The sequence below is a fragment of the Moschus berezovskii genome, chromosome 14 (assembly GCF_049115385.1).
Source record: "Moschus berezovskii isolate FMDL1 chromosome 14, NW_MosBer_1.0, whole genome shotgun sequence".
Classification (NCBI taxonomy): Eukaryota; Metazoa; Chordata; class Mammalia; order Artiodactyla; family Moschidae; genus Moschus; species Moschus berezovskii.
Window position 1 is genome coordinate 82481366 of NC_142473.1, and position 72089 is coordinate 82553454.

Genomic DNA, 72089 nt, shown 5'->3' on the forward strand with positions numbered 1-72089 from the left:
CATGCTGAATCCATTAATCTATACTCTGAGAAACTCAGAGATGACAAATGCCATGAATAAGCTTTGGAGAAGGAACATGGCATTTTATGGTAAAAAAGAGCATCATCCACCATGAAGAGGGTCTTTTGACATCAGAGACCACTTCCTTGCAATTCGGTAGCTTTCTCAAATCTGATGTGAATTTCTTTTCCTTCAAAGAATTTATAATTATAATATAAAAAGTTATACTATAACTATGCAGCTGTGATGTTAATAACATGAATAGTTCCTCTCCATGGTAGAATGTAAGGTTTGTAATGTTTTGTTATCACTGTACCTAGAAAGATGTAAGGCTTATATTGAAGGAGCCAATATCATATAACAGATTAGTGAGGAAATTTTATATAGTTACACCAATTTTTAACCAATTTATACATTTTTCTTTTTAAATTTTTTCCAGACAGTATTTATTTTTAGATCTTGTCTTTTAAGTTATTCTTTTTATTATGCTATTTAAAGTATTTAATGCTATATACTCTGTTCTTTATAAAACTTCAGTTGCATTATACACAAAACTTTTCATGTAAGCCTAAATTTTTTAAACAATTGAAGTGAAATAGATAATAATAAATAGTAAAAATGCACATCATACAAAATGGGAGAAAGTGTAGAATACATTTCCCATTTATCTCTCAATATATTTTCTAGTCCATTTCTGCAGGGGCACTCTATTTCTTAAGATCCATCTGGTAATAACCTATGTAAAAGCAAGTGTATTTAAATACATGTAGTTTTTTTTCTGTGTAGGTAAACTTTGCTTTTTTAGTAACATCTGCGAAGTATTTTCCTAGCAGTCCATTTAGATCTAATCCTTAATTTTTCTCGTACTACATCATACTCCTTTATAGAGGCATACTGAAATTAATGTTTCCATTCTTTTCCATGTTGTTCCTAAACTTTTTCTATGAAAAGTAATTTTGCAATAAAAATATATTTTTGGATGTGTGCACGTATGAGCTCCTGGAAGTGAAATTGTTGATACATGTGTTGTGTTTGAATATATACTCAGGTAAATACATGCATTTAAAATATTGATGGTCACAGCTATTGCCATCTTTGAAGTTGTACAAACAACTACATTCCTGTCCACAGTCTGTGGGAATATTTTTGTCCACATTCTCAAAATCAGTCCTGATATATAACTGATGGCATGTGATAATCAGATTAAATTTATTTTAAATTTGGTTTTATAATTTACCACAAATCCTTTTGATATAATTGGGTTTGGACACCTTTTCACTTGTTTGATATAATTTGTATTTTTCCCCCTAGAATTGTCTGTTAATCTCTTTTATCTATTCATTTAATTGTTGATCCTTTCCATGCTGGTTTTTATGAAATAATTGTCTAATAAATAAATGACACTTTTTGCTATTATACACATAACATATCTTTCTGGCTAGTCACAAAGCAAGGTGTCCTGGAGCTGGTGTCATTTTGCTGGTTGGTAGAATGGCCAGGCCAGGGTGTCCCGGGTGGTGCTGGCCTGCTGGTGAGTGGGCTGCGGTTGACTGGGCTGGCATCAGGGCCACGGTCTGGTAGGTGGGGCCTTGGCCCAGTGGGTCCTGGGGCTGATGCTTGCCCACTGGTGGGTGAGACCAAGACCTTGGGCTAGGGCTAGCCCACTGGTGGTGGAGCCAAGTCCCAGGGTCTCTGGCTGAGGGGGCCCAGGGCCCCAGAACTTGTGTTGTCTGAGTGCTTTCAGGTCCCAGAGGGTTCTGGACTGGTATCCTTTTTACTGCCCAGGGTTCTTGACCTCCTTAATCAATAGAAATTGATTAGAGATCAGACAAGAAATTCAGGCCAGGCTTTCTTGAGGTCCCCGCTGCAGCAGGGGGTAGCAAGGACAAACAACTCCTTAGGTGGTACTGTGTGCAGGGGGCAGGCACAGTACCCTACGTTTCTCTGTTCTCTCTGCTTTTTGCTCCAGGCTCTTCAAAAGTGGTGTCTGTTCATGTCAAGTTTCTTCAGTCTAGTCCGACTCTTTGCAATCCTGTGGACAGTTGCCCACCAGACTCTTCTGTCCGTGATTCTCCAGGCAAGAATACTGGAGTGGGTTGCCATGCCCTCCTCCAGGGGATCTTCCCAACCCAGAAATTGAACCCGTGTCTCCTGCATCTCCTGCAGTGCAGAAAGATTCTTTACCACTGAGCCACCGTGAAAGCTCCTATTACCTTAGTTCTTAAACTTATTTTAAAAATTGTGGTCAAATATACATAACAAAATTTTTTATTTTAACCATATTAAAGTGGCATTAATGCATCCTGTTATGCAAACAATACCATGGTCTATCATCGGCAGAACATTTCCAGCTTCCCAAACTGAAATTCCACAGCTATTAAATAAAATCTCCCATCTCCACTCAGTGAGCCCCAGGCAATCACCATTCTACTTTCTGTGAACTTGACTATTTTAAGTGCCTCATGTAAAGCGGAATCATTCATTTTTTTTTGATTGACTTTTTTCACTCAGTGTAATATCCTTTCCCCATTAAATGCCGTTGGCACCCTTGTCGAAAATTATCTAAGCACCATAAAAGGTTTATTTCCAGACTCTCTTAATTCTATTAGTTTGTTGTCTGTCTTTATTCCAAAACTGGTGCTGTGACTACCATTGTTTTGTGTAATGTAGAATCAGGAAATATTAGCCTGACCACTTTCTCTCTCCTTGTCAAGATTGTTTTGGAAAAAATTGGAGTCCTTGAGATTCCATATGAGTCTTGGCATGAATTTTTCTATTTCTGCCAAAAACATTTTTGGGGTTTTGATAAGGATTGCACTGAATCAGTAGGTCATTTACAGTTACATTAACATCTTAATGTTATTAAATAACTCAATTCATAAATTTCTTTCCATATATGGGTGTGTGTTCTCTGAGTAACATTTTGCAGTTTTTAGTTTATAAGATTTTTGTCTGTTTGGTTATGTTTTTTCTTCACTATTTTATTCTTTATGATGTGCTTATAGGTGGAATTATTTTCTTTATCTCTCCTGGGTTGTTCATGATGGTATACATATTTAACACCATTTCACACAAAATCTCAACAAATTGGAAATAGAAGGAGTGTACCTTGACATAATAAGGTTCATATATTTACAGATCACGGTTAACATCATCCTCAACTTTGAAAGATTGGAAACTTCCCCATTAAAATATGGATGAAGAGGGCAAGCTCTCAAAGGCCCTTTTTAACATAGTATTGCCATAAAAATTCTTGTGAAAATTTTAAAGTTTTCTAAGTACAGCTCCTGCCAACTCTGAGAGTAAGATAATTTTATTATCTCACTGTTTAAAATTTAGTTTCACTTTCTGTAATACTGCTTCTTTATTTAAAACCTTTATATTTTTTATTGGTGTACAGCCAATTAATGAGTGTCACCAGTGGCTCAGTGGTAAAGAATCCACCTGCAATGCAGGATACTCAGAAGACAAGGGTTCAATTCCTGGGTTAGGAAGATTCCTTGACGATGTGGCAACCCACTCTAGTATTCTTGCCTGGATAATGCCATGGACAGAGGAACCTGGTGGACTATAGTCCACGGTTCTTAAGGACCTGGACATGGCTGAAATGACTGAAAATGAAGGCACCGCCATGAACAATGTTGTGATAATTTCAGGTGGACAGCAAAGGGACCCAGTCACGGATACACATATCCATTCTCCCCAAACTCCTTTCCCATTCAGGCTGCCACATGACACTGCATAGAGCTTCCCGTACTGAGCAGGGGGACCTTGTTGGTTATCTGCTTTAAGAGAAGTGGTTTGAACACGCAGATCTCAGCCTTCCTATCCCTCCCACATTGTTCTCCACTGACAACCATACGTTTGTTCTCTGAGCCTCTGAATCTGCTCTGCTTTGTTCATTGGAATTTCTGTAACAGTGCTTCTGATGTTATTCATTTTCTATTCTTTTTTTTTGTTTTGTTTTTATTATTTTTTAATTTATTATTATCTTTTTTCTTGGAGGCTAATTACTTTACATTATTATATTGGTTTTGCCATACATTGGCTTGAATCTGCCCAGGGTGTACATGTGTCCCTCTTCTTGAACCCCCCTCTCACCTCCCTCCTCCCCTTATCCTCCCTCTGGGTCATCCCAGTGCACCAGCCCTGAGCATCCTGTATCATGCATTGAACCTGGACTGGTGATTAGTTTCACATATAATATACATGTTTCAATGCCATTCTCCCAAATCATCCCACCCTCGCCCTCTCCCACAGAGTCCCAAAGACTGTTCTATACATCTGTGTCTCTTTTGCTGTCTTGTATACAGGATTATGGTTATCATATTTCTAAATTCCATATATATGCGTTAGTGTACTGTATTGGTGTTTTTCTTTCTGGCTTACTTCACTCTGTATAATAGGCTCCAGAGTCATCCACCTCATTAGAACTGATGCAAATGCATTCTTTTTAATTGCTGAGTAATACTCCATTGTGAGTATGTACCACAACTTTCTCATCCATTCGTCTGCCGACAGACATCTGAGTTGCTTCCATGTCCTGGCTATTATAAACAGTGCTGCGAAGAACATTGGGTACACATGTCTCTTTCAATTCTGGTTTCCTCGGTGTGTATGCCCAGCAGTGGGATTGCTGGGTCGTATGGCAGTTCTATTTTCAGTTTTTGAAGGAATCTCCACACTGTTCTCCATAGTGGCTGTACTAGTTTGCATTCCCACCAACAGTGTAAGAGGGTTCCCTTCTCTCCACACCCTCTCCAGCATTTATTGCTTGTAGACGTTTGGATAGCAGCCATTCTGACCGGTGTGAAATGGTACCTCATTGTGGTTTTGATTTGTATTTCCCTGATTATGAGTGATGTTGAGCATCTTTTCATGTGTTTGTTAGCCATCAGTATGTCTTTGGAGAAATGTCTGTTTAGTTCTTTGGCCCATTTTTTGATTGGGTCATTTATTTTTCTGGAATTGAGCTGCAGGAGTTGCTTGCATATTTTTGAGATTAATCCTTTGTCAGTTGCTTCATTTGCTATTATTTTCTCCCATTCTGAAGACTGCCTTTTCACCTTGTTTATAGTTTCCTTTTCTGTGCAGAAGCTTTTAATTTTAATTAGTCCCATTTGTTTATTTTTGCTTTTATTTCCAATATTCTGGGAGGTGGGTCATGGAGGATCCTGCTGTGATTTATGTTGGAAAATGTTTTACCTATGTTGTCCTCTAGGAGTTTTATACATACTGGTCTTACATTTAGATCTTTAATCCATTTTGAGTTTATTTTTGTGTATGGTGTTAGGGAGTGTTCTAGTTTCATTCTTTTACAAGTGGTTGACCAGTTTTCCCAGCACCACTTGTTAAAGAGATTGTCTTTTCTCTATTGAATATTCTTGCCTCTTTTGTCAAAGATAAGGTGTTCATAGGTGCATGGGTTTATCTCTGGGCTTTCTATTTTGTTCCATTGATCTATATATCTGTCTTTATGCCAGTCACATACTGTCTTGATGACTGTGGCTTTGTAGTAGAGCCTGAAGTCTGGCAGGTTGATTCCACCAGTTCCCTTCTTCTTTCTCAAGACTGTTTTGGCTATTCAAGGTTTTTTGTATTTCCATACAAATTGTGAAATTACTTATTCTAGCTCTGTGAAAAATACTGTTGGTAGCTTGATAGGGATTGCATTGAACCTATAAAATACTTTGGGTAATATATTCATTTTCACAATATTTATTCTTCCAATCCATGAACACGGTATATTTCTCCATCTATTAGTGTCCTCTCTGATTTCTTTCACCAATGTTTTATAGTTTTCTATATACAGGTCTTTTGTTTCTTTCAGTTCAGTTCAGTTTAGTCGCTCAGTAGTGTTCGACTCTTTGCGACCCCATGAACCACAGCACTCCAGGCCTCCCTGTCCATCACCAAATCCCGGAGTTCACTCAAACTCATGTCCATCGAGTCGGTGATGCCATCCAGCCATCTCATTCTCTGTCATCCCCGTCTCCTCCTATCCCCAATCCTTCCCAGCATCAGACTGTTTTCCAGTGAGTCAACTCATCGCATGAGGTGGCCAAAGTATTGCAGTTTCTGCTTTAGCATAAGTCCTTCCAATGAACAGCCAGGAGTGATCTCCTTTAGAATGGACTGGTTGGATCTCCTTGCAGTCCAACGGACTCTCAAGAGTCTTCTCCAACACCACAGTTCAAAAGAATCAATTCTTTGGCAATCAGCTTTCTTCACAGTCCAACTCTCACATCCATACATAACCATGGGAAAAACCATAGCCTTGACTAGACAGATCTCGGTTGGCAAAGTAATGTCTCTGCTTTTTAATATGCTATCTAGGCTGGTCATAACTTTCCTTCCAAGGAGTAAGCGTCTTTTAATTTCATGGCTGCAATCAGCATCTGCAGTGATTTTGGAGCCCCCCAAAATAAAGTCTGACACTGTTTCCACTGTTTCCCCATCTATTTGCCATGAAGTGATTGGACCAGATGCCATGATCTTCGTTTTCTGAATGTTGAGCCAACCTTTTCACTCTCCTCTTTCACTTTCATCAAGAGGCTTTTGAGTTCCTCTTCACTTTCTGCCATAAGGGTGGTGTCATCTGCATATCTGAGGTTATTGATATTTCTCCCAGCAATCTTGATTCCAGCTTGTGCTTCTTCCAGCCCAGCGTTCCTCATGATGTACTCTGCATAGAAGTTAAATAAGCAGGGTGACGATATACAACCTTGACGTACTCCTTTTCCTATTTGGAACCAGTCTGTCGTTCCATGTCCAGTTCTGACTGTTGCTTCCTGACCTGCATACAGGTTTCTCAAGAGGCAGGTCAGATGGTTTGGTATTCCCATCTCTTTCAGAATGTTCCACAGTTTATTGTGATCCACACAGTCAAAGGCTTTGGCATAGTCAATGAAGCAGAAATAGATGTTTTTCTGGAACTCTCTTGCTTTCTCCATGATCCAGCGGATGTTGCCAATTTGATCTCTGGTTCCTCTGCCTTTTCTAAAACCAGCTTGAACATCTGGGAGTTCACGATTCACATATTGTTGAAGCCTAGCTTGGAGAATGTTGAGCATGACTTTACTAGCGTGTGAGATGAGTGCAATTGTGCGGTAGTTTGAGCATTCTTTGGCATTGTCTTTCTTTTGTTTCTTTAGGTAGATATATTCCTAAGTATTTTATCCTTTTTGTTGCAATGGTGAATGGATTTGTTTCCTTAATTTCTCTTTCTATTTTCTCATTATTAGTGTATAGGAATGCAAGGGATTTCTGGGTGTTGGTTTTATATCCTGCAACTTTACTATATTCATTGATTAGCTCTAGTAATTTTCTGGTAGAGTCTTTAGGGTTTTCTGTGTAGAGGATCATGTCATCTGCAAACGGTGAGAGTTATACTTCTTTTCCAATCTGGATTCCTTTTATGTCTTTTTCTGCTCTGATTGCTGTGGCCAAAACTTCCAAAACTATGTTGAATAGTAGTGGTGAGTGTGGGCACCCTTGTCTTGTTCCTGACTTTAGGGGAAATGCTTTCAAATTTTCACCATTGATGATAATGTTTGCTGTGGGTTTGTCATATATAGCTTTTATTATGTTGAGGAATGTTCCTTCTATTCCCACTTTCTGGAGGGTTTTTATCATAGACGGATGTTGAATTTTGTCAAAGGCTTTCTCTGCATCTATTGAGATAATCTTATGGTTTTTATTTTTCACTTTGTTAATGTGGTGTATTATATTTATTGATTTGGGGATATTGAAGAATCCTTACATCCCTGGGATAAAGTCCACTTGGTCATGATATATGATGTTTTTATTGTGTTGATGAATTCTGATTGCTAGAATTTTGTTAAGGATTTTTGCATCTATGTTCATCAGTGATATTGGCCTATAGTTCTCTTTTTTTGTGGCATCTTTGTCAGGTTGTGGTATTAGGGTGATGGTGGCCTCGTAGAATGACTTTGGAAGTTTACCTTCCCCTGCAATTTTCTGGAAGTGTTTGAGTAGGATAGGTGTTAGCTCTTCTCTAAATTTTTGGTAGAATTCAGCTGTGAAGCCGTCTGGACCTGGGCTTTTGTTTGCTGGAAAATTTCTGATTACAGTTTCAATTTCTGTGCTTGTGATGGGTCTGTTAAGATTTTTTATTTCTTCCTGGTTTAGTTTGGAAAGTTGTACTTTTCTAAGGAATTGTCCATTTCTTCCAAGTTGTCCATTTTACTGGCATATAATTGCTGATAGTAGTCTCTTATGATCCTTTGTATTTCTGTGTTGTCTGTTGTGATATCTCCCTTTTCATTTCTAATTTTATTGATTTGGTTTTTTTCCCTTTGTTTCTTGATGAGTCTGGCTAGTGGTTTGTCAATTTTATTTACCCTTTGAAAGAACCAGCTTTTGGATTTGTTGATTTTGCTATGGTCCCTTTTGTTTCTTTTGCATTTATTTCTGCCCTAATTTTTAAGATTTCTTTCCTTCTACTGACCCTAGGGTTCTTAATTTCTTCCTTTTCTAGTTGCTTTAGGTGTAGAGTTATGTTATTTAGTTGACTTTTTTCTTGTTTCTTGAGGTATGCCTGTATTGCTATGAACCTTCCCCTTTGCACTGCTTTTACAGTGTCCCAGAGGTTTTGGTTTGTTGTGTTTTCATTTTCATTCATTTCTATGCATATTTTGATTTCTTCTATGATTTGTTGGTTATTCAGCAGCGTGTTGTTCAGCCTCCATATGTTGGAATTTTTAATTGTTTTTCTCCTGTAATTAGGATCTAGTCTTACTGCATTGTGGTCGGAAAAGATGCTTGGAATGATTTCAAATTTTTGAATTTACCAAGGCTAGATTTATGGCTCAGGATGTGATCTATCCTGGAGAAGATTCTGTGTGCGCTTGAGAAGGTGAAATTCATTGTTTTGGGGTGAAAAGTCCTATAGATATCTATTAGGTCTAACTGGTCTATTGTATCATGTAACGTTTGTGTTTCCTTGTTAATTTTCTGTTTAGTTGATCTATCTATAGGTGTGAGTAGGGTATTAAAGTCTCCCACTATTATTGTGTTATTAATTTCCCCTTTCATACTTGTTAGCATTTGTCTTACATATTGCGGTGCTCCTATGTTGGGTGCATAAATATTTATAATTGTTATATCTTCTTCTTGGATTGATCCTTTGCTCATTATGTAGTGTCCTTCTTTGTCTCTTTTCACAGCCTTTGTCTTAAAGTCTATTTTATCTGATATGAGTATTGCTACTCCTGCTTTCTTTTGGTCTCTATTTGCGTGGAATATCTTTTTCCAGCCCTTCACTTTGAATCTGTATGTGTCCCTCGTTTTGAGGTGGGTCTCTTGTAGACAACGTATATGGGGTCTTGTTTTTGTATCCATTCAGCCAGACTTTGTCTTTTGGTTGGGGCATTCAATCCATTTACATTTAAGGTAATTATTGATAACTATGATCCCATTGCCATTTATTTTACTGTTTTGGGTTCGAATTTATACACTCTTTCTGTGTTTCCTGTCTAGAGAAGGTTCTTTAGCATTTGTTGGAGAGCTGGTTTGGTGATGCTGAATTCTCTCAGCTTTTGCTTGTCTGTAAAGCTTTTGATTTCTCCTTCATATTTGAATGAGATCCTTGCTGGGTACAGTAATCTGGGCTGTAGGTTATTTTCTTTCAACACTTTAAGTATGCCCTGCCATTTCCTCCTTGCCTGAAGAGTTTCTCTTGAAAGATCAGCTGTTATCCTTATGGGGATCCCCTTGTGTGTTATTTGTTGCTTTTCCCTTGCTGCTTTTAATATTTGTTCTTTGTGTTTGATCTTTGTTAATTTGATTAATATGTGTCTTGGGGTATTTTGCCTTGATTTTATCCTGTTTGGGACTCTCTGGGATTCTTGGACTTGGGTGATTATTTCCTTCCCCATTTTAGGGAAGTTTTCAACTTTTATCTCCTCAAGTATTTTCTCATGGTCTTTCTTCTTGTCTTCTTCTTCTGGGACTCCTATGATTCACATGTTGGGGCATTTATCATTGTCCCAGAGGTCTCTGAGATTGTCCTCATTTCTTTTAATTCGTTTTTCTTTTTTCCTCTCTGTTTCATTTAATTCTACCATTCTGTTTTCTAACTCACTTATTCTATCTTCTGCCTCCGTTATTCTACTATTGGTTCCCTCCAGAGTGTTTTTGATCTCATCTATTGCATTATTCATTGTATATTGACTCTTTTTTATTTCTTCTGGCTCCTTGTTAAACCTTTCTTGCATATTCTCAACCCTTCTCTCCAGGTTATTTATATGTAACTCCAATTTGTTTTCAAGATTTTGGTTCATTTTCACTATCATTAGTCAGAATTCTTTATCAGGTAGGTTCCCAATCTCTTCCTCTTTTGTTTGGGTGGTGGGAATTTATTCTGTTCCTTTATTTGCTGGGTATTTCTCTGCCTCTTCATCTTGCTTATATTGCTGTGTTTGGGGTGGCCTTTCAGTCTTCTGGCAGTTTATGGAGTTCTCTTTATTGTGGAGTTTCCTCACTGTGGGTGAGGTTGGACGGGTGGATTGTCAAGCTTCCCTGATTAAGGAAGCTTGTGTCGGTGTTCTAGTGGGTGGAGCTGGATTTCTTCTCTCTGGAGTACAGTGAAGTGTCCAGTAATGAGTTATGAGATGTCAGTTGGTTTGGAGTGACTTTGGTCAGCCTGTATATTGAAGCTCAGGTCTAGTTTCCTGTGTTACTGGAGAATTTTCGTGGTATATCTTGCTCTGGAACTTGTTGACCCTTGGGTGGTGCTTGGTTTCAGTGTAGGCATGGAGGCATTTGATGAGCTCCTATCGACTAATGTTCCCTGGAGTCAGGAGCTCTCTGGTGTTCTCAGGATTCGGGCTTAAGCCTCTTGCCTCTGGTTTTTGGTCTTATTCTTGGAGTAGCCTCTAGAAGTCTCTATCTGTCATTTCCAAGGTGGTTCCCTCTGTTTTAGCTTCTGTTTGCTAGTCTCTTCAGTGTCTAATTTCCTCCCTGACACTAGGGGGCAGTGGTGGACACTTTTTAAGGCTCAGTTGTTCAGTCCTGTTCTGGGAAGGGAGGAACGCTGCAGACAAATATCTCTGGCATCTGTGGGGAGTGCTCACAGTGTCTTGGCCACACTGGGTTTTCCCCCACTCACAGCGTGTGTGCTGTCCCAGTCTACACTGCACAGGCTCTAGGTTGCTCTGCCGGGAATTGTCTGAGGCCGGCGCTGGGTTGCATGTACCTCCCAGGTCTAAGCCGCTCCGGTTCAGGTAAGCAGGTACTCCACAAAGGCACAGACTTGGTTGGGCCTGCATTTGGTGCCCTTCCCCGGTCTGAGCAGCTCAGGTGACCAGGTGTCTGGCGAGCGGGGTCACTGTGACTTATTGCCTCCCCAGTCCCTGCTGCTCGGTTTTCTGCGTGTACAACCGGCGCACCTTCTGAGGCGGATGTTGACCCGCCAGAAACCCAAGAAGTCTTGCTTTCAAGGAAGCCTGCTTGCAGTTTGGTATCGGATCCACTTCCTACCTTTCAATCACAGTTTAATGATAACTTTTTAAGGGTCTTCTCCGATTATATTATCCACAGTAGAATTCTCCCTCTTCTTTTCTGTCACATTATTCTATTTATTACCTTATTAACCCTGAATAAGACTATACCTGCTTTATTAAATATCTCCTTCTTTATTGTCTGACCTATTATAATATCCATGCAGGAAAAAATTTTTTTCACGTGATTTTCCCTCTGGTTTTATTAAGTGCTGTTTCCTAGCTCATAGCACAGTTGCTGGCATAAGAGATGTGCCTTAACTGTTAAAAACAATTAATTGGATAAATCATTAGTTGTTACATCTAAAACTTTAAAACGTTTAATTTTGTTTTTAGTATAATTTAATTTATTTAACCAAATTTTAAGGTGATTAAATCTAGTATTGAATGAAAGGAAAGATGTTCTTCCCATGGCAGGGGAGAATATATTAATAAGTCCAGTTGATCAAAATGAGTGAATCTGTATTTTATCCTCATTGGCTGCAGCCTCATAACGATTCTAAAGCTACTTTTTTTTGGATGTTATATCTTTCTGATATTATGTGATTTTCTCTAGTAATATCTTCACATAATTTCTGTTGTTGTTTAGTTCCTAGGTCATGTTTGATTCTTTTGCCACCTCATGGACTGTAGCTTGCCAGGCTCCTCTGTCCATAAGATTTCCCAGGCAAGGATACTGGAATGGGTTGCTATTTCCTTCTCCAGGGGATCATCCCAACCAAGAGATCAAACCTGCATCTTATGCCCTGTCAAGTGAATTCTTCAGCACTGAGCCATCTGGAAAGCCTCTATAGATGTTCCTTAAAACCTTTGTGGAAAATCCCAATGAATTAATTAACAAGAATCAACCTTGGACACATTCCAAGACCCAGTGATAATTGCAGCTGGAAGGGATGAAATAGCCTGTGATCTTCACCCCTAATAGGAAGAAGATGCCATTCACTTAGTACCTGGCATAACAATTTCAGGAGGTCCTTTCTTAGACTTATAGCATGATTTTAAAAGTATCATGGGAATGTCTTTCAAAATTTTAGTCAATGAGTCTGGTCATGTTAATATGACAGAGTGAAAAGAACTGAATAGTCAAATGCTATTTTTCTTTTTGAAGTTAGTAGGAAAGAAGTTACTTGTGAAAAATGTCCCTGCCAAATAACTAGTTAATTTCTTCTATGTATGTGCAGGATTTGCTTGTCATTTTGATATATTTCCTAATGCACTAATGCAATAAACTTGTTTATCAGTGTGTGCACCATGGAATTCCTTTCAAATAATCTACACTGCACATAAAAATGATCTGAATAATCAGAAGACTCCATGAAGCAAATGGACAGACAGTCAAATAAATTATATGCTCAACTAATAAGGCGGCCTTTTGCCCTCTGTTGTCAAACTGGATGAAAAATAATTCCAAGTGTTTATGAGTAACTTCAAGTCATTCTTCAGGTTCTGAATAAGAGTCCAGAAGGTAAGAGTGATATTAAATACTGGGACCCAGGGTCACAGTTGTGAGACTTTCTTTGTTATATAAGAGAGTAAATTACTTAGAGTAAATCAAACTTAGATTCAATTCTAGGTGTATGACTTAAAAATGTGTACTTGAGAAAATGAATTAGATATTCTGAGCCTTAATTTCTTCACTTCTGAAACAAGGATTACAGCTCTTGCTACTGTAAATATTAAATGTATTACATTAAACTATGAGTGTTTGATTAGAATATACTATAGGAGTTTGGAGTACTTCTCACTCTACTTGAGTGATATTATCAGAATAAGATTAAAAGGGACAGTTTGGGCTGCTTCAGGAGAACCAGCTTTTGAGGGCAATATAAATGTGGAGAGACTTAGTAGGAGGCTATTACGGTGGACCTGGAAGAAATTAAGTAGGGAATGATCAAATCTGTGATATATTTTGAAAGTAGAGTTAGTAGGAGTTATTCAAATTTTATGAGAGTAACAAATGGGTAAAGAACACTAAAATTTTGTTTCTGAACAATAACATGGAAAATTATAGTATTTAATGAGATAAATAAGGAATGCCTCTTTAAATTTTGTTTAGAAAATGCTCAGGCTTCTTGTGGAAAATTCAGAAGTTAGTTTTACAAATAGTAAATTACTATTCGATTTGATTTCAAAATTAGAGATGTTGCAAATAAACGTTTGAAATTTAGGGGGAAGATAGGGGTTGGAGATGCAAAATTAGACTGCTGCAGTCTAACTTATTGGTGAGAAAAGGGAAATACGCACCTAAAGACTTAAGAAGTGTCAGTGAAGTTAGAGACAATTCAGGACAAGGACCTTCTATTCACACATTCATCTACCCATATTGACTATGTGCATTACCTTAAGTGTGTCTAATATATTATACTTTGTGTCTATAAATGCTGCACCTTTTCATGGCTTTCTCTTCCTGTTTCTTTATACTTTCAATTATTTCATACACTCAGCTCAAGTACTGTTTCCTATTGAAAGTCTTCTGTGATACCCATTTGATACATTCCTGTATTCTGAGTCTCCAGCACTGCGTGAATTTAATGGGACTTAATACATGTGTCGGCCACCTCATGAGAAGGGCTGACTCACTGGAAAAGACTCTGGTGCTGGGAGGGATTGGGGGCAGGAGGAGAAGGGGATGACAGAGAATGAGATGGCTGGATGGCATCACCGACTCGATGGACATGAGTTTGAGTGAACTCCGGGAGTTGGTGATGGACAGGGAGGCCTGGAGAGCTGCTGTTCATGGGGTCACAAAGAGTCGGACACGACTGAGTGACTGAACTGAACTGAATACATGTGTCTGGAATTGCTTGCTATTTCATTCTGTGTCATGTCAATGGGGTTAAAACAAACAAACAAACAAAAACAAAAGACAGAAAACAAAAAACTATGCCTTACTCAATTTGGTAATCAAAATGTCTATGACACGTTAGACACAAATGGATGTTCTATACGTGTTGTTCCAATGAATGGATAAATAAAAAATTATTCTTATACATTTGAGCACTTTCTTCCTTTTAAGTGTTTCCCCCCTTGTTTTTTTTTTAGGTAAACTGCTTTGATATGTGAAGTCAGCTCCTGTCCAGATTACATGGAATCAACAAAAAATGTAACCTACTTTGTTCTTCTGGGTCTCACACAGAATCCAAAGGAGCAGAAAGTTCTTTTTGTTTTGTTCCTGTTCATCTACCTTTTGACTCTGGTGGGCAATCTTCTTATTATAGTGACTACAGCTGTCAGTAAGACCCTGAACTCACCGATGTACTTTTTTCTTGCTAGCTTATCATTTATGGATGTCACTTACTCCACTTCTATAACTCCCAGATTGATTTCAGAGTTGTTATATGGGCAAAATAACACATCCTTTGAATCTTGTATGGCCCAGCTCTTTACAGAGCACTTTTTTGCTGGATCAGGGGTCTTCCTTCTGCTGGTGATGGCCTATGACCGCTATGTGGCCATCTGTAAGCCCCTGCATTATTTGGTCATCATGAGGCAGAGGGTGTGTGTTGTGCTCCTGGTGCTGTCCTGGGCTGGAGGTTTTCTGCACTCAATTATTTATTTATTGGCTCCCATTCTGTGGCCCGAATGTCATTGATCACTATATGTGTGACATGTACCCCTTATTGGAACTCGTCTGTACTGACACCTATGCCATTGGCATCTTAGTGTTGGCCAACGGAGGACTGATCTGCACTGTAGTGTTTTTGCTCTTACTCATCTCCTATGGAGTCATCTTGCACTCTCTGAAGAACCTGAGTCAGGAAGGGAGGCGGAAAGCCCTCCAGACCTGTGGTTCCCACATCACTGTGGTTGTCTGCTTCTTTGTTCCCTGCATTTTCATGTATGCAAGACCCGCTAAAACATTCCCCATTGACAAATCTGTAAGTGTGTTTTATACAGTCATAACCCCCATGCTGAACCCATTTATCTACAGTCTAAGAAATTCTGATTTGACTAATGCAATGAAGAAGCTCTGGAGAAGAGACATCATATCTCATATTAAATAAGTGTATCATCGACCATGAAGGGAGTCATTTCACATCAGGGTCCATTTCCTTAGAATGCAGAAGTCATTTTAAAATTTGATTCTGATTTAAAATTTTTTATTTAAAAAGAAAAAGTTCTCTGTCTTCAAAGAGTTTATGATAATTGCAAGTAAAGATTACACTTATACAGCTATGCTATTAATAGCAGTTTCCTCCATACTAGAATGTAAGGTCCACAATTGCTTCTTTATCACTGTATTGAGAAATGTGTCATGCCTGTATTGTAAGGAGTTAATAGTAAATAATGATTAAGTGGGAAAACTATTATATAGTAACACTGATTTTTATTCAATTTATACATTTAACTTTTTTACTCTTTTTCAGAGACAAAATAATTTTTATTTAGCTTCTTGTAAAGAGTTGGACATGACTGACTGAACTGAACTGAATTTAACTAAACTTTTTAATTTTTACAATTTAAAGTACTTAATTATTCACTCTGTATCATAGGCTCCAGTTTCATCCACCTCATTAGAATTGATTCAAATGCATTCTTTTTAATGGCTGAGTAATATTCCATTGTGTATATGTACCACAGCTTTCTTATCCATTTGTCTGCCAATGGACATCTAAATTGCTTCTATGTCCTAGCTATTGTAAATAATGCTGTGATGAATATTGGTGTACATGTGTCTCTTTCAATTCTGATTTCCTCAGTGTGTATGCCCAGCAGTGGGATTGCTGGGTTATATGGCAGTTCTATTTCCAGTTTTGTTAAGGAATCTCCACACTGTTCTCCATAGTGGCTGTACTAGCTTGCATTCTCACCAACAGTGTAAGAGGGTTCCCTTTTCTCCACACCCTCTCCAGCATTTGTTGTTTGTAGATTTTAGATAGCATATTAAACCTAGATAGCATATTAAACCTAGATAGCATTTGAAACCTAGATAGCATATTAAAAAGCAGAGACATTACTATGCCAACAAAAGTCCGTCTAGTCAAGGCTATGTTTTTTCCAGTGGTCATGAATGGACTTGAGGGTTGGACTATAAAGAAAGCTGAGAGCTGAAGAAGTGATGCTTTTGAACTGTGGTGTTGGGGAAGACTCTTGAGAGTCCTTTGGACTGCAAGGAGATCCAACCAGTCCATCCTAAAGGAGATCAGTCCTGGGTGTTCATTGGAAGGACTGATGTTGAAGCTGAAACTCCAATACTTTGGCCACCTCATGCGAAGAGTTGACTCACTGGAAAAGACTCTGATGCTGGGAGGGATTGGGGGCAGGAGGAGAAGGGGACGACAGAGGATGCAATGACTGGATGGCATCACCGATTTGATGGACATGAGTTTGGGTAAACTCCGGGAGTTGGTGATGGACAGGGAGGCCTGGTGTGCTGCGATTCATGGGGTTGCAAAGAGTTGGACACGACTGAGCGAATGAACTGAACTGAACTGAACTGAATTCTGACCGGCATGAGATGGTACCTCGTTGTGGTTTTGATTTGCATTTCTCTGACTTGAGCCGTGCTGAACATCTTTTCATGTGTTTCTTAGCCATCTGTATGTCTGCTTAGTTTTCAGCCCATTTTTTGACAGGGTCATTTATTTTTCTGGTATGGAGCTGCATGAAATGCTTGTATATTTTTGAGATTAATTCTTTGTCAGTTGCTTCGTTTGCTATTATTTTTTCCCATTCTGAAGTGTGTCTTTTCACCTTGCTTATATTTTCCTTCATTGTGCAAAAGCTTTTTAGTTTAATTAGGTCCCATTTGTTTATTTTTGCCTTTATTTCCATTACTCTTTGAGGTGGGTCATAGAGGATCCTGCTGTGATTTATGTCAGAGAGTGTTTTGCCTACGTTTTCCTCTAGGAGTTTTATAGTTTATGGTCTTACATTTAAATCTTTAATCCATTTTGAGTTCATTTTTTGTGTGGTGTTAGAAAGTGTTCTAGTTTCATTCTTTTATAAGTCGTTGATCAGTTTTCCCAGCACCACTTGTTAAAGCAATTGTCTTTTCTCTATTGTATATTCTTGCCTCCTTTGTCAAAGATAAGGTGCCCATAGGTGTGTGGATTTATCTCTGGGCTTTCTATTTTGTTCCATTGATCTATATGAGAAAATACAATTTTATGATTGACAACTGTACACTACTTAACAAAAGCATGTTGATTTTGACATAGAGGCACACAGAGGCAAGTTCCAGATAGAGAGTTATTTACCATTATAAAATTATATTTAGTTTTATGTATTACCCAGTTGGTAGTTAACTTTTATTTACTGTCAGAATTAGTTAGAATTTGGAAATTCCCTGCCAGTCCAGAGGCTGGGACTGTGCACTTTCATTGCCAAGGGCCTGTGTTCAGCCCCTGGTAGAAGAACTAGAATCCCACAAGGTACACCACACAGCCACACACATAAAAAAGCCACACCAAAACAAACAGACAGACAAAAACCTAGGCATGGAATATTGGAAAAAAGAGTTTGCTATAATACAGTTCAAAATTTTTTTGAAATGCAAGCGTTCATTTTACTATGACTCATTACAGTTTCTATTTAAGTCACCACACTTCCACGTAGCGTAATTTATTTCCTGCCACTCTGAGGGTAAACCCATCTCATCCAGTGTTTCATCAGTCCCTTTGGTGTCTCTGCAGGGTGGAGTCGAAGTCCAATCTGTCGTGTGTAATCTGGGTGTATATTCCCACTGCTTTGTAGGGAAGGAAGTTTCACATTATAAAATGCCCTCTTCCCATGAATAACCAGGCAATCTGAGCTACTCTGGAGGAGCACAAAATACTTCACAAATGTTGGCTATTTTGCACCTAAAATCTGATTTTCAGACTCCAAACTTTTTTCTTTCAGGTCTTCTTTGTTTATTGATGAATCCTGAATACTTAATATATAGCACAAGAAACTCTATTCAACATCCTGTAGTAACCTAAATGGGAAAATAATTTGAAAAATAATAGGTCCATGTATATGGACAACTCACTCACTCTGCTGTACACATGAAGCTAATATTTTTAGTCAGCTATAATCCAATATAAAATAAATATTGAATGTTACAAAATAGAAATTTTAATTTAGTAGTTATGTCATTGGATTCCTAGATGTTCATTGGCAGAGAATGGATAAGAAAGTTGTAGTATATATGCCCAATGGAATAATTACTCAGTTATAAAAAGGAACACATTTAAGTCAGTTCTAATGAGGTGGATTAACCTAGAGCTTATTATAAGAGTGAAGTAAGTCAGAAAAAGATATTGCGTATTAAAGTATATGAAAGAGAGTACTGATGATCCTATGTGAAGGGCAGCAAAGGAGACAGTCATAAAGAACAGATGTTTGGACTCAGTGGAAGGAGAGAGTGGGATGATTTGAGAGAATAGCACTGAAACACATACCTTACCATATGTAAAAGAGATAACCAGAGGGAGTTTGATTAATGACACAGGGAACCCAAGCCAGTGCTCTGTGCCAACCTGGAGGGGTGGATGGGGGGCGAGGGTGGGGAGCACAGAAGGGAGGGGACACAAGTATGCAGCAGAGGCTATCACAATATTGCAAAAGAATTAGCCTCCAATTGAAGTAAATAAATATATTAAAAATTAAAATTATTAAAAAATAGAGATTTTAATTTAGTTGTTTTGTCATTAGATTGACATATTTACCTCTTAAACCCAGGTTATCTGAAGCCAGTGATATCTGCAGACACTTTGGGCTATCGTGCTATAGTTCATGTTCATATCATAAACCAATTAATGAGGTCACCTGAGTTCTTCAATTTCTTTTAAAAATTGTGGTCAAATATACGTAACAAAATATACAGTTTTAACCATTTTAAAGTGTCATTGCCTTAATTCATATTGTTGTGCCAACATTATGGTCATCATCTCTAAAATGTTTTCAACTTGTCAAACTGTAATTTCACAACCATTAAACAAAATTTCCCATTTCCATTTACCGAGCACCATCCAACTACCATTCTGTTTTCTTTCTATAAACTTGACTGGCTAAGTGCCTCAATCAAATGTAGTCATACAAGATTAGATTTTCTGTGTGACTTCCTTTTTCACTTTGCATCAATATACTATCCTTTCTCCATTGAACACTCTTGACACTCTTGCTGAAAATTATCTAGGATGTATATAAAGCTTTATTTCTAGACCATCTATAGTATTCCATTAGTATGCTGTCCACCTTTATTTCAATGGTCGTGCTGGGATTCCCATAACTTTGTGTTATATGTTTTAAGATCAGGTAGCGTGAGATCTCCAAGTTTCCACTTCCTTTCAAAATTGTTTCGGCAATTTGAAGTCCTTGAGATTCTGTATGAATATTTCCGCTTCTATAAAAACTATTCTGGGATTTTGATAAGGATTGCACCGAATCTGAAGGTATTATTAACATCTTACTAATATGTTGAGTTATTATTTATATCTTAATACTGTTAAATATCCCAGATCATAAATATCTTTCCATGTATGTGTGTATTTGATAATGTCACTAGGATACATTTTGCACTTTTCAGTTTACAAGACTGTCTCCTTGGTTAAGTTTATTCCTAAATATTTTATTCTATTTGGTGCTCTTGTAAATGTAATTATTTTCTTAATTTATTCTTGAGTTTTTCATGAACTTTTAGAAATTCAACATCATTTCATAAAAAACTCTCAACAAATTGGAAATAGAAAGAATGTACCTCGACATAGTTAAGTCCTTATATGACAGATGCACTGCTAACATCATCCTCACCATGGGAAGGTTAAAAGCTGCCACAATAAAATCTGGAAAAAGACACGAGGGCACAAGTCCTTTTTAACATAGTACTGCCATAAAAATTCCTGTGAAAATTTTAAAGTTGTGTAAGTATTCCATTCCATTCTGTTCAGTCGTTCAGTCGTGTCCGACTCTTTGCGACCCCATGAATCACAGCACGCCAGGCCTCCCTGTCCATCACCAATTCCCGGAGTTCACCCAAACTCATGTCCATTGAGGTGGTGATGCCATCCAGCCATCTCATCCTCTGTCGTCCCCTTCTCCTCCCACCCCCAATCCCTCCCAGCATCAGAGTCTTTTCCAATGAGTCAACTCGACGCATGAGGTGGCCAAAGAATTGCAGTTTCAGCTTTAGCATCAGTCCTTCCAATGAACACCCATTCCTTTAGAATGGACTGGTTGGATCTCCTTGCAGTCCAAGGGACTCTCAAGAGTCTTCTCCAGCACCACAGTTCAAAAGCATCAATTCTTCGGTGATCAGCTTTCTTCACAGTCCAACTCTCACATCCATACATGACCACTGGAAAAACCATAGCCTTGACTAGACGGACCTTTGTTGGCAAAGTAATGTCTCTGCCTTTTAATATGCTATCTAGGTTGGTCATAACCTTCCTTCTAAGGAGCAAGCGTCCTTTAATTTCATGGTTGAGATCAGCATCCGCAGTGATTTTGGAGCCCCCAAAAATAAAGTCTGACACTGTTTCCACTATTTCCCCATCTATTTCCCAATAAGTGATGGGGCCAGATGCCATGATCTTCGTTTTCTGAATGTTGAGCTTCAAGCCAACTTTTCACTCTCCTCTTTCACTTTCATCAAGAGGCTCTTTAGTTCTTCACTTTCTGCCATAAGGGTAGTGTCATCTGCATATCTGAGGTTATTGATATTTCTCCCAGCAATCTTGATTCCAGATTGTGCTTCCTGCAGTCCAGCGTTCTCATGATGTACTCTGCATATAAGTTAACTAAGCAAGGTGACAATATACAGCCTTGATGTACTCCTTTCCCTTTTTGAAACTAGTCTGTTGTCCCATGTCCATTTCTAACTGTTGCTTCCTGACCTGCATATAGATTTCTCAAGAGGCAGGTCAGGTGGTCTGGTATTCCCATGTCTTTCAGAATTTTCCACAGTTTATTGTGATCCACACAGTCAAAGGCTTTGGCATAGTCAATGAAGCAGAAATAGATATTTTTCTGGAACTCTCTGGCTTTCTCCATGATCCAGCGGATGTTGGCAATTTGATTTCTGGTGCCTCTGCCTTTTCTAAAACCTGCTTGAACATCTGGGAGTTCACGGTTCACATATTGCTGAAGCCTCGCTTGGAGAATTTTGAGCATGACTTTACTAGCTTGTGAGATGAGTGCAATTGTGCGGTAGTTTGAGCATCCTTTGGCATTGCCTTTCTTTGGGATTGGAATGAAGACTGACCTTTTCCAGTCCTGTGGCCACTGCTGAGTTTTCCAAATTTGCTGGCATATTGAGTGCAGCACTTTCACAAGATCATCTTTCAAGATTTGAAATAGCTCAACTGGAATTCCATCACTACCACTAGCTTTGTTCATAGTGATGGTTTCCAAGGCCCACTTGACTTCACATTCCAAGATGTCTGGCTCTAGGTCAGTGATCACGTTATCGTGACTATCTTGGTCGTGAAGATCTTTTTTGTACAGTTCTTCTGTGTATTCTTGCCACCTCTTCTTAATATCTTCTTCTTCTGTTAGGTCCATACCATTTCTGTCATTTGTCGAGCCCATCTTTGCATGAAATGTTCCCTTGGAATCTCTAATTTTCTTGAAGTGATCTCTTGTCTTTCCTATTCTGTTGTTTTCCACTATTTCTTTGCATTGATCACTGAGGAAGGCTTTCTTATCTCTCCTTGCTATTCTTTGGAACTCTGCATTCAGATGCTTATATCTTTCCTTTTCTCCTTTGCTTTTCGCTTCTCTTCTTTTCCCAGATATTTGTAAGGCCTCCTCAGACAGCCACTTTGCTTTTTTGCCTTTCTTTTCCATGGGGATGGTCTTGGTCCCTGTCTCCTGTATGATGTCACGAACCTCTGTCCATAGTTCATCAGGCACTCTATCAAATCTATTCCCTTAAATCTATTTCTTACTTCCACTGTATAATCATAAGGGATTTGATTCAGGTCATATCTGAATGGTCTAGTGGTTTTCCCTACTTTCTTCAATTTAAGTCTGAATTTGTCAATAAGGAGTTCATGATCTGAGCCACAGTCAGCTCCTTTTCTTCTTTTTGCTAACTGTATAGAGCTTCTCCATCTTTGGCTGCAAAGAATATAATCAATCTGATTTCGGTGTTGACCATCTGGTGATGTCCATGTGTAGAATCTTCTCTTGTGTTGTTGGAAGAGGGTGTTTGCTATGACCAGTGCATTCTCTTGGCAATACTCTATTAGCCTTTGCCCTGCTTCATTTCATGCTCCAAGGCCAAGTTTTCCTGTTACTCCAGGTGTTTCTTGACTTCCTACTTTTGCATTCCAGTCCCCTAGAATGAAAAGGACATCTTTTTTGGGTGTTAGTTCTCAAAGGTCTTGTAGGTCTTCAAAGTTCAACTTTGGCTTCTTAAGCATTACTGGTTGGAGCGTAGGCTTAGATTACTGTAATATTGAATGGTTTGCCTTGGAAACGAACAGAAATCATTCTGTCATTTTTAAGATTGCATCCCAGTACTGCATTTCGGACTCTTTTGTTGACCATGATGGCTACTCCATTTCTTCTAAGGGATTCCTGCCCACAGTAGTAGATATAATGGTCATCTGAGTTAAATTCACACATTCCAGTCCATTTTAGTTCACTGATTCCTAGAATGTCTACGTTCACTCTTGCCATCCCCTGTTTGACCACTTCCAATTTGCCTTGATTCATGGACCTAACATTCCAGGTCCCTATGCAATATTGCTCTTTACAGCATCAGACCTTGCTTCTATCACCAGTCACATCCACAGCTGGGTATTGTTTTTGTTTTGGCTCCATCCCTTCATTCTTTCTGGAGTTATTTCTCCACTGATCTCCAGTAGCATACTGGGCACCTACCGACCTGGGGAATTTCTCATTCAGTATCCTATTATTTTGCCTTTTGATACTGTTCATGGGGTTCTCAAGACAAGTATACTGAAGTGGTTTGCCATTTCCTTCTCCAGTGGACTACGTTCTGCCAGACCGCTCCACCATTACCTGTCTGTCTTGGGTGGCCCCACGTAGCATGGCTTAGTTTCATTGAGTTAGACAGGGCTGTGGTCCATATGATCAGATGAACTAGTTTTCTGTGATTATGATTTCAGTGTGTCTGCCCTCTGATGCTCCCTCGCAATACCTACCGTCTTATTTGGGTTTCTCTTACCTTGGTCGTAGAATATCTCTTCACAGCTGCTCCAGCAAAGCGGAGCCGCTGTACCTTACCTTGGACGTGGGGTAGCTCCTCTCCGCCACACTTCTGTGTGTGGTCGGTTGCGCCAGCCAGGTCTCTCGCGTCTGCACCACTGGGACCGGCGTCTCTCGCATCTGCTCAAGTGTATCTTCTGACATCTCTGAAGTGAAATAATTTTATTAATTTTTATATGCTTTCAATTGCTGTAACAGGGCTTATTTTTACCCAAACTTTTATTTTTATATTGGAGGACGGTATCCAATAAGCAATGTTGTGATAGTTTCATGTGGATAGCAAAGAAAGAACTCAGCCTATATATACAAGCATCCATTCTCCACAAAACTCCCCTTTCACCCAGGTTGCCATATAACACTGTTCAGAGTTCTGTGCTATACAGTAGGACCTTGTTGATTATTTAATTGAAATGTTGCAGTGTGTACATGCCAACTCCAAAATCTCTAATTATCTCTCCCCCAAGTTCTTCCACCCTAACAAGCATAAGTTTATTCTCTGAGTCCATGGGTATGTTGTGAGTGTGTGTGTGTTGGGTTGTGTCCCATGGCCTGCAGCCCTCCACACTCCTCTGTCCATGGAATTTTCCAGGCTCCATTTCATAAATAAGATCATTGTATAATTTCTGTAATGGTGTCTATGATGGAAGTCACTTCCTACACTTTCAAACTCAGCTTGAGCATCACCTTTAAGAAAGCTCGTCTTGGATTACTTTCCCAGTAGAATTTTCCCTCTTATTTTCTGTCACTATACCCTACTTATTGTCTTTTAAGCAGTGAATAAAACTGCAACTTCTTTTTTAGTTTTTAGGATAACCATGATATATACTTTCATATTTTATATGGTTCATTTTTTTTTGGTATTTCAGTTTGTTTATTTATTTACTTTACATTATTGTATTGGTTTTGTCATACATTGACTTGAATCCACCCTGGGTGTACATGTGTCCCCTTCTTGAAACCCCCTCCTACCTCCATTCCCATCCCATCCCTCTGGTTCATCCCAGTACACCAGCCCCAAGCATCCTGCATCATGCATCAAACCTGGACTGGCGATTCATTTCACATATGATAATATACATGTTTCAATGCCATTCTCCCAAACCATCCCACCCTCACCTCTCCCACCGAGTCTAAAAGACTGTTCTATACATCTGTGTCTCTTTTGCTGTCTCATGTATAGGGTTATCGTTACCATATTTCTTCCATATATATGCATTAGTATACTGTATTGGTATTTTTCTTTCTGGCTTACTTCACCCTGTATAATAGGTTCCAGTTTCATCCACCTCATTAGAACTGATTCAAATGTATTCTTAATTGCTGAGTAATACTCCATTCTGCAGATGGACATCTAGGTTGCTTCCATGGAAACATGCATATCTTCTAATGAATGGATAAATAAAAAATTAAACATTTAAGTCTTTTCTGTCTTTAAGTGTTTTCCCCTTTGTTTTGTAGGTAAACTACTTCTCAGATGTGAAGTCAACTTCTGTACAGATGAAATGGAACCAAGGAACAATGTAACTTACTTTGTCCTCCTAGACTTCACACAGAATCCAAAGGAGCAGAAAGTCCTTCCTGTTATGTTCTTGCTCTTCTATATTTTGACTGTGGTGGGAAATCTGGTTATTATTGTGACTATAGCTGTCAGTAAGATCCTGAACTCACCGATGTACTTTTTTCTTACTAGCTTATCATCTGTGGATATCACTTATTCCTCTTCTATTACCCCCAGGTTGATTTCATACTTGTTCTTTGGGGAAAAAATCATAACCTTTGAATCTTGCATGACCCAGCTGTTTACAGAGCACATTTTTGCTGGATCAGGGGTCTTCCTTCTGCTGGTGATGGCCTATGACTGCTATGTGGCCATCTGTAAGCCCTTGCATTATTTGGTGATCATGAGGCAGAAGGTGTGGGTTGTGCTGCTGGTGGTGTCCTGGGTTGGAGGTTTTCTGCACTCAATTATTCAAGTTAGCACTGTTTATGGGCTCCCATTCTGTGGCCCCAATGTCATTGATCACTTTATATGTGACATGTTCCCTTTACTGAAACTTGTCTCTACTGACACCTATCTCATTGGTCTCTCAGTTGTGGCCAATGGAGGACTGATCTGCACTATTGTGTTTCTGCTCTTGCTTGTCTCCTATGGAGTCATCCTGCACTCTCTGAAGAACCTGAGTCAGGAAGGGAGGCGGAAAGCCCTCCAGACCTGTGGTTCCCACATCACTGTGGTTGTCTGCTTCTTTGTTCCCTCTATATTTGTAAATGCGAGACCTGCTAAGACCTTCCCCATTGACAAATTATTGAGTGTGTTCTATACAGTCATAACCCCCATTCTGAACCCATTAATCTATAGTCTAAGAAATTCTGATTTGACTAATGCTATAACAAAGATCATGGCATCTGGTCCCATTACTTCATGGGAAATAGGTGGGAAACAGTGTCAGACTTTATTTTTTTGGGCTCCAAAATCACTGTGGATGCTGATTGCAGCCATGAAATTAAAAGACGCTTACTCCTTGGAAGGAAAGTTATGAGCAACCTAGATAGCATATTAAAAAGCAGAGGTATTACTTTGCCAACAAAGGTCTGTCTAGTCAAGGCTATGGTTTTTCCCATGGTCATGTATGGATGTGAGAGTTGGACTGTGAAGAAAGCTGATTGCTGAAGAATTTATGCTTTTGAACTTTGGTGCTGGAGAAGACTCTTGAGAGTCCCTTGGACTGTAAGGAGATCCAACCAGTCCCTTCTAAAAGAGATTAATCCTGGGTGTTCATTGGAAGGACTGATGCTAAAGCTGAAGCTCCAATACTTTGGCCATCTCATTCAAAGAGTTGACTCACTGGAAAAGACTCTGATGCTGGGAAGGATTGGGGGCAGGAGGAGAAGGGGACGACAGAGAATGAGATGGCTGGATGGCATCACCGACTTGATGGACATTTGTTTGGGTGAATTCTGGGAGTTGGTGATGGACAGGGAGGCCTGGCGTGCTGTGATTCATGGGGTCGCAAAGAGTCAGACACAACTGAGGGACTGAACTGAACTGAACTGATGAAGAAGCTCTGGAGAAGAAACATCGTATCTCATATTAAATAAGTACATCATCCACCATGAAGCGAGTCTTTCGACATCAGGGTCCATTACCTTACAATGCAGAAGTCATTTTAAAATTTGATGCTGATTTCTCTATTTTTGCAAAAACTTTACTATAATTATAATTAAAGATAATTATACAACTGTGCTATTAAAACAGTTTTCCTCTCTATTAGCGTATAAAGCCTATAAATACCTATTTATCACTGTAGCTAGCAAGATTTAATGCCTATGCAGCAAGATGTTAATAATATATAATTAACTTGTAAGGTTACTATTGTATAGTTACACTGATTTTTGATCATTTATGGTTTTATCTTTTTTACTCTTGTTCAGACACAGAGGAATTTCTCTTTAGATTCTTATCATTTAAGTGAACTTGCTTATTTATATAACTTAAAAATTGTAATTTTATATAGATTGTCTTCTTTGCTATATTTCCATCACATTATGCCCAAAATTTTTAACTGAAATATTTTGCTGCTTACAAGAAAATTTGAAGTAAAATAGGGATTAATTAACAGCATATATGAAAACCAAACAATATAAGATTGAAAGAAAGTGAAATTTACTCAGTCATGACCGATTCTGCAACACCATGGACTGTATAATCCATGGAATTCTCCAGGCCAGAATACTGGAGTGGGTAGCCTTTCCCTTCTCTAGCGGGTTTTCCCTACCCAGGAAATGAACCCAGGTCTCCTGCACTGCAGGCAGATTCTTTACCAGCTGAGACACAAGGGTAGCCCAAGAATACTGGAGTGGGTAGCCTATCCCTTCTCCAGTGGATCTGCCTGACCCAGGAATTGAACCGGGGTCTCCTGCATTGCAGGTGGATTCTTTGCCAACTGAGCTATCAGGGAAGCCCAAACAATATAGGATTAGGTCTCAAATAAATTTTCAAATTTCTTATTTTTCTGTCAGAATTTTCTAGTCTTCATAAATGTAAACTCTAATTTTGTTTCTTAATTTTGATTTAGCAATAATCTTTGCAAATGCAAATGTGTTTAACATATGGATATTTGTTACTTTCTTTATATATAATCCTTGCTTTTACTATGCAATGTCTTGAAAAAATATTTTTGTATAAGAAAGCCTTCCTAAGTGATCAATGTGAAGAAATAAAGGAAAATAATAATATGAGAGTGACTAGAGATCTCCTCAAAAAAATTAGAAACACCAAGGGAATATTTCTTGAAACATGGGCACAATAAAGGACAGAAATGTTATGGACCTAACAGAAGCAGAAGATATTAAGAAAATGTGGCAAGAATGCGCATAAGATCTGTACAAAAAAGATCTTAACAAACCAGATAATCACTGATTTTAAAATTCAGTTCAGTTCAGTTCAGTTCAGTCACTCAGTCGTGTCCCACTCTCCGCGACCCCATGAATCACAGCACGCCAGGCCTCCCTGTCCATCACCAAATCCCGGAGTTCACTCAAACTCATGTCCACAGAGTCGGTGATGCCATCCAGCCATCTCACTCTCCGTCGTCCCCTTCTCTTCCCACCCCCAACCTTTCCCAGCATCAGAGTCTTTTCCAGTGAGTCAACTCGTCGCATGAGGTGGCCAATATATTGCAGCTTCAGCTTTAGCATCAGTCCTTCCAATGAACACCCAGCATTGATCTTCCTTAGAATGGACTGGTTGGATCTCCTGGCGGTACAAGGGACTCTCAAGAGTCTTCTCCAACACCACAGTTCAAAAGCATCAATTCTTCAGTGATCAACTTTCTTCACAGTCCAACTCTCACATCCAAACATGACCACGGGAAAAACCATAGCCTTGACTAGATGGACTTTTGTTGGCAAAGTAATGTCTCTGCTTTTTAATATGTTATCTAGGTTGGTCATAACTTTCCTTCCAAGGAGTAAGCGTCTTTTAATTTCATGGCTGCAATCAGCATCCACAGTGATTTTGGAGCCCCCAAAATAAAGTCTGACACTGTTTCCACTGTTTTTCCATCTATTTCCCATGAAGTGATGGGACCAGATGCCATGATCTTTGTTTTCTGAATGTTGAGCTTCAAGTCAACCTTTTCACTCTCTTCTTTCACTTTCAACAAGAGGCTTTTGAGTTCCTCTTCACTTCCTGCCGTAAGGGTAGTGTCATCTGCATATCTGAGATTATTGATATTTCTCCCAGCAATCTTGATTCCAGCTTGTGCTTCTTCCAGATTTTAAAATTAGGTACTAAATATTTTATTTAAGGCATTTAACTGTGTTTTCTGATGTAACTTTCATATATCTAACCAAAATTTAAGGTGATTAAATTTCATCTTAAATAAAAGGATAGACAATCGTGCTGTGGCAGATGGGGTAGTGCATAACATATCTGTTCACTGGAGTAAAATGACTGGGTTTTTATATTAATCTGGGTGATTAATGATGATTCTTTTTCTCATGAAGTTCTCATTCTCATGAAGTTTTTTTCCCATGTTGGACATTTCTGACATGAATTATGTGACTTGTCCTATTAAAATCTTTGCATATAGATGATCTTTAAAAACTTTGGGGAAAATCCCAGTGAATTAATTAAATAGGAGTCAGTCTTGGACATATGCCAGTTCCAAGACTCAATGATAATTGCAGCTGGAAGGGATGAAATATCCCATGATCTTCACCCCTAAGGGTAAGTAGATGCTATCCACTTAGTAACTGGCATCAATTTTTTCCTGAGGCCTTTTCTTAAAGTATGACTTAAAAAAAATCACAGGAACATCTTTCAAAATCTTAGGTCAACTGATCTGGCCATGCTAGCATGACAGAATTAGAAGGATGAAACAGCCAAATGCTACTTTTCTTTTTCAAGTTGGTGGAAAGAAGTACTTGTGAAAAATTTTCCTGGGAAATGGCTACTTGATACCTTCTATGTATACATAGGATTTCTTGGTCATTTTGATAAGTTTCTAATCTGATACACTTTTGTTTTTCTGTATGCACCCTGGAAGTCCTTTCAAATAATCTACACTGCACATAAAAATGACTTGAATAATCATGAGACTCCATGAAGAAAATGGACAGACAGCCGAATGAAATCAAATTTATGCTCAAATAATAAGGCAACTTTTGCCCTCTGTTGTCCAACTCGATGAAAAATAATTCTTAGTGTTTACTAGTAACTTAAAGGCATCGTTCAGATTCTGAAGAAGCCTCTAAAGGTAAGACTAATGGTAAATCATGGGAACCAGATTCACAAGTGTGGGATGTTCTTTATTGTAAAAGAAATTATATTACTTTGAAATCAATCAAACAGATTCAGTTCTAGATGTAACCCTTAAAAAATATGTGATTTGTGGAAAATGAATGAGATATTCTGAGAATTAGTTTCTTCCATTATAAAATGGAAATTCCAGTTCTTATTACTCTAAACATTAAATGTGATACATTAAACTATGAGTCCGTGAATGGAATATACGGTTAAGACTTTTCAGGAGCAGGATGATGTCATCAGAATAAAATTTAAAAGGACAATTTGGGCTGCTTCAGGAGAATCAGTTTTTGAAGGCCAGAATAAACATGGAGAGATTTGGCAGGAGGCTACTGCAGTAGACCAGGAAGAAATTAACAAGTAGGGTATGATCAAACTTGTGATATATTTTGAAAATAGAATAAATAGGAATTATTAAATTTTTATGAGAGTATCAATGAGTGAAGAGCATTGAATTTTTGGCTGAACAATAACTTGGAAAATAATAGGATTTAATAAATAGGGAGCGCCTGTTTAAATTTTGATTAAGGAATGCTTATATTTATAGTAGAAGTTTTAAAAGTTAGCTTTATAAGTACTACATTGCCATTAAACTATGCCAAAATTAGAGATGTTGCATAGCAGTTCAGTCGCTCAGTCATGTCCCACACTGTGATCCCATGGACTGCAACATGCCAGGCCTCCCTGTCCATCACCAAATCCCGGAGTTTATTCAAACTGATGTCCATTCAGTTGGTGATACCAACCAACCATCTCATCCTCTGTCATCCCCTTCTCCTCCCACATTCAGTCTTTCCCAGCATCAGGGTCTTTTCCAATGAGTCAGTTCTTCACATCAGGGTGCCAAAGTATTGGAGTTTCAGCTTCAGCATCAGTCTTTCCAGTGAATATTCAGGACTGATTTCCTTTAGGATGGACTGGTTGGATCTCCATGCTGTCCAAGGAACTCTCAAGAGTCTTCTCCAACACCACAGTTCAAAAGCATCAATTCTTCAGTGCTCACCTTTATTTATAGTCCAACTCTCACATCCATACATGACTAGAGGAAAAACCATACCTTTGACTAGACGAATCAGTTTGTTGGCAAATTTATGTCTCTACTTTTTAATATGCTATCTAGGTTGGTCACAACTTTTCTTCCAAAGAACAAATGTCTTTTAATTTCATGGCAGCAGTCACCATCTACAGTGATTTTGGAGCCCCCCAAATAAAGTTTGTCATTGTTTCCACTGTTTACCCATCTATTTGCCATGAAGTTATGGGACCAGATGCCATGATCTAAGTTTTCTGAATGTTGAGTTTTAAGCCAACTTTTTCAGTCTACTCTTTCATTTTCATCAGGAAGCTCTATAATTCTTCTTCACTTTCTGCTTTAAGGGTGGTGTCATCTGCATATCTGAGGTCATTGACATTTCTCCCAGCAATCTTGATTCCAGCTTGTGCTTCATCCAGTCTGGTGTTTCTCATGATGTACTCTGCATATAAGTTAAATAACCAAGGTGACAATATGCAGCCTTATTGCATACACATGTTTGGAAATTAGGGGAGAAACAGGGGTTGACTCAAAATTAGTCTGTTGCAGGATTTACTGGTCAGGAAAAGGGATATATCCACCTAAAGACCTAAGAAGTGTCAGTGGGGTTTGAGACAATTCAGTACAAGGACCTTCTGTTCACAGTTTGATCTACCTACACTGTAAATTACCTTAAGTGGGTCTCATTTATTATGCTTTCTGACTCTTTAAATGTTTCACTTTTTCATAGAATTCTCTCCCATCTATTTTATGTTTTCAATTTTTTTAAAAACTCAACCAAAGCATTGCTTCCTCCAGGAAGCCTTCTTTGATTATAGTTTGATATACTCCTAAAGTGAAGGAAAGTGAAAGTGAAGTTTCAGTCGTGTCCGACTCTTTGTGACCCCCTGGACTGTAGCCTACAAGGCTCCTCCGTCCATGGGGTTTTCCAGGCAAGAGTAGTGGAGTGTGTTACTATTTCCTTCTCCAGCGGATCTTCCCGACCCAGGGGTCAAACCCAGGTCTCCCTCATTGTAGGCAGACACTTTTACCATCTGAGGCACCTATGGTACTAAACACTGTGTGATGTTCATTAAAAAAAAAAAGTTGCTCAGTCATGTCTGAGTCTCTGTGACTGCTTGGACTATAATTTGCCAGGCTCCTCTCTCCATGGAATTTTCCAGGCAAGATAATGGAGTGCGTTGCCATTTCCTCCTCCAGTGGATGTTAACAATCCTGGGATCAAACCTAGGTCTCCTGCACTGCGAGCAGATTCTTTACCATCTGAGCACCAGGGAAGTCAAATATTAATGGCATATATAACTTGGGTATGGGATTGCCTGATCCCTTGTTATGCACCATATCACTGAGGGAAAGAAACGATGCCTTACTCCACTTGTAATCAAAATGTCCATGACATATTAGACACAAATAGAGGTTTTATATGCATTCTTCAAGTGAATGTGTAAATAAACAATTGTACATTTAAGTGTTTTCCCCTTTAAGTGTCCCGCCCCCTCCAGCTTAAGTGTGTTTTTTTTTTTTTCATTGTCTTTTAGACCAACTGCTTCTAATACCTGAACTCAGCTTCTGTCCAGACTGGATGGAACCAAGGAGCAACGTAACTTACTTTGTCCTCCTGGGCCTCACACAGAATCCAAAGGAGCAGAGTGTACTTTCTGCTATGTTCCTGTTCTTCTACATTTTGACCCTGATGGGCAACCTGGTCATTATTGTGACTGTAGCTGTCAGTAAGACCCTGGACTCACCGATGTACTTTTTTCTTGCTAGCTTATCATTTATGGATGTCACTTACTCTTCTTGTATTACCCCTAGAATGATTTCAGACTTGTTCTTAGGGGAAAAAATCATATCATTTGAATCTTGCATGACCCAGTTGTTTACAGAGCACTTTTTTGGTGGATCAGAGATCATCCTTCTGCTGGTGATGGCCTATGACCGCTATGTGGCCATCTGTAAGCCCCTGCATTATTTGGTGATCATGAGGCAGAGGGTGTGTGTTGTGTTGCTGGTGCTGTCCTGGGTTGGAGGTTTTCTGCACTCAATTATTCAACTTAGCACTGTTTATCGGCTCCCATTCTGTGGCCCCAATGTCATTGATCACTTTATATGTGACATGTTCCCTTTACTGAAACTCGTCTGTACTGACACCTATGTCATTGGCATCTTAGTGTTGGCCAATGGAGGACTGATCTGCACTATTGTGTTTCTGCTCTTACTCGTCTCCTATGGAGTCATCCTCAACTCTCTGAAGAACCTGAGTCAGGAAGGGAGGCGGAAAGCCCTCCAGACCTGTGGTTCCCACATCACTGTGGTTGTCTGCTTCTTTGTTCCCTCTATATTTGTAAATGTGAGACCTGCTAAGACCTTCCCCATTGACAAATCTTTGAGCGTGTTTTATACAGTTATAAGTCCCATGCTGAACCCATTAATCTACAGTCTAAGAAACTCTGAGTTAACTAATGCTATGAAGAAGCTCTGGAGAAGGAACATCATATCTCATTTTAACTAAGTGCATTAGTTACTATGAAAGGATTTGACATCAGGGGACATTTCCTTTGAATGTGGAAGTCATTCTGTGCTTAGTCACTCAGTCATGTCCAGCTGTTTGCAACTGCGTGGACTGTAGCCTGCCAGGCTCCTCTGTCCATGGGGATTCTCCAGACAAGGATACTGGTGCATGTGATCTCAACCCAGCGATTGAACCCAGGTCTTCCCCATTGCAGGCAGATTCTTTACAATATTAGCCACCAGGGAAGCCATTTTACAATTTGATTCTGATTTCTTTATCTTGAACAAGTTTATGATAATCATAATTAAAGATTGCAATTTTACATCTGTGCTATTAATAACAGTTTTCCTCCTTACTAGAATGTAAGGTCTATAATTACTTGTTTATAACTGTACCCAGAATGGTATAAAGCCTATATATTAAAAAAATAATGTATAATGAATTCATGAGAAAATTATTGCACTGATTTTTAACTAATTTATGTATGTTCAGTCGCCTCAGTCATGTCTGAATCTGTGTGACCCTAGGGACTGTAGCTCACCAGGCTCCTCTGTCCATGGGATTCTCCAGGCAAGAATACTGGAGTGGGTTGCCATGCCCTCCTCCATGCGATCTTCCTGACCCAGGGATTGAACTGGCATCTCTTATATCTCCTGCATTGGCTGCTGAGTTCTTTACCACTAGAGCCACCTGGGAAACCCAACCAATTTATGGATTTATATTTTTTACTCTTTTTCATGAAAAAAAGAGCAAAAAAGATATTGCAGTTCATGGAGTAGCAAAGAGGTGGATTTAGCGATTGAACAATAATAACAACTCTTTTTCAGGACAGGATGATTTTTATTTAGATTCTTATCATTTAGATGAACTATTTTATTTATAAAATTTAAAATAGTTATTTATATATATATTGCCTTTTTTAAACTACACTTCTGTGGCATTACGCACAAAATCTTTAACTTAATACTTTCCTATTTACAAGAAGATTTGGAGTAAAACAGATATCAATAAAGAGCATAAATGGAACCAAACAATACGGTATGCAGTGTCACATGAATTTCCTATTTTTTCCTCAGCATCTTCCAGCTCTAACTGTTGGACCTGAATTTGTTTCTTTTCATCTGGTAATAATCTTTACAAATGCAAGTGTAATTAACATACATATATTTGCTTCTTTCTATTTATGCAACACTTGCTTTTACTATTCAACATCTTGAAGATGTTTCCATACAAGTCCGTGTATTTTGTACATGCATGATTAGTCACTTGCAGTTTACGACTCTTTGAGATCCCATGGACTATAGCCTGCCAGTCCCCTCTGTCCGTGGAATTTCCCAGGCAAGAATACTGGAGTGGGTTGCCATTTCATACTCCAGGAGATCTTCCTGACCCAGGATCGAGCTCGTGTCTTCTGCGTCTCCTGTACTGGCAGGCAGATTCTTTACCACTGGGCCAACTGGGAAGCCCAGTTATATATATATATATATAATTTTTCTTATGGTGCACAGTTCTTATAAATTTATAGTAAAATTAATATGTACATTTCTATTAATGTGGTTGCTAAGCTTTTCTATGGCAATTAATATTCTAATTAATATATGTTTTATGTATATGCAAATATAATTTTATAGGGATAGCATTGTTCCTATGATATTTGAATGAATGGTCAGATAATACATGCATTTAAATGTTGATATTGATAGCTATTGCCAAATTACCATACTTGAGGTTCAGTTGTTACAGTCCTGTCCACTCTATGAGAATTCTTTTGTCCACATCTCAGTCACTAGTACCTAATAAACATTTATGATATCTGATTAAAGTCACTCTTATTCTTTAACCACAACCCTTTTGATATAATTGAATTCGATCATCTTTCCACATATTTATTTGATTTGTATTTATTTTCTGTGAGTTTATACGTATATAAATATAAATGTATATATATATTCATTCAAATTTTACCTATTTAATTCAATAGTCAATCTTTTCCATACTGATTTTTATGAGATATTTATATACTAAGAAAAGATTACTTTTACCACTGCATGAGTAGTTTATATTTTCTGGTTGTGTGAAAGTGTCTCAGCTGTGTCCTACTTGTTGTGACCCCAAGGACTACAACCTGCCATGCTCCTCTGTCCATGGAATTCTCCAGGCCAGAATATTGAGGTGGGTATCCGTACCCTTCTCCAGGGGATCTTCCCACCCCAGGGACTGAACCAAGGTCTCCTGCATTGCAGGTGCATTCTTTACCATCTGAGCCACCAGCTGCTAAACAAATAGAATAAGAACACTGTGGACTATGGTACCACTCACTGTAGTGAAAAGCAAAAACCTAAACAACCAAAAATATTTGACAAGTAAGTGAATACAATCTGTTCATAAGATGGGTTGTCATGCAGCTATCAAAAATCGTGTTTTCAAAGAAAATTTGAAGACATGAGAAAAAGTGCATGATATAATGTTAGTTCAAAAGGGATGAATAAAAATACACACAATATATGCCATCAAATTAAGTTTAAAAATTAGATTTCTTGTTGTTGTTTAGTTGATAAGTTGTGTCCGACTCTTTTGCTACCCTATGGACTGTAGCCCACCAGGCTTCTCCGTCCATGGGATTTTCCAGGCAAGAATACTGGAGTGGGTTGCCATTTCCTTCTCCATTTCCTGGTTACAAGTTTTTAACTTTTTAAACTATGTAGAATGATTTTTGCATGTAAATTTTTTTTTTACATTTTATATTCAATTTTTTTCATTTGTGTATCTTGCTTAGAAAGATACATTTTCCCATTCCACTTGTGTTAAATTGTCTTCAATTCTTTTCCAGTGTTTATCTTTTAAAGCATTTTTATATCTTATATTAAAACTTTTGATTAATCTTGAATTTATTTTGCTATAGGAATTAAATAGGAATTGAAATTTTAGTGGTTTCTCTATATTTTATGTTTTTTTTTGGTTATACAAATTTATGTATTTATTTTTTATTGGAAGCTAATTATTTTGCAATATTATATTGGTTGGTTTTGCCATACACTGACATGAATCGCCCCGGGTGTACATGAGTTCCCCTTCCTGAACCTCCCTCCCACCTCCCTCCTCCCCTTATCCTCCCTCTGGGTCATCCTCGTGCACCAGCCCCGAGCATCCTATAACATGCATCAAACCTGGACTGGTAATTCATTTCACATATGATAATATACATGTTTCAATGTCATTCTCCCAAATCATCCCACCCTTGCCCTCTCCACAGAGTCCCAAAGACTGTTCTATACACCTGTGTCTCTTTTGCTGTCTCGTATACAGGGTTATCATTTCCATCTTTCTAAATTCCATATATATGCATTAGTAGTATACTGTATTGGTGTTTTTCTTTCTGGCTTACTTCACTCTGTATAATAGGCTCCAGTTTCATCCACCTCATTAGAACTGATTCAAATGCATTCATTTTAATGGCTGAGTAATATGCGACGAGTTGACTCACTGGAAAAGAGTCTGATGCTAGGAGGGATTGGGGGTGGGAGGAGACAGGGACGACAGAGAATGAGATGGCTGGATGGCATCACCGACTCGATGGACATGAGTTTGAGTGAACTCTGGGAGTTGGTGGTGGACAGGGAGGCCTGGCGTGCTGTGATTCATGGGGTCGCAAAGAGTCGGACACGACTGAGAGACTGAACTGAACTGAACTGAATACTCCATTGTGTATATGTACCAAAGCTTTCTTATCCATTTGTCTGCTGACGAACATCTAGGTTGCTTCCATGTCCTGGCTATTATAAACAGTACTGCGATGAACATTGGAGTACATGTTTCTCTTTCAATTCTGGTTTCCTTGGTGTGTACGCCCAGGAGTGTGGTTGCTGGATCATATGGCAGTTCTATTTCCAGTTTTTTGAGGAATCTCCACACTGTTCTCCATAGTGGCTGTACTAGTTTGCTTTCCCACCAACAGTGTAAGAGGGTTCCCTTTTCTGCACACCCTCTCCAGCATTTATTGCATGTAGACTTTTGCATAGCAGCCATTCTGACTGGTGTGAAATGGTATCTCATTGTGGTTTTGATTTACATTTCTCTGATTATGAGGGATGTTGAACATTTTTTCATGTGTTTGTTAGCCATCTGTATGTTTTCTTTGGAGAAATGTCTGTTTAGTTCTTTGGCCCATTTTTTTGATTGGGTCGTTTATTTTTCTGGAATTGAGCTGCAGGAGCTGCTTGTATATTTTGGAGATTAATTCTTTGTCAGTTGTTTCATTTGCTATTATTTTCTCCCATTCTGAAGGCTGCCTTTTCACCTTGCTTATAGTTTCCTTTGCTGTGCAGAAGATCCCACACAAAAAGAAAACTACAGGCCAATATCATTGATGAACATAGATGCAAAATTCCTTAACAAAATTCTAGCAATCAGAATCCAACAACACATTAAGAAGATCATACATCATGACCAAGTGGGCTTTATCCCAGGAATGCAAGGATTCCTCAATATCCACAAATCAATCAACGTAATACACCACATTAAGAAACTGAAAAATAAAAATCATATGATTATCTCAATAGATGCAGAGAAAGCCTTCAACAAAATTCAACATCCATTTATGATAAAAACCCTCCAGAAAGTGGGAATAGAAGGGACATATCTCAACATAATAAAAGCTATATATGACAAACCCACAGCAAACATTATCCTCAATGGTGAAAAACTGAAAGTATTTCCCCGAAAGTCAGGAACAAGACAAGGGTGCCCACTCTCACCACTACTATTCACCATAGTTCTGGAAGTTTTGGCCACAGCAATCAGAGCAGAAAAAGACATAAAAGGAATGCAAATTGGAAAAGAAGAAGTAAAACTTTTACTGTTCGCTGATGACATGATCCTCTACACAGAAAATCCTAAAGACTACCAGAAAACTACTAGAGCTAATCAATGAATACAGTCAAGTTACAGGATATAAAATCAACACACAGAAATCCCTTGCATTCCTATACAATAATAATGAGAAAATAGAAAAAGAAATTAAGGAAACTATTCCATTCACTGTTGCAACGAAAAGAATTTAATACTTAGGAATATATCTACCTAAGGAAACAAAAAACTTGTACATAGAAAACTATAAAACACTAGTGAAAGTAATCAAAGAGGACACTAATAGATGGAGAAATATACCATGTTCGTGGATTGGAAGAATAAATATTGTAAAAATGAATATACTAACCAAAGTAATTTATACATTCAATGCAATCCCTATCAAGCTACCAACGATATTTTTCACAGAACTAGAACAAATAATCTCACAATTTGTATGGAAATACAAAAAACCTCGAATAGCCAAAACAATCTTGAAGAAGAAAAATGGAACTGGGGGAATTAACCTGCCAGACTTCAGGCTCTACTACAAAGCCACAGTCATCAAGACAGTATGGTACTGGCATAAAGACAGAAATATAGATCAATGGAACAAAATAGAAAGCCCAGAGATAAACCCACGCACCTATGGACACCTTATCTTTGACAAAGGAGGCAAGAATATAAAATGGAGAAAAGACAGTCTCTTGAACAAGTGGTGCTGGGAAAACTGGTCAGCCACTTGTAAAAGAATGAAACTAGAACACTTCCTAACACCATACACCAAAATAAACTCAAAATGGATTAGAGAGCTAAATGTAAGACCAGAAACTATAAAACTCCTAGAGGAGAACGTAGGCAAAACACTCTCCGACATAAATCACAGCAGGATCCTCCAAGACCCACCTCCCAGAATATTGGAAATAAAAGCAAAAATAAACAGATGGGACCTAATTAAAATCAAAAGCTTCTTTCTTCCTTTTCAAAACTGTTTTGGCAATTTTAAAGTCCTTGATATTCCATATGAATTTTATCATGAATATTTTTACTTCTGCAAAAAACATTTTTGTAGTTTGGATAGGGTGTGTACTGAATCTGTAGATCACTTGAAGCAATATCAATATCTTAACACCATTAAATATTCTAGTTCATAAATGTTTTCTCATATATGTGTGTGTTCTATAATATCTCTGAGTAAAGTTTTGTGATGTTCAGTTTAAAATGCTTTTGTCTCACTCGTTAAGTTTTCTCTTAACTATTTTCTTCTTTTTGGTGCTCTTGTAAGTGGAACTATTTTCTTAATTTCTGCTTGGTTTGTTCATGACCATATAAAAATTCAACAACATTTCACAAAAAACTCTCAGAAAGCTTAAAATAGAAGGAATGTACCTGGACTTAATAAAGTGCACATGTGACTGATCCTCTGCTCACATCATCCTCAACACTAAAGCTTTGAAACTTCCACATTAAAACCTGAAAGAAGACAAGTGGGCACACTTTCACAGTCCTTTTCTTTTTAAAAAATTATGTTTTATTGAAGGATAATTGCTTTACAGAGCTTTGCTGTTTTCTGTCAAACCTCAGCATGAATCAGCCACAGGTGCACATACATCCCCTCGCTCTTGAACCTCCCTCCCATCTCCCGCCCCACCCCACCCCTCTAGGTTGATACAGAGCCCCTGTTTGAGTTTCCTGAGCCAGACAGCAAATTCCCATTGGCTATCTATTTTACAGATGGTGATGGAAGTTTCCATGTTGCTCAGCTTTTATCTAAGTGCAGTTCCTGTTCTCTGAAGTGAGATAATTTTATTTATTAATTTTTGCTTAGTTTTACTTTCTGTAGCTGTACTTCTAATGGTAGTCACATCCTATCTTTTTAATGTGAGTTTAAACATCACGTTTTAAGAAAGAACTTCTCTGATTACATTATCCACAGTAGAACTTCCTCTTATTTCTGTCACAGGGCTTGTTTCTTATATTACAAGCCATGAGTACAACTACAACTACGGAATGTCTCCTTCTTTATTGTCTGACTATTCTGAGAAAATAATAAAGGAGCACAAGAAAAAACTTTTACATGATTTTGCCCCGGTTTTGTTAATTGTTCATAGCAAAGTTGTTGGCATAACAGAGGTGCTCTACTTGCTAAAAAAATAGCTAATTGTTTAAACTGTTAGCTATTATATCTATAATTTTAATATACTGAATTGTGTCTCTTGATATAATTTTCATATTTCTAACCAAATTTTATGGTGATTAAGCTGAAAATTTAATCAAAGGAAAGAAAATCTTGCTATTTCAGGTGGGAAAATACATGACAAGTTCACTGGAGCAAAATGACAGCGTTGATATTTTTTTCTTGATTGGCAGCAGTCTTATAGAGATTCTAAAGTACTATTTTTTTCTGACCTGAACTATGTGATTTGGCTTGTTAATATCTTTACATACAGATGTTCTTTAAGAACTTTGGGGAAGATCCCACTGAATTAATTAAGCAAGAATCAGTCTTGGACACATTCCAACTCTAAGATTCAATAATAATTGCAACTGGAAGGGATGAACTATTCCATGACCTTCATTCTTAATAGGAAGAAAATGCTATCCACTTAGTAACTGACATCAATTTTTCAGGAGGTCCTTTCTTAGACTTCAAAAAAATCATAGAAATGTTTTTCAAAATTTCAATTTGAAATAGTCTGGCCATGTCAACGTGACAGAGTGAGAAGGGTTAAACAATCAGGTGTTATTTTTCTTTTTAATGTTATTAGGAAAGAGGTTACTTGTGAAAAATTTCCCTGGGAAATGACTAGATGCTATCTTCCTATGTTTATATAGAATTTGTTGGCCATTTTGATAAATTTTCTAATGTGATTAAGCTTTGTTTTTTTTCTGTGTACACCAAGGAATTCCTTTCAAATAATCTACACCTCATATAAGAATGACCCTTTGAATAATGAGAAGAATCCATTTAGAAAATGGACAGTCAAATGACTGTACATATTTATATCCTCAAATAATAAGGCACCCTTTTGCCCTCTACTGTCACACTGGATGAAAGAATTATAGGACTTAAATTGTGTTAAAACTCATTCTTCAGATTGTGAACAAACCTCTGCAAGGTAAGACTAATGGAAAATACTGGGAAACAGGTTAACATTTGAGTGACATTCTTTATTATGAAAGAAATTAACTTACTTTGAAAGAAATCAAACTTAGATTCAATTCTAGGTATAGCACTTAAAGGCGTGACTTTGGGAAAATAAAATAGATGTTCTGAACCTTAGTATTTTTTAGTTATGAAACAGGGATTATAGTATATGTTACTATAAATATTAAATGTGATACATTAAACTATGACTGCATGATTGGAATATATCGTAAGCCTTTTGAGCAGCAGAGTGATATAATCAGAATAAGACTGAAAAGGACAATTTGGGCTGCTTCAGGAGAACCAGTTTTTGGAGGCAGAATAAACAAGGAGAGACTAGGCAGGAGGCTATCACAGTGGACTACGAAGAACTTAAAAAAAAAAAGCATAACAGAAAAAGACGGGAATATTCCAATTTGTGATATATTTTGGAAGTAGAGTCAATAGGATTTATTTAATTTTTATGAGAGTAAAAAATTAGTGCAGAGCACAGAAATTTTTTGTCTGAACAATAACATGAAAATTATATCATTTAGCAAGATAAAAGGCAACACTTTAAATTTTGTACAGGAAGTGCTACACATTGTGGAAAATAAAAAAGTTAGGTTTGTAAATAGTAAATTGCCATTCAGTTGCTTGTCCACATTTAGAAGTGCTGCATATACGTATTTGAAAATTAAGTGAAACATGAGGTGTGGAGGCACACAATTAGACTGTTGCAGTGTTTATTGGTCAGGAGCTGGGAAATATCCACTTAAAGACCTCAGAAGTATCAGTGAGGTCTGGGACAATCCAGGACAGAAACCTTTCCGTGATTTGATCTACTCACTTTGATTATGTAAATTACCATGAACCTCACTTTTACAGTTTTGTGACGTCACTGATTTCCCTTCCAGGCCTTTCTTTTTGTTTCCCTTAAAAATTCAGCTAAAGCATTAATTCCTCTGGAAAGTCTTCTCTGATTCAATTACGATTGATATATAACTGCACTATGACTCACCGTCTTTGGATTTCCTTATAACTTATTATATGGGTCTGGAATTATCTGATCCCTGGTCCTGTATTATAATATGAGGGCAAGTAACTCTACCTGATTCAACGTGGAGATACAATATCAATGACACATTGGGCATGAAGAGACTCTCCACACACATTCTTTAATTGAATATATAACAGAAGATGAAAATTTAATTCATTTAAAAGTTTTCCCCTTGTTTTGTAGGTACACTGCTTCTAACAAGTGAACATAGAACTTAGACTAGATGGAAACAAGGAACAATGCCACTTATTTCATCCTCCTGGGCCTCACACAGAATCCAAAGGAGCAGAAAGTCCTTTTTGTTTTGTTCTTCTTCTTCTACGTCTTGACTGTGGTAGGAAACCTGCTCATTGCTGTGACTATAGCTGTCAGTAAGACCCTGGACTCACCGATGTACTTTTTTCTGGCTAGCTTATCATTTATGGATGTAACTTACTCTTCTTGTATTACACCTAGATTGATTTCAGACTTGTTCTTCGGGGAAAAAGTTGTATCCTTTAAATCTTGCATGACCCAGCTATTTACAGAGCACTTTTTTGGTGGATCCGAGATTGTACTTCTGCTGGTGATGGCCTATGACCGCTATGTGGCCATCTGTAAGCCCCTGCATTATTTGGTGATCATGAGTCAGAGGGTGTGTGTTGTGTTGCTGGTGCTGTCCTGGGTTGGAGGTTTTCTGCACTCAATTATTCAACTTAGCACTGTTTATCGGCTCCCATTCTGTGGCCCCAATGTCATTGATCACTTTATATGTGACATGTTCCCTTTACTGAAACTTGTCTGTACTGACACCTATCTCATTGGTCTCTCAGTTGTGGCCAATGGAGGACTGATGTGCACTCTTGGTTTTCTGCTCTTACTCGTCTCCTATGGAGTCATCCTGCACTCTCTGAAGAACCTGAGTCAGGAAGGGAGGCGGAAAGCCCTCCAGACCTGTGGTTCCCACATCACTGTGGTTGTCTGCTTCTTTGTTCCCTGCATTTTCATAAATGTAAGACCGGCTAAGACTTTTCCAATTGACAAATCTGTGAGTGTGTTCTATACAGTCATAACTCCCATGTTGAACCCATTAATCTACAGTCTAAGAAATTCTGAGTTAACTAATGCTATGAAGAAGATCTGGAGAAGAAACACTTTTATCTCATATTAAATAAGTGCGAGACATTTGACATCAGGGTCCTTTTCCCTAGAATGCTGAAGTCATTTTAAAATTTGATTCTGGATTCACTTTCTCCAATGAATATATATTAATTATTTTAAAATAATGCAATTATAGAACTGTGCTATTAATAACAATTTCCCCCCTACTATAATGGAAGGTCTATAACTCCTTGCTTATCACTGTACCTAGAAAGGTATGCTTATATAGTGATAATTAATAATATATGGTGATGAAACTTATAGTGAGAAAATTATACACACAATTTTTAATTTAATATGTTTTTGTTTGTAAGAAATATGGGATGGGGAGGGAGGTGGGAGGGGGGGTTCAAGATGGGGAACACATGTACCTCTGGGGCAGATTCACGCCAACGTATGGCAAAACCAATACAATAATGTAATTAGACTCTGATTAAATAAATTAAAAAAATATTGAACTAAGATATTAATAATCAAGATTTTCCATTGGTGCTAGTGGTAAAGAATCCATCTACCAATGGAGGAGACCAGGGTCAGGAGGATCCCCTGGAGAAGTGCATGGCTACCCACTCTGGTATTTTGCTTGAAGAATCACCATTGTCAGTGGAGTTTTGTGGGCTACAGTTCATGGGTTGCAAAGAGTCGACCTGACTGAAGTGACTTAATATGCGTTAGTAAACAGAATGAAGGAAACCCAAACAATATGGGATGAAGTTTCAAATAAATTTCCTATTTCTCTCAGCATTTCGCAGCCCTCATTCTCAGTTGCTGTTCAGTCACTAAGTTGTGTCCGACTCTTTGCTACCCCATGGACGGCAGCATGCCAGACTCCCCTATCCTTCACTCTCTCCTAGAGTTTGCTCAGATTATGTCCTTTGAGTCAGTGATGCTAGAGGTTGACCTTAAATTTGTTTCTTTTCATCTGGTAATAATCTTGGCACATGCAACTGTATTTAACATACATATATTTGTTTCTATGTATATATGTAACACTCCCTTTTACTATGCAAAATCTTGAAAATATTTCCATTCCAGTCCATATATTGTGTGTGTTTTACAGGCAAGATTACTGGAGTGGGCTGCCATTTCCTCCTCCAGGGTATTTTCCTGACCCAGGGACAAACTCCCTTCTCTTACATCTCCTGAATTCACAGGTAGATTCCTGACCACTCTGCCACCTAGGAAGCCCAGTCCTTATGTATAATCTTAATTTTTCTTATCGTGGGCAATATTCCTTATAAATTTTTACTAGAATTAATGTGCACATTCATCTCCAGTTGCTTGCTAAACCTTTTTATGACAAAAATTATCCCCAAATACATGGTCTTCAGTTCAGTTCAGTTCAGTCGTTCAGTCGTGTCCGACTCTCCGCGACCCCATGTATCACAGCACGCCAGGCCTCCCTGTCCATCACCAACTCCCGGAGTTCACTCAAACTCATGTCCACAGAGTCGGTGATGCCATCCAGCCATCTCATTCTCTGTCGTCCCCTTCTCCTCCCGCCCCCAACCTTTCCCAGCATCAAAATGGGTAAATATGAGTTCATTGATATAGAATCATTGCTATAATATTTGAATCAATGGTCAGGTAGTATATGCATTTAAAATGTTGATATTGATAGTTGTAGCCAAACTACCATTCTTGAGGTTCTTCTAATAGTTACAGTCTTATCCACTATCTGTGAAAATACTTTTGTCCACATCTCAATGACCAGTACCTGATAAATATGACATCTGATTCAAGTTATACTTTAGCAACAACTGTTTTGATATAATTTAGTTTGGCCATCTTTCCACATATTTGATTTTTTTGTGAAAAAAATATATCTTTTACCCAATTCATTCAATTCTTTCTTTTTTTCATACTGATTTTTATGAGATATTTATATACTAAAGAAATGATAATTTTTACCACTCTGTATGTAGTTAATATTTTATGGTTATATGTTTTTAACTTTTTGAACTATGTAGAATGCTTCTTGCACACAATAGTTTTTTTACATTTTATATTCTTTTTGTTTTGTTTTGTTTTTTCTATCCTACTTGGAAATTTTTTTCCCCATTCCACTTGTGCAAAATATTCCTCAATTCTTTTTCAGTATTTAATTTTTAAAGCCTCTTTATATCTTATATTAAAAAGCTTGATTCATCTTGAATTTATTTTGGTATAAGAGTTGAAAAGGGACTGAAATTTTAGTGCTTTCATTATAATTTTAGGTTTTTAAAAATAGTCTCATAGTTATCTTTTTGTCATTAATTTGAAACGTATTATATCCCATTGTATTTGGATCCAATTCAAGACAATCTTCTGTTTCAATGATCTCTTTATTCATGTACAGGTTGACATATAATTGCTATGGTATGTAACACATTTTGATCTGTGAGGAGACTGATAATTCTTTATTCCTATTGTTTTTCAGAAACATGATAGATTTATTACTATTTTAAAACTATTAAAAAATAAACAATAATTTGAACATAAATCAGATAAATAATATAGTTTAAAATGAAAGTTAAGTTAAATATATTTAAAAGAGGCTAGTCACAAAACAATTCAGGTATTATTTTCAATAAGATTCATTTTAAGAAGGCTACTTTAGGAAGAGTTTAAAATACTATTATCCAGTCACTATAAGTGTCTTCAGTCAACAAATCACCTGTTGTAAGCTTGGGCAGAGCTTGAGTTTCCTGCCTCTATTTCTGATACCTTGTAGATAGCTGTTGTTCTTTAGCTTGACACCTAAAATGCTAGCTGACATTTTCTGTCAAAAAAAAAAATCTTCTCTTTCAGCAAGTTCAGGTCTCAAATGTTTGCTGAGAATCTATTGGTGCTGAGATCATTCTGCCCATACTTGTTGCCAGTGAGCGCTATGTGGTCATTTGCTAAACCTTGTACGATGAAACCATCATGAGTGACAGTGATGAGGCTCCCTCTTTGAAGTGACAAGAGCTAGAGGGGTGTACTTGCTGCCACTGAGATTCTCTTCATAGTGTGGGTGCCAATCCGTGGCTCCAGTGTCACAGACCATTTGTGTGTGACGTAAACCCTTTGTGGAAACTTGTTTGCATGCACAGTCACAGCCTTGATCTCTGTTGCTACCAGCAGTGGGTTCTTTTGCCTGTGAAATATTTTCCCTTAATGGTCTCCTATGTGGTCATCTTGTGCTCCCAAAAGATTTATAGGTTGGAGGAGAGATGGCAATTCCTCTCCATCCATGTCTCTCACATCACTGTGGGCCTCTCAATCTTTGTACCCTCTTCATTTGCTTATTTGCAGTAAGCAAACCATGGATAGATTTTATTCTTCAAAAACCCCCCTGCTAAATCTCTCAAGCTTACACACTCAGAAATTTAGAGGCAAAAAAATGCTATGAGGAAGTTCTGGAAAAAACAAAGTGAGTATGGAAAATAAACATAACAATATAAAATGACTTTGTCTTTTAAATGTAGAAGAGAAAATATAATTTTATGGTTTGGGGCCAACTGAATACTACTTATTAATAGTATGTTTATTTTGAAATTTAGGCACTCAGAGGCAAATTCCAGGTAGAGAATTATTTACCATTATAAAACTGTATTTATATTTATATATTGCCAGTTGTTAGTTAAACTTTAATTTGTTATCAGAATTAGGGTTTGAGAATACCCTGGCAGTTCAGTGGTAGGGACTTTGTGGTTCCATTGCCAAGGGCCAGGGTTCAGTCCCTGGTAAAGGAACTGGGATTCCATAGTCCACATTGCTGTTTTTCAGTCACTCAGTCTTGTCTGATCCTTTGTGATCCCATGCACTGCCACACAACAGGCTTCCCTGTCCTTCACCATCTCCCGGAGTTTGCTCAAATTCAAGTCCATTGAGTCGGTGATACCCTCCAACCATCTCATCCTCTGTTATCCTTTTTCATCCTCCTTCAATCTCTCCCAGAATTAGGGTCTTGTCCAAGGACCCTTTCCAATTTGGGTCGTTTCAGCTCTTCACATCGGCTGGCCAAAGAATTGAAGCTTCAGCTTCAGCAGCAGTCCTTCCAGTGAATATTGTGGGTTGATTTCCTTTAGGATTGACTAGTTTGGTTTCCTCACAGTAGAAGGGTCTCTAAAGAATCTTTTCCAGCACCATAGTTGGAAGGCATCAACTTGTTGGTGCTCAGTCTATTTTATTGTCCAGCTCTCACATCCGTACAAGACTACTGGAAAAACCACTGCTGTGTCTGTATGGACTTTGTAGGCAAAATAATGTCTCTTATTTTTAATAGGCTGTCTAGGTTGGTCATTGTTTTTCTTCCAAGGAGCAAGAATCTTTTTTTTTTAAATTTATTTATTTAATTGGAGGCTAATACTTTAGAATATATTGTGGTGTTTTTTGCCACACATTGACATAAATCAGCCACAGGTGTACGTGTGTCTCCCATCCCAAACGCCCCTCCCACCTCCCTCCCCAGCCCATCCCTCTGGGTTGTCCCAGTTCTCCAGCTTTAGTGCCCTGTTTCATGCATGGAACTTGGACTGGTCCTATGTTTTACATATGGTAATATACATGCTTCAGTGCTCTTCTCTTAAATCATCCCACTTCACCTTCTCCCACAGAGTCCAAAAGTCTGTTCTTTATATCTGTGTCTCTTTTGCTGTCTCACATATAGGGTTGTCATTACCATCTTTCTAAATTCCATATATATGCGCTAATATACTGTATTGGTGTTTTTTCTTTCTGACTTACTTCACTCTGTATAATAGGCTCCAGTTTCATGCACCTCATTAGAACTGACTCAAATGCATTTTTCTTTAATAGCTGAGTAATACTCCATTGTGTATATGTACCACAGCTTTCTTATCCATTCATCTGCAGATAGACATCTAGGTTGCTTCCATGTCCTAGCTATTGTAAACAGTGGGGCAATGAACACTGGGGTACACGTGTCTCTTTCAATTCTGGTTTCCTTGGTGTGAATGCCCAATAGTGGGACTGCTGGGTCATATGGCAGTTCTTTTTCCAGATTTTTAAGGAAACTCCACACTGTTCACCATAGTGGCTGTACTAGTTTGCATTCACACCAACAGTGTAAGAGGGTTCCCTTTTCTCCACACCCTCTCCAGCATTTATTGCTTGTAAACTTTTGGATAGCAGCCATTCTGACCGGCATGAACTTGTAACTCATTGTGGTTTTGATTTGCTTTTCTCTGATAATGAGTAATTCTGAGAATCTTTTCATGTGTTTGTTAGCCATCTGTATGTCTTCTTTGGAGAAATGTCTGTTTAGTTCTTTGGTTCAATTTTGGTTAGGTCGTTTATTTTCCTGGTATTGAGATGCATGAGCTGTTTGTATATTTTTGAGATTAATTCTTTGTCCGTAGCTTCATTTGCTATTACTTTCTCCCACTCTGAAGGCTCTTTTCACCTGCTTATAGTCTCCTTCATTGTGAGAAGCTTTTAATTTTAATTAGGTCCCATTTGTTTTATTTTTGCCTTTATTTCCATTACTCTGGAAGGTGAGTCATAGAGGATCCTGCTGTGATTTATGTCAGAGAGTGTTTTACCTATGTTTTCCTCTAGGAGTTTTATAGTTTCTGGTCTAACATTTAGATCTTTAATCCATTTTAAGTTTATTTTTGTGTATGGTGTTAGGGAGTGTTCTTGTTTCATTCTTTTATAGGTGGTTGACCAGTTTCCCCAGGACCACTTGTTAAGGAGATTGTCTTTTCTCCATTGTATATTTTTGCCTCCTTTGTCAAAGATAAGGTATCCATAGGTGCATGTATTTATCTCCGGGCTTTCTATTTTGTTCCATTGATCTATATTTCTGTCTTTGTGCCAGTACCATACTGTCTTGATGACTTAGCTTTGTAGTGTATTCTGAAGTAAGACAGGTTGATTCCTCCAGTTCCATTCTTCTTTATCAAGATTGCTTTGACTATTTGAGTTCTTTTTTATTTTTTGTATTTCCATACAAATTGTGAAATTAGTGGTTCTAGTTCTGTGAAAATACCATTGGTAGCTTGACAAGGATTGCATTGAATCTATAGATTGCTTTGGGTAGTTTGCTCATTTTCACTATATTGATTCTTCTGATCCATGACATGGTATATTTCTCCACCTATTTGCTTCATCTTTGATTTCTTTCATCAGTGTTTTATTGGAGGAAAATTATTTTACAATATTATATTGGTTGGTTTTGCCATACATTGATATGAATTTGCCCCGGGTTTACATAAGTTCCCCTCCTGAACCCCCCTCCCATCTCCCTCCTCCCTTTATCCTCCCTCTGGGTCATCCCCGCATGCCAGCCCCGAGCATCCTATAACATGCATTGACCCTGAACTAGTGATTCGTTTCACATATGACAACATACGTGTTTCAATGCCATTCTCCCAAATCATCCCACCCTCACCCTCTCCCATAGAGTCCCAAAGACTGTTCTATACATCTGTGTCTCTTTTGCTGTCTCGTATACAGGGTTATCATTTGCATCTTTCTTAATTCCATATATATGTGTTAGTATACTGTATTGGTGTTTTTCTTTCTGGCTTACTTCACTCTGTATAATAGGCTCCAGTTTCATCCACCTCATTAGAACTGATTCAAATGTATTCTTTTTAATGGCTGAATAATACTCCATTGTGTATATGTACCAAAGCTTTCTTATCCATTCGTCTGCAGATGGACATCTAGGTTGCTTCCATGTCCTGGCTATTATAAACAGTGCTGCAATGAACATTGGAGTACACGTGTCTCTTTCAATTCTGGTTTCCTCGGTGTGTACGCCCAGGAGTGTGATTGCTGGATCATATGGCAGTTCTATTTCCAATTTTTTGAGGAATCTCCACACTGTTCTCCATAGTGGCTGTACTAGTTTGCATTCCCACCAACAGTGTAAGAGGGTTCCTTTCTCTCCACATCCTCTCCAGCATTTATTGCATGTAGACTTTTGGATAGCAGCCATTCTGACTGGTGTGAAATGGTATCTCATTGTGTTTTTGATTTGCATCTCTCTGATTATGAGGGATGTTGAGCATTTTTTCATGTGTTTGTTAGCCATCTTAATGTCTTCTTTGGAGAAATTTCTGTTTAGTTCTTTGGCCCATTTTTTGATTGGGTCATTTATTTTTCTGGAATTGAGCTGCAGGAGCTGCTTGTATATTTTGGAGATTAATCCTTTATCAGTTGCTTCATTTGCTATTATTTTCTCCCATTCTGAAGGCTGTCTTTTCACCTTGCTTATAGTTTCCTTTGCTGTGCAGAAGCTTTTGATTTTAATTAGGTCCCATTTGTTTATTTTTGCTTTTATTTCCAATATTCTGGGGGGTGGGTCATGGAGGATCCTGCTGTGATTTATGTCGGAGAGTGTTTTGCCTATGTTCTCCTCTAGGAGTTTTATAGTTTCTGGTCTTACATTTAGCTCTCTAATCCATTTTGAGTTTATTTTGGTGTATGGTGTTAGGAAGTGTTCTAGTTTCATTCTTTTACAAGTGGCTGACCAGTTTTCCCAGCACCACTTGTTAAAGAGACTGTCTTTTCTCCATTTTATATTCTTGCCTCCTTTGTCAAAGATGAGGTGTCCATAGATGCGTGGATTTATCTCTGGGCTTTCTATTTTGTTCCATTGATCTATATTTCTGTCTTTATGCCAGTAACATACTGTCTTGATGACTGTGGCTTTGTAGTAGAGCCTGAAGTCCGGCAGGTTAATTCCCCCAGTTCCATTTTTCTTCTTCAAGATTGCTTTGGCTATTCGAGGTTTTTTGTATTTCCATACAAATTGTGAGATTATTTGTTCTAGTTCTGTGAAAAATATCGTTGGTAGCTTGATAGGGATTGCATTGAATGTATAAATTATTTTGGGTAGTATACTCATTTTTACAATATTTATTCTTCCAATCCATGAACATGGTATATTTCTCCATCTATTAGTGTCCTCTTTGATTGCTTTCAGTAGTGTTTTATAGTTTTATATGTACAAGTCTTTTGTTTCCTTAGGTAGATATATTCCTAAGTATTTAATTCTTTTCGTTGCAACAGTGAATGGAATAGTTTCCTTAATTTCTCTTTCTATTTTCTCATTATTAGTGTATAGGAATGCAAGGGGTTTCTGTGCGTTGACTTTATATCCTGCAACGTTACTGTAATCATTGATTAGCTCTAGTAGTTTTCTGGTAGAGTCTCTAGGGTTTTCTGTGTAGAGGATCATGTCATCAGCGAACAGTGAAAGTTTTACTTCTTCTTTTCCAATTTGTATTCCTTTTATGTCTTTTTCTGCTCTGATTGCTGTAGCCAAAACTTCCAGAACTATGTTGAATAGTAGTGGTGAGAGTGGGCACCCTTGTCTTGTTCCTGACTTTAGGGGAAATGCTTTCAGTTTTTCACCATTGAGGATAATGTTTGCTGTGGGTTTGTTATATATAGCTTTTATTATGTTGAGGTATGTCCCTTCTATTCCCACTTTCTGGAGGGTTTTTATCATAAATGGATGTTGAATTTTGTCGAAGGCTTTCTCTGCATCTATTGAGATAATCATATGATTTTTATTTTTCAATTTGTTAATGTGGTGTATTACGTTGACTGATTTGCGGATATTGAAGAATCCTTGCATTCCTGGGATAAAGCCCACTTGGTCATGATGTATGATCTTCTTAATATGCTGTTGGATTCTGATTGCTAGAATTTTGTTAAGGATTTTTGCATCTATGTTCATCAATGATATTGGCCTGTAGTTTTCTTTTTTGTGGGGTCTTTACCAGGTTTTGGGATTAGGGTGATGGTGGCCTCATAGAATGAGTTTGGAAGTTTCCCTTCCTCAGCAATTTTCTGGAAGAGTTTGAATAGAATAGGTGTTAGCTCTTCTCTAAATTTTTGGTAGAATTCAGCTGTGAAGCCATCTGGACCTGGGCTTTTGTTTGCTGGGAGATTTTTGATTACAGTTTCAATTTCCGTGCTTGTGATGGGTCTGTTCAGATTTTCTATTTCTTCCTGGTTCAGTTGTGGAAAGTTGTATTTTTCTAGGAATTTGTCCATTTCTTCCAGGTTATTCATTTTATTGCCATATAATTCCTGATAGTATTCTCTAATAATCCTTTGTATTTCTGTGTTGTCAGTTGTGATCTCTCCATTTTCATTTCTAATTTTATTGATTTGGTTCTTCTCCCTTTGTTTCTTGATAAGTCTGGCTAGTGGTTTGTCAATTTTATTTACCTTCTCAAAGAACCAGCTTTTGGCTTTGTTGATTTTTGCTATAGTCTCTTTTGTTTCTTTTGCATTTATCTCTGCCCTAATTTTTACAATTTCTTTCCTTCTACTGACCCTGGGGTTCTTCATTTCTTCCTTTTCTAGTTGCTTTAGATGTAGAGTTAGGTTATTTAGTTGACTTTTTTCTTGTTTCTTGAGGTGTGCCTGTATTGCTATGAATTTCCCCCTTAGCACTGCTTTTACAGTGTCCCAGAGGTTTTGGGTTGTTGTGTTTTCATTTTCATTCATTTCTATGCATATTTTGATTTCTCTTTTGATTTCTTCTATGATTTGTTCGTTGTTCAGCAGCGTGTTGTTCAGCCTCCATATGTTGGCATGTTTAATAGTTTTTCTCCCATAATTGAGATCTAATTTTACTGCATTGTGGTCAGAAAAGATGCATGGAATGATTTCAACTTTTTTGAATTTACCAAGGCTAGATTTATGGCCCAGGATGTGATCTATCCTGGAAAAGGTTCCATGTGCACTTGAGAAAAAGGTGAAATTCATTGTTTTGGGGTGAAATGTCCTATAGATATCAATTAGGTCTAACTGGTCTATTGTATCATTTAAAGATTGTGTTTCCTTGTTAATTTTCTGTTTAGTTGATCTATCCATAGATGTAAGTAGGGTATTAAAATCTCCCACTATTATTGCATTATTGTTAATTTCCCCTTTCATACTTGTTAGTAATTGTCTTACATATTGCGGTGCTCCTATGTTGGGTGCATAAATATTTATAATTGTTATATCTTCATCTTGGATTGATCCGTTGATCATTATGTAGTTTCCTTCTTTGTCTCTTTTCACAGCCTTTGTTTTAAAGTCTATTTTATCTGATATGAGTATTGCTACTCCTGCTTTCTTTTGGTCTCTATTTGCATGGAATATCTTTTTCCAGCCCTTCACTTTCAGTCTGTGTGTGTCCCTCGTTTTGAGGTGGGTCTCTTGCAGACAACATATATGGGGGTCTTGTTTTTGTATCCATTCAGCCAGCCTTTGTCTTTTGGTTGGGGCATTCAACCCATTTACGTTTAAGGTAATTATTGATAAGTACGATCCCGTAGCCATTTTCTTTATTGCTTTGGGTTCGAGTTTATACACCCTTTCTGTGTTTCCTGTCTAGAAAAGATCCTTTAGCATTTGTTGGAGAGCTGGTTTGGTAATGCTGAATTCTCTCAGCTTTTGCTTGTCTGTAAAACTTTTGATTTCTCCTTCATATTTGAATGAGATCCTTGCTGGGTACAGTAGTCTGGGCTGTAGGTTATTTTCTTTCATCACTTTAAGTATGTCTTGCCATTCCCTCCTGGCCTGAAGAGTTTCTGTTGAAAGGTCAGCTGTTATCCTTATGGGAATCCCCTTGTGTGTTATTTGCTGTTTTTCCCTTGCTGCTTTTAATATTTGTTCTTTGTGTTTGATCTTTGTTAATTTGATTAATATGTGTCTAGGAGTATTTCACCTTGGGTTTATCCTGTTGGGGACTCTCTGGGTTTCTTGGACTTGGGTGATTATTTCTTTCCCTATTTTAGGGAAGTTTTCAACTATTATCTCCTCAAGTATTCTTTCATGGTCTTTCTTTTTGTCTTCTTCTTCTGGGATTCCTATGATTCGAATGTTGGAGCGTTTAACATTGTCCCAGAGGTCTCTAATATTGTTCTCATTTCTTTTAATTTGTTTTTCTTTTTTCCTCTCTGTTTCATTTATTTCTACAATTCTATCTTCTAGCTCGCTTATCCTGTCTTCTGCCTCTTTTATTCTACTGTTTGTTCCCTCCAGAGTGTTTCTGATCTCATCTATTGTATTATTCATAGTATATTGACTCTTTTTTATTTCCTCTAAGTCCTTATTAAACCTTTCTTCCATCTTCTCAATCCTTTTCTCCAGGTTATTTATCTGTAACTCCATTTTGCTTTCAAGATTTTGAATCATTTTCACCACCAAAATTCTTTTTCATGTAGATTCCCTATATCTTCCTCTTTTGTTTGTGTTGGTGGGCATTTATCTTGTTCCTTTACTTGCTGGGTATTTCTCTGCTTCTTCATCTTGCTTATAATGCTTTGCTTGGGGTGACCTTTCCCTCTTCTGGCCGTTTGTGGAGTTCTCTTTATTATGTAGTTTCCTTGCTGTGTGTGGGTTTGGACAGGTGACTTGTCAAGGTTCCCTGGTTATGGAAGCCTGTGTCGGTGTTCTGGTGGGTGGAGCTGGATTTGTTCTCTCTGGAGTGCAATGAAGTGTCCAGTAATGAGTTATGAGATGTCATTGGGTTTGGAGTGACTTTGGGCAGCCTGTATATTGAAGCTCAGGGCTAGTTTCCTGTGTTACTGGAGAATTTGCGTGGTATGTCTTGCTCTGGAACTTGTTGCCCCTTGGGTTTAGCGTAGGTATGGAGACGTTTGATGAGCTCCTTTCGATTAATGTTCCCTGGAGTCAGGACTTCTCTGGTGTTCTCAGGATTCGGGCTTAAGCCTCTTGCCTCTGGTTTTTGGTCTTATTCTTGGAGTAGTCTCTAGACGTCTCTATCTGTCATTTCCAAGGTGGTTCCCTCTGTTTTAGCTTCTGTTTGCTGGTCTCTTCAGTGTCTAATTTCCGCCCTGATACTAGGGGGTGGGTGGACACTTTTTAAGGCTCAGTTGTTCAGTCCTGTTCTCCTTTCGAAGACAATGGGCTGCTTTTCTGGGTGCCTGACGTCCTCTGCCAGCATTCAGAAGTTGTTTTGTGGACTTTACTCACGTTCAAATGTTCTTTTGATGAATTTGTGGAGGAGAGAGTGGTCTCGCCGTCCTATTCCTCCGCCATCTTGTTCTGTCTCTCTTTCCCCAATCTTGAACCAGTTATTCCATGTCCAATTCTAACTGTTCCTGAAAGCAACTCTCCTCTACCTTGTCCCTACTAAATAAAACTAGTTTCCAGTCATCTGTGTAGCAAGAGCATGTCTTCACAAAACTGCTATGACCCATTACATCCTACTATATCCTTTTTTATCCCGATAGACTAAAATTTGTGAAGACAGCAATTATTTTTATTCATTTGCATGATTCCACCAACTTTTAGCAAGTCTCTTATAGAAGTATGTACTCATTAAATACATGATCAAAGAAATTAATGAATTAACAAATATCTCTTTAGAGAGAAAAGAGTTCCTTCACTTTGCAGAGTTACTGAGTGTTTACAGACTCGTAAGAATCTCCCAGGTGTATTTGCATTCCAAATGTAGTAGGCGAATAAAACCTTAATTTAAAGTCATGTGATTTAAATCATGCCATATCAGATATTGCCAGTGTGTAGGTGAGTCAAGTGAGGAAGTGTTTGCATATATTCTTAAGCTGGGGCACCAGGAATGTTCACAGAGACATCAAATAATGCCCTGTGGGTGATTGTGACTGTGAATACACTATGGAACCTGGAAAGATCAGTGAATATTAATCTGTTTTAAGTTTGAGTCAATTCTACCTTTGATAAAAATCTAAGTCTTATTTCTCTTGAGGTCATTTATCATGGAACTAATCTCCCCTTTGTCAAACAGCAGCTTGCCACCAAATGGTTACAAGATGACACGTCATATGACTTTTGTGAGACCTTCATTTGCTTATTTGTAAAATAAAGTTTTCTATAATCTCTGGAGTGCTCTTTAGCTAAATATTTTATCTGACCATGGCTAAATGCATTACCCATATTCACTTGACTAGAAAGGCAAGTATTTTGTGTGAAATCAGTGAGATAATCTTTCACTGTCTTGACAAATGAAAGAAAGTAGCTTTGTCATGGAGGATTAACAGGTCACCTTTGGATAGGGGAAAAAAGACAAACGTGATTATAACAGATTTTTAGTTTTCAACTTTTTAATCTTAAACTATATTATACACAATTTGTTTCTCTTTGGAATCAACTTTACTAATGGATACCATCCAATTGTCTGATTGCCCATATGGCTGGGAAAGAGACTACCTGGCGAGTTAATCACCATCACTAAGTCTATGATTTACTCAGGTGACCTTTTATTTTCACCTCTGCAGAGAATGGAGATAAGAGTACAAGTGTAAGTCAGCTGGATATTCACCAAAGCAGACTCATTAATGTTTGAAAGTTTAGTCCATGACTTTAAGTGTCATAAGATAAAGATGAGCAATTGCCCAAAATTTTTACAAAAATATTTATTTCAGACACTTCCTTACTGAATCTAGCTATGTTGTCAAGTACAGAATATTGGTGTTAAGGACAATTGGATTGATGGTTTTGACTTGAACCGAAGAATATCACAAGACAATGATATCTAAAAGCCTTCCAAACTCACCAAAGGATAATACATGAAAGTAGAGTTTATGATTTTATTGCTCATTTATGATTTTAACACTAGATATGCACTTTGGCAATCTGATGCAAGGAGCCAACTAATTGGAAATATAGAGGCAGGAGGAGAAGGGGCTGACAGAGAATGAGATGACTGGATGGCATCACTGACTCAATGGACATGAGTTTGACAAGCTTTGGGAGATAGTGTAGAACAGGGAAGGCTGGAATGCTGTAGTCCTTGGAATTGCAAGAGTCAGATATGACTGAGTGACTGAAAAACTAAGGTAGTTTCTATAGATAATGAAACACATGACCTCATTCATTCAGGCCCCCTGAAGAATGTCTGTATTTGTGTGTGTGGGCATATGCTAGCTTTGAGCTTGCTTGGTGAACATGGAAATGGGTAAGGGAGGGGCAGATAAAATTTGAACATTTAGTGGCATCTAGTTAAGTTGCCTTAAGAACGATAATCCATAGTTCCTTACTCCATATAACACATTTAAATAGGAACCTTCACCTATAGCCTGATTTTAGAGGGTTAAGTGTGTTTGTGTGTCCCTGTGTGTGGTTGTATTACTGGTCAACTCCTCTTCTAATGAATGTACTTTCTTTTTAGATAAAGCAATAATTTAATTGTATTTCTGTCCAATGTAACAGGTTAGATATTTCAAAAGTGACTGGATATTTTCTTGTCCTAAATTATTTTCCACTCATTTATATTTTTACCCTCAGAATGGGCAAATCTAATTTCCTTCTATTGCAAATACATTAATTTTTGGAGGAGAGGATTTCTGGAGGTGCAAATGAGGAACCTTAGTGATATCCCTAGGGTCTTTCCAGGTGGTGGAGTGGTAACAAAATCCATCTGCCATTGCAAGAGATGCAAGAGATGGGAGTTATATCCGTGGGTAGGGAAGTACTCTGGAGTAGGAAATGCAATCCATTCAGTATTCTTGCCTGGAAAATTCTGTTGATTAAAAAATATAGTTACAACCTGAAAGTAAAGAGTTATTTTATTTGGCGGGAATGTATAGGACTCTGGGCTCGGGAGACAGCACCTCAGCAACTCCGAGTAAACTGCTCCAGGGAGGCAGGAGGGGAAGTCAGGGTATATAGAAGTTTGCAACAAAGGGAGCAGGCAGTTTGAACATCAAAGATCATGTATCAAGTTAAAAAAATTATAATTCTGTGTATGGGAAGATGCAAGTTTTCTGGACTCACGGAATTCATTCCTTTCATATGCACCTAGAAATATTCCAAGTCAGGCTTCAACAGTACATGAACTGTGAACTTCCAGATGTTCAAGCTGGATTTAGAAAACTCAGAGGAACCAGAGATCAATTTGCCAGCATCCACTGGATAATAGAAAAAGCAAGAGAGTTACAGAAAAACACCTATTTCTGATTTATTGACTATGCCAAAGCATTTGACTGTGTGGATCACAACAAACTGTAAAATACTTCAGGAAATGGAAATACCAGACCACCTTACCTGCCTCCTGAGAAATATATATTCATGTCAAGAAGCAAAAGTTAGAACTGGACAGGGAACAGCAGACTTGTTCCAAATGGGGAAAGGAGTACCTTAAGGCTGTGGGATCACTGCTGTTTTCCCCTGAGTCCTGGTGCACACAAGGTTTTGTTTATGCCCTCCAAGAGTCTGTTTCCCCAGTCCTGTGTAAGTCCTGTAAGCAATTCCCACTGTCCTCCAAAGTCAAATTTGGAACAGTATGAAAAGGCAAAAAGATATGACACTGAAAGATAAACTCCCCAGGTCGGTAGGTGCCCAATATACTGCTGGAGAAGGGTGGAGAAGTAATCCCAGAAAGAATGAAGAGACGCAGACAAAACAAAACAAAGCAAACAAAAAAACACCCAGCTGTGGATGTGACTAGTGATGGAAGTAAAGCCCAGTGTTGTGAGAACAATAGTGCATAGGAGCCTGGAATATTAGGTCCTTGAATCTAGGTAAACTGAAAGTGCTCAAACAGGAGATGGCAAGAGTGAACATTGACATTTTGGGAATTAGTAGACTAAAATGGACTGGAATGGGTGAATTTCATTCAGATGACCATTACACCTACTACTATGGGCAAGAATCCCTGAGAAGAAATGGAGTAGCCCTCATAGTCAACAAAAGAATCTGAAATGCAGTACTCGGGTGCAATCTCAAAAACGACATGATGATCTCTGTTCTTTTCCAAAGTAAACCATTCAATAACACAGTAATCCAAGTCTATATCCCAATGACTAATGGTAAAGAAACTGAAAGGTTCTGTAAAGACCTAAAATACCTTCTAGACCTAACACCAAAAATGATGTCCTTTACATCATAGGGGACGGGAATGCAAAAGGAAGAAGTCAACACTGAAATCAGATTGATTATTTTCTTTGCAGACAAAAATGGGGAAGTTCTATATAATCAGCAAAAACAAGACCAGGAGCTGACTGTGGTGGCTCTGATCATGAACATCTTACTGCAAAATTCAGACTTAAATTGAAGAAAGTAGGGAAAACCACTAGACCATTCAGTTATGACCTAAATCAAACCCCTTATGACTATACAGTGGGAGTGGGAAATAGATTTAAGGGACTAGATTTCATAGAGTGCAGGAAGGTCTATGGATAGAGGTTCGTGGCATTGTACAGGAGACAGTGAGCAAGACCATCCTTAAGAAAAAGAAATGCAAAAAAGCAAAATGGCTTTCTGAGGAGGGCTTGCAAACAGCTGTGAAAAGAAGAGAAGCAAAAAGCAAAGGAGAAAAGGAAAGATATACCCATTTGCATACAGAGTTCCAAAGAATAGCCAGGAGAGACAGGAAAGCCTTCCTCAGCAATCACTGCAAAGAAATAGAGGAAAACAATAAAATGGGAAAGACTAGAGATCTCTTCAAGAAAATTAGAGATACCAAAGGAACATTTCATGCAAAGATGGGCTCAATAAAGGACAGAAATGGTATGGACCTAACAGAAGCAGAAGATATTAAGGAGAGGTGGCAAGAATACACAGAAGAAGGGTATAAAAAAGATCTTCACGGCCCAGATAATCACGATGGTGTGGTCATCCACATAGAGCCATACATTCTGGAATGTGAAGTCAAGTGGGCCTTAGGAAGCATCACTACAAACAAAGCTATTGGAGGTGATGGAAATCCAGTTGAGCTATTTCAAATCCTGAAAGATGATGTTGTGAAAGTGGTGCAATCAATATGTCAGCAAATGTGGAAAACTCAGCAGTGGCCACAGGACTGGAAAAGGTCGGTTTTCATTACAATCCCAGAGAAAGGCAATGCTAAAGAATGCTCAAGCTACCGCACAATTGCACACATCTCACACACTAGTAAAGTCATGCTCAAAATTCTCCAAGCCAGGCTTCAACAATATGTGAACTGTGAACTTCCAGATGTTCAAGTTGGGTTTAGAAAAGGTAGAGGAACCAGAGATCAGGTTGTCAACATCTGTTGGATCATCAAATAAAGCAAGAAAGTTCCATAAAAACATCTATTCCTGCTTTAATGACTATGCCAAAGCTTTTGACTGTTTGGATCACAATAAACTGTGGACAAATCTGAAAGAGATGGGAATACCACACCCCCTGACCTGCCTATTCAGAAACCCGAATGCAGGTCAGGAAGCAACAGTTAGAACTGGACATGGAACAGACTGGTTCCAAATAGGAAAAGGAGTACGTCAAGGCTGTATATTGTCACCCTGCTTAATTAATTTCTATGCAGAGTACCTCATAAGAAATGCTGGGCTGGATGAAGCACAAGCTGGAATCAAGGTTTCCAGGAGAAATAACCTCAGATATGCAGATGACACCACCCTTATGTCAGAAAGTGAAGAAGAACTAAAGAGCCTCATGATGAAAGTGAAAGAGGAGAGTGAAAATGTTGGCTTAAAGTTCAGCATTCAGAAAACTAAGATCATGGCCTCTGGTCTCATCAGTTCATGGCAAATAGATGGGGAAACAGTGGAATCAGGGGCAGATTTTATCTTTTTGGGCTCCAAAATCACTGCGGTTGGTGACTCCAGCCATTTAATTAAAAGACTCTTACTCCTTGGAAGAAAAGGTATGACCAAACTAGGCAGCATATTAAAAAACAGACGTTATTTTGCCAACAAATATCCATCTAGTCAAGCCTATGGTTTTTCCATTAGTCATGTATGGATGTGAAAGTTGGATTATAAAGAAAGCTGAGCACCGAGGAACTGATGATTTTGAATTATGGTGTTAGAGACTCTTGAGAGTCCCTTGGACTGCAAGGAGATCCAAACCATCAATCCTAAAGAAAATCAGTCCTGAATATTTATTTGAAGGACTGTTGTTGAAGCTGAAACTCCAATATTTTGGCCACCTGATGGAAAGAGCTGACTCATTTGAAAAGACCCTGATGTTGGGAAAGTTTGAAGGCAGGAGAAGGGGGTGACAGCGGATGAGATGGTTGGATGGCATCACCGCCTCAGTGAGTAAATTCCTGGAGTTGGTGATGGACAGTGAGACTTAGTGTGCTGTGGTTTATGTGGTCGCAAAGATTTGGACATGGCTGAGTGACTGAATTGCACTGAACTAATATGTATTTCACTGACTCGATGGACATGGGTTTGGGTGGACTCTGGGAGTTGGTGATGGACAGGGAGGCCTGGTAGGCTGCGGTTAATGGGGTTGCAAACAGTCAGACACGACTGAGCGACTGAACTGAACTGAACTAATATTTATTTTATTTTTCTGCTGATCCTTGGAATTGGACTTTTAAAATGCCATTGCTTGCAATTTTAGCTCTCATCAATAGGAGTCGGTACAATAAATGATGTGGGGTTTTATGTTCAACCTCATAAATCGAATGAAAGCCTCGGCTATACACACCACATTTGGGAATGGCCTTGATACAAGGAGTTATCTCAGGAACTAAAGATCTATTTGTGTTCAACTCTGACAAATAGAGTGGTCCACAGAGACAGTTTATAGTAACACAGACCCTTGGGCTTATCGCTAATGAATTTCAAGCTTGAAAGACTTTCTGATGGAATGGAGTAAAATTATATATATCTACATATCAGTTCAGTTCAGTCGCTCAGTCGTGTCTGACTTTTTGCGACCCCATGAACCGCAGAATGCCAGATCTCCCTGTCCATCACCAACTTTGGGAGTTCACCCAAATTCATGTCCATTGAGTCAGTGATGCCATCCAATCATCTCATCCTCTGTCCCCTTCTCCTCCTGCCCTCAATCTTTCCCAGCATCAGGGTCTTTTCAAATGAGTCAGCTCTTTGCATCAGGTGGCAAACATATTGAAGTTTCAGATTCGATATCAGTCTTTCCAAGGAACACCCAGGAGTGATCTCCTGTAGGATGGACTGGCTGAAACTCTTTGCAGTCCAAGGGACTCTTAAGAGTCTTCTCCAATACCATAATTCAAGACCATCAATTCTTAAGAACTCAGCTTTCTTTATAGTCCAACTCTAACATCCGTACATGACTACTGGAAAAACCATAACCTTGACTGAAGGGACCCTTGTTGGCAAAGTAATGTCTCTGCTTTATGAAATGCTGTCTAGGTTGGTCATAACTTCCAAAGGGTAAGTGTCTTTTAATTTCATGGCTGCAATCACCATCTGCAGTGATTTTGGATTCCTCCCCCGCCCCCCCCCAAAAAAAATCAGTCACTGTTTCCACTGTTTCCCCATCTATTTGCCATAAAGTGATGGGACCAAATGCCATGATTTAGTTTTCTGAATGCTGAGCTTTAAGCAAACTTTTTCACTTTCCTCTTTCACTTTTATTAAGGAGCTCTTTACTTATTCTTCACTTTCTGCCATAAGGGTGGCATATCCTGCATATCTGAGGTTATTGATATTTCTCCCAGCAATCTTGATTCCAGCCTGTGCTTCTTCCAGCCCAGCGTTCCTCATGATGTACTCTGCATTGAAGTTAAATAAGCAAGGTGACAATATACAGCCTTGATGTACTCCTTTTCCTATTTGGAACCAGTCTGTTGTTCCATGTCCAGTTCTAACTGTTGCTTTCTGACCTGCATTCAGGTTTCTGAATAGGCAGGTCAGGGGGTGTGGTATTCCCATCTCTTTCAGATTTGTCCACAGTTTATTGTGATCCACACAGACAAAGGCTTTGGCATAGTCCATAAAGCAGAAATATATGGTTTTCTGGAACTTTCTTGCTTTTTTTGATGATCCAATGGATGTTGATCTCTGGTTCCTCTACCTTTTCTAAATACAGCTTGAACATTTGGAAGTTCATGGTTCACCTATTGTTGAAGCCTAGCTTGGAGAATTTTGAGGATTACTTTGCTAGCGTGTGAGATGAGTGCAATTGTGTGGTAGTTTGAGCATTCTTTGGCATTGCCTGTCTTTGGGATTGGAATGAAAACTGACCTTTTCCAGTCCTGTGGCCACTGCTGAGTTTTCCACATTTGCTGGCATATTGATTGCTGCACTTTCACAGCATCAACTTTCAGGATTTGAGATAGCTCAACTGGATTTCCATCACCTCCACTAGCTTTGTTCGTAGTGATGCTTCCTAAGGTCCACTTGACTTAACATTCCAGAATGTATGGCTCTATGTGGATGATCACACCATCATGATTATCTGGATTGTGAAGATCTTTTTTGTACAGTTTTTCTGTGTGTTCTTGCCACCTCTTCTTAATATCTTCTGCTTCTGTTAGGTCCATACCATTTCTGTCCTTTATTGAGCCCATCTTTGCATGAAATGTTCCCTTGGTATCTCGAATTTTCTAGAAGAGATCTCCAGTCTTTCCCATTCTGATGTTTTCCTCTCTTTCTTTGCATTGATTGCTGAGGAAGGCTTTCTTATTTCTCCTTGCTATTCTTTGGAACTCTGTATTCAGATGCTTATATCTTTCCATTTCTCCTTTGCTTTTTGATTCCCTTCTTTTCTCAGCTTTTTGTAAGGCCTCTTCAGGCAGCCATGTTGCCTTTCTGCAATATATTTACATATTTATAAATATATATATGTATGTGTGTGTGTGAGAAAATGTACAATATTTGTCTTTTTCTACCTAATTTATCTCACTAAGCATTGTACTTTACAGGTCCACCATCCATGTTGATACAAATGACAAATTTTCGTCTTTTTTTTTTATGGTTGTGTAAAACCTCTGTGAGGTATCACTTCACACCTGTTATAATGGCAAATTAAAAAAGACAAGAAATAATAAGTGTTGGTGAAATGTGAAGAAAATGGAACCCTTTTAGCACGTGCATGGGGATGTAAATTAAAGCAACCACTACGGAAAATAATTGGAGGTTCCTAAAAGGATAAAAAATAGGACTACCATATAGTCTGGCAATCTCAGTCCTGGATATCTATCCTAAGAAAACAAAAACACTTATTTGAATAACCTCATATACCATAATGTTCGTGGGACTGTTATTCACGTAGCCTAGACACGGACGCAACCTAATGTCCATAAATAGATTAATGAAGGAGACACGGTGCGCATATTTAATGGATATTTTGTGGGCTGCGGCTTAAAAATCATGATGGGAAAATATAAGCATAACATGTATCAGGGAAGATACATGGGGATAGTGGTCATTTTTTAAGCTTAAAATAACTGTAAAAAAAACCTGATAGATTTGACCATATATTGTGAAACTTTATTCCTATTTTATGCTGTTCTATTCCCTTAAACATTTCTATTCTATTCTGTCCCACCAAACACCTTTTATTAATATTCCCATTGTTGTTTCTCAGTCACTAAGTCTTGTCTGACTCTTTTCAATCCCATGGACTGCAACATGCCAGGCTTCCCTGTCCTTCACTATCTCCTGGAGCGGGCTCAAACTCAGGTCCATTGAGTCAGTGATGCCATCCAACCATCTCATCTTATGTCACCTCCTTATCCCCCTGCCCTCAATCTTTCCCAGCATCAGGTCTTTCCTAATAACGTAGTTCTTGGTGTCAAGTGGCCAAAGTATTGGAACTTTAGCTTCAGTATCAATCCTTCCAATGAATATTTGGAGTTGATTTCTTTTAGGATTGACTTGTTTAATCTCCTTGCAGTCCAAGGGATTTTCAAGACTCTTCTGCAGCATCACAGTTCAAAAGCATCAGTTCTTCAGTGCTCAGCCTTCTTTATGGCCCAAGTCTCACATCTGTACATGACTACTGGAAAAACCATAGCTTTGACTATATGGGCATTTGTAGGCAAAGTGATATTTCTGTTTTTTAATATACTATCTAGGTTGGTCATAGCTTTTCTTCCAATGAGGAAGCCTCTTTTAATTTGATGGCTGCAATCTCCATCCACAGTGATTTTTCTGAGTAATAGAACTTAAATTGCAATTTTAAAAGTGCTATTCTTATTCAGATCTAGAGAAAAAGTATATTATTAGTGCATACCAATTAAGATCATATAAAATAAAACAGAATTTGGGTTTATATTCTTACTTTTGTACTTAATAGCTGTGTGAACCTGGTCAAGTTACTTAATATCTCTGAGCTTCTATAACCACATATATAGAGTGAAAATGATAATAATAATAGTTACAAAGCTAATTTTTGTGAAGTGACAGGAATAGTGTCTTGTTACATATGGAGCACTGGTTGTTTGCTATTATCATTTGTGTTTGTATTAGGGTCCTCCAGAGAAACAGAACCAATAGGATGTGTGTGTATAAGTAGAATGGCATTTTTTTAAAGTAATCAACTCATGATATTATGGAGGCTCAATTCAGTTCCGTCGCTCAGTCCTGTCTATTTGAGACCCCATGAACTGCAGCACACCAGGTCTCCCTGTCCATCACCAATTCCCAAGGTCCACCCAAACCCATGTCCATTGAGTCGGTGATGCCATCCAAGCATCTCATCCTGTGTCGTCCCCTTCTCCTCCTGCCCTCAATCTTTCCCAGCATCAGGGTCTTTTCAAATGAATCAGCTCTTCACATCAGGTGACCAAAGTAGTAGAGTTTCAGCTTCAACATCAGACCTACCAATGAACACCCAGGACTGATCTCCTTTAGGATGGACTGGTTGGATCACCTTGCAGTCCAAGGGACTCTCAAGAGGCTTCTGCAACACTATAGTTCAAAAGCATCAATTCTTCGGCACTCAGGTTCCTTTATAGTCCAACTCTCACATCCATACATGACTATTGGAAAAACCATAGCCTTGAGTAGATGGACCTTTGTTGACAAAGTAATGTCTCTGCTTTTTAATATGCTGTCTAAGTTGGTCATAATGTTCCTTCCAAGGAGTAAGTGTCTTTTAATTTCATGGTTGTAGTCAACATCTGCAGTGATTTTGGAGCCCAGAAAAATAAAGTCAGCTACTGTTTCCACTGTTTCTCCATCTATTTGCCATGTGGTGATGGGACCGGATGCCATGATCTTAGTTTTCTGAATGATGAGCTTTAAGCCAACTTTTTCACTCTCCTCTTTCACTTATTATAGAGGCTGGCAAGTACAAATCTGCAGGGTGGAGATTAAGGAAAGAGTTGATGTTATAGTTCAAGTCCAACCATCAGGCTGAAGATACAGGAAAAGCCAATGCTTGACTTTCAAATATGAAAGGAGTCTGCCACAGGATTCTCTGTTGTTCAGGAAAGATCAGTGTTTTAGTATATTCAGGCCTTCTACTGAATAGATGAGGCCCACATCTAATCAGGCTTGCTGGAGGGCAATGTGATTCAAAATTCCACCTCACAGAATCATCTAGAATAATGTTTGCCCTCAGATGGGCATTGTGATCCAGCCAAATTGACACATACAATTAGTCATCATAGAGCTGAGTAGATTTCATGTCATGGAAAAATAAAGAAACATGTTAATTGTTCAGCACACTGAAGACCCTGGGAAACGGCTGTGGTATCCAAATGGAGTATTATATTATTTTCAAATATCATGCTTTAATGAAACAAATGCAATTCAAAATGATATTAAAAGTTATTTGAATTTGTATAAAAATTACAAATAATTTTTAATGGAAAACTTGATTTTGCTTCCGACAGTTTACCTCAGCTTTTTCAGTTGAAGTGACTATGAAAAATTTCTGAAGAATATGGATTATGGAGAAAGCAAGAGAGTTCCAGAAATTCTATTTCTGCTTCGTCGACTATGCCAAAGCCTTTGACTGTGTGGATCACAATAAACTGTGGAACATTCTGAAAGAGATGGGAATACTAGACCACCTTACCTGCCTCTTGAGAAATCTGTATGCAGGTCAGAAAGCAACAGTTAGAACTGTACATGGAACAACTGACTGGTTCCAAATAGGAAAAGGAGTACGTCAAGGCTGTATATTGTCACCCTGCTTATTTAACTTCTATGCAGAGTACATCATGAGAAACGCTGGGCTGGAAGAAGCACAAGCTGGAATCAAGATTGCCGGGAGAAATATCAATAACCTCAGATATGCAGATGACACCACCCTTATGGCAGAAAGTGAAGAGGAACTAAAAAGCCTCTTGCTGAAAGTGAAAGAGGAGAGTGAAAAGGTTGGCTTGAAGCTTAACATTCAGAAAACGAAGATCATGGCATCTGGTCCCATCACTTCATGGAAAATAGATGGGGAAACAGTGGAAACTGTCAGACTTTAATTTTTTGGGCTCCAAAATCACTGCGGATGCTGATTGCAGCCATGAAATTAAAAGATGCTTACTCCTTGGAAGGAAAGTTATACCTAGATAGTATATTAAAAAGCAGAGACATTACTTTGCCAACAATGGTCCGTCTAGTCAAGGCTATGGTTTTTCCCGTGGTCATGTATGGATGTGAGAGTTGGACTGTGAAGAAAGCTTGTCGCCGAACAATTGATGCTTTTGAACTGTGGTGTTGGAGAAGACTCTTGAGTGTCCCTTGGACTGCAAGGAGATCCAACCAGTCCATTCTAAAGGAGATCGATCCTGGGTGTTCATTGGAAGGACTGATGCTAAAGCTGAAACTCCAATTCTTCGGCCACCTCATGCGAAGAGTTGACTCACTGGAAAAGACTCTGATGCTGGGAAGGATTAGGGGCGGGAGGAGAAGGGGATGGCAGAGAATAAGATGGCTGGATGGCATCACCGACTCGATGGACATGAGTTTGAGTGAACTCCGGTATTTGGTGATGGACAGGGAGGCCTGGCATGCTGTGATTCATGGGGTTGCAAAGAGTCGGACACGACTGGGAGACTGAACTGAACTGAACTGAAATGAATCTTTTATATATATTTTTTTCCTGGAGTAGAGTTGGTTTACACTGTTGTGCCAGTCTCTGCTCTACAGCAGAGTGAATCAGCTCTACATATGCAGATACTTAGAGGGCCTGACATTAAATTTAAAGAAATGATGTTAAAGCTGTTCTTCATTTTTTCCCTTTGAGACACACAGTGTTGAGATTTCTTGTTACAATGCAAATGAATTTCAAATCCAGTCTCATGCTAACATATAGCATATTCCAAATCTGATGAGTCTCTAACCTGTGGCATGTTCACGTGGTGTTAGAGAGTCATGCTGCTGCCTAGATGTCAGTAACATGACAAGTCAGCTAACGGTGCACAGGTTTCTGATGCATGTGAAGACAGATTTGTGAGCCCAAGTGGAGCTGTATTTGCAGGGAAACTTCGCCAGACACACTTATTTGTTGAATGTTCATAAACTAGTTAATATTTTATGTTATCATATTCATCCCAATTTCAGTAGAAAATCTTTGCTTTGTCCTTTCATGGATAGAACACTTACTGACAATAGCTGGACTCTTCGTCACAGTGAAAAATGTGGGAAAAAACCCAAATATCCACTGACATATAAATGGATAATTAAAGTGATGTATTGATATAGTAAAAGTGACAGTGAAATTGGCTCAGTCCTGTCTGACTCTTTGCGACCCCATGGACTATATAGTCCATGGAATTCTCAAAGCCAGACTACTGGAGTGGGGAGCTTTTCCTTTCTCCAGGGGATCTTCCCAACTCAGGGATTGAACCCAGGTCTGCCACATTGCAGGTGGATTATTTACCAGCTGAGAAACTGGGAAACCCAAAATACTGGAGTGGGTAGCCTATCCCTTCTCCAGTGGATCTTCTCGACCCAGGAATGGAACCGGGGTCTCCTGCATTGCAGGCGAATATCCATATTGTGGAGTATTATTCAGCCTTATAAAGGAATGGTATTCTGATACATGCAACAACATGAATGAAATTTCAAATATTCAGCTAAGTGAAATAAGCCAGACACAAAAGGACAAATATTGTATGATTCCACTTACCTGAGGTACTTGTGCTGAGTTGCTTCAGTTGGGTCTGACTCTGTGCGACCCTATGGATTGTTGCCCGCCAGGTTCCCTCTGTCCATATGGGATGATCCAGGCAAGAATACTGGAGCGGGTTGCCATTTCCTTCTACAGGGGATCTTCCCAACCCAAGGATCAAACCCGCATCTCTTACACCTCCTGCATTGGCGGGCGAGTTCTTTACCACCAGCGCCACCTGGGAAGCTGCGTATCCAAATTCACAGAGATGGAAAATAGAAGAGTGGTCACCAGCGGGTCGGGGAGGGGCAGTATGGGGTTATTGTTTGATAGGGACAGGTTTTAGTTTCGAAAGATGAAAAAATAATTCCGGAACTGGATGGCGGTAATGGTTGTATGACGGTGTTATTTACCTAGTGTCACTTATACATTGTCCATTATGGATAATGTCAATTATACATTGAATGGTTAGAATGACAATTTTATATGTGTTTATGTTATTTTACTATGAGTTTTTAAAAAAAATTACAGGATTTGTACAGAATAAGTGTGTATGTTCTGCCTTAAAGAACTATCCAGATCTCTACCTTTTCTCTAAAGGAAACCAAAAATTAAAAATGAGAACCTGAAAATGATTTTTAAATGACTTTTATGAATTTCATCCCTAAAAGTACAAGCTTTGGGCTCAGATGCACCTGGCTACAGATGGAATGAGCAACTACTAAAATAATCATTTTTCTTTGTTGAATATTTAAGCCCAATGAACTGTAACATTATGTCCTATATATTAAACTATTTTTCAGCTATTACCAGTCTTAAACAAGTGTTTATAAACCATGAAGATATTATTCTCTGGCTAAATGTGTAGTAAAAGTAAAATGTTATACAGGTGTTTTCAAAACACTAAACAGGGGGGAAAGGTTTAAAACAAGGAAGATCAGAAATGAACCACCTAACTTAGTAGCAGTTATATTTGTGTGATGAGATCACTGAAAAAAAATTATCTATGTTTCTATGTTGTTTAAGCTTTTTATAATGAGTATGTCTCTATAATGTCTACTTAAAAAGGATCCTAGAATACCCTTAAGAATGTCCACTTAATTCTTTATTGTCCTTTTCAAGGGTAGTAACTCTCCTTTTATTTATTTTTAATTGAAATTTGTATTTGAAAATAAGCCTGTTTAACATATTTATTATTCAGTATCAGTCAATAACAATGCTTTAAGCATTCCCTTGCCAATTTATAGACTTCCAATTTTTAATATACAATTTCTCTGTATAAAAGACACACTCACCATTCTCATTTCATACTTTGATTTACTTGGTTTTAAACTTGAGGCCCCTGTGGCATGGATTTTGCCCTTGATGAGGGACTTCTAAGGGCTTTTCAGAGATTCTGGACTTGTGGACCCAAAACACGGGAATAGAAGACAGGACTGGGGAAGTTAAATGACTATAATCTTTGCACAATTTTGCTTGTAAGATTGAGATGAAACTAATACTCTGGCAAATGTGTACGTGTTTATGTGGGAAGCCTGCGAGCATACAGACTGTTGACAGCGTTGACAGTACAGGACTGGTGATCTTGTCCAGGTAAGATTAAGAAGATATCGGTCTGGGAAGCTGATGGGTAGGAAATCAAAGGGGAGGGTATCAGACTGAACTTTGCCATTAATTTTTTCTTTAACCGCCAGAAGCTACCTTGCTCCCAGGAGGGCTTCATTTTCACATTTATAAAATAGACTTACAACCATTTATGAGCAACAAAATAGGGCTTATTTACTAAAGTTAAAATACTATAGTATATTGGCCTTTATTATTGCTATTAATAAAAATAACCAGAAAAAATATAGTCTCTATCCTTAGGAAAGTCTCAATTGAATAATGCATGGTGGGAGTTGGTGATGGACAGGGAGGCCTGGCGTGCTGTGATTCATGGGGTCGCAAAGAGTCGGACACGACTGAGCGACTGGACTGAACTGAATGTATAATGACTAAAATTTATAACAGAACTGTTAATACTCATAAGAAGGAAACACAGGGTTTGACGAAGACTCAAAGGAAGGAAGGAAAGAAGGAAGGAATATTCATTGTGTATTAGGCAGTAAATAAACATTGTGGAGGAGGTGACCTTTGAGACGGGCACTGAAGGTAGGATTTGGATGTCCAGTTGTGATGAGAGGAATAGCAGGTGAAGGGAATGACCCAAGGAGGGGCCTGGTGATGTGACAAATAGGGGTCACATTTAGCTGAGATTATGGGAATGGTAAAGTAGAGTGGTATGGGATATGAATAGAAAAATAGGTGGAGTCATGTTATGGTCTAATTGGTTTAGTGAGTTGGAACATTATTCTCTAGGAAGAGGCTAATTTTTATCACATTAGGGCTACCCTGTTGGAAAGGTGGCTTTGTTAGGATGGTCAGAGTGTCTAGAGGTGATGCGTCCTGGTGGGAGTTAGTGCAATAGCCTGGGTGAGAATAATAGTGATAGTTAAGCAAGAATGAAAAATAATATTTGTGGAGCACTTACTACCTTCTAGGCACATTATATACACTGTCTTATTTAATTCCTGACTGTGGGTACCACTAACTTGCAGCTACGTTTGAAGAAACAGAAACTCAGGTGTTTTAGACAACTTGCTCAAGATCAAGAGCAGATGTTCTGACCTAA

At 38.3% G+C, this 72089-nt stretch overlaps 3 protein-coding genes and 2 pseudogenes across 4 annotated transcripts in view; all 5 read left to right on the forward strand.

Moving 5' to 3' along the window:
- LOC148775676 (olfactory receptor 4A47) overlaps positions 1-115 on the forward strand; it is a 948-nt gene extending 833 nt beyond the window's left edge. Inside the window, exon 1 of the mRNA XM_088843518.1 lies at positions 1-115. This exon is cut by the window's left edge and continues 833 nt beyond it. Within this exon, the coding sequence (XP_088699644.1) occupies positions 1-115 (115 nt within the window).
- Positions 116-14607: 14492 nt separating this feature from the next.
- LOC129554143 (olfactory receptor 4A47-like) lies at positions 14608-15526 on the forward strand (annotated as a pseudogene).
- A 9645-nt stretch (positions 15527-25171) lies between these two features.
- Positions 25172-26780, forward strand: LOC148775677 (olfactory receptor 4A47-like). Of its 2 annotated transcripts, none has more exons than XM_088843520.1 (2): positions 25172-26071; positions 26739-26780. In XM_088843520.1, exons 1-2 carry the CDS (start codon positions 25184-25186, stop codon positions 26778-26780), a joined length of 930 nt encoding a protein of 309 aa, XP_088699646.1. In that variant the 5' UTR covers positions 25172-25183. The 2 variants fall into 2 exon arrangements, with proteins under 2 accessions (XP_088699646.1, XP_088699645.1); XM_088843519.1 differs by having other exon boundaries at positions 25184-26067; positions 26735-26780.
- A 5826-nt stretch (positions 26781-32606) lies between these two features.
- On the forward strand, positions 32607-33536 carry LOC129554141 (olfactory receptor 4A47-like). The gene has a single exon (XM_055422767.2). The coding sequence runs from the start codon at positions 32607-32609 to the stop codon at positions 33534-33536; it is 930 nt and encodes a 309-aa protein (XP_055278742.2).
- A 9255-nt stretch (positions 33537-42791) lies between these two features.
- Positions 42792-43722, forward strand: LOC148775678 (olfactory receptor 4A47-like; annotated as a pseudogene).
- The last annotated feature ends 28367 nt before the right edge of the window (positions 43723-72089 follow it).

Bases quoted from the DNA above. Each gene is read 5' to 3' on its own strand.
- LOC148775677 (XM_088843520.1), top strand. From the start codon at position 25,184: ATGGAACCAAGGAACAATGTAACTTACTTTGTCCTCCTAGACTTCACA. The intron at 26,072-26,738 runs ACAAAGATCATG...ACTGAACTGATG, and splicing joins CTGATTTGACTAATGCTATA to AAGAAGCTCTGGAGAAGAAA.
- LOC129554141 (XM_055422767.2), top strand. From the start codon at position 32,607: ATGGAACCAAGGAGCAACGTAACTTACTTTGTCCTCCTGGGCCTCACA.